The sequence below is a fragment of the Pseudorca crassidens genome, chromosome 5, assembly GCF_039906515.1.
Source record: "Pseudorca crassidens isolate mPseCra1 chromosome 5, mPseCra1.hap1, whole genome shotgun sequence".
Classification (NCBI taxonomy): domain Eukaryota; kingdom Metazoa; phylum Chordata; class Mammalia; order Artiodactyla; family Delphinidae; genus Pseudorca; species Pseudorca crassidens.
The window spans coordinates 19,550,381-19,613,445 of record NC_090300.1 but is presented as its reverse complement, the minus strand read 5'-3'; the positions used below and the strand labels follow the sequence as shown (position 1 = coordinate 19,613,445).

Genomic DNA, 63,065 nt, shown 5'->3' with positions numbered 1-63,065 from the left:
CAGTGGAATCATCCAACGTCTACATGGGCTTAGCATTCGTCATACTCTGGAAACCATCCAGAAATTAGAGAGCTCAAGGAAAAATTAATGTCCATAAATAGTGCTGTTGATTGTCTATAAATGTGCCTTTCTGTGCAGGATCTAAAATCTTGTAAATGGCTTTTTTCAATTATAATAAGAAATGAGTTTATTCTGCCTCATCTATACAAAGTGATATGGAAATAAGGTAAGGGGCTTCATCCCAGAGGCTGTAGTCCCATTATTTTTTTATAAGCATTCAAATCCTTCAACAAATACTTATTATGTTCCTCTTAGTAAATCCATGTACTTTCTGATCTGAGCACAGGAGAGAAAGATAATACCTCAATCCTCATTAGAATTATAAATAAACAGGTGAATTAATTTAAAAAAACATGGTCATGGATTTGGTAAGTGAAATGAAATAAGGTGGTTGCTGAAATAGCCTATGTCAGGGGGTAACAAACTTTTCCTGTGAAGGGCCACATAGACAGTGTATAGGCTATCTGGTCTCTGTGACGAGCACTTCATCCTGTTGTCCTTGTAGCCTGAACATAGTTGTACATCCCATATACATGAATAGCTCACTGTGTTCCAATAAAACTTTATTTATAGACACTAAAATTTGAATTTCTCATAATTTTCATGTCACATTATTTATTTTAACCATTAAAAAGTTAAAACCATTCTCAGCTCATGGGCTGTACCAAAAAATAAAAAAAATAAAAAAATAGAAGGTCAGATTTGGCCGGTAGACAAGCCCCACTATGGTCTGAATGTTTGTGTCCCCACCCAAATTCATGTGTAGAAATCCTAATGCCCAGTGTGAAAGTATTAGGAAGTGGGACCTTTGGGAGATGCTTCGGTGCTGAGGGTGGAGCCCTCATGAATGGCATTAGTTCCTTGTAAAAGAGACCCCACAGAGCTCCCTAGCTCATTCCATCATATGAGGACACAATGAGAAGTTAACAGTCTGCAACCTGGAAGAGGGTCTTCTCCAGAATTTGACCATGGTGGCACCCTGATCCTGGGCTCCTAGCCTCCAGATCTGTGAAAAAGTAAATTTCAGCTGTTTATAAGCCACCCAGTCGGTGGCATTAGTTATAGGAGCCTAAACGAGGTAAAACATGTCCTTTGCATTAACTCCTGGCTGTGTGATTTAGGGAGAAGAGCAGAGCTTGGTAGGGCTTCTCTGAAGAGGTGACAGCTTAGTGGATGAGGGGAAACCAGCTGTGGAAAGAGCTGGAAAAAGAACACTCCAGGCAGAGGAAACAACAAACAAAAAACTCTGAAGCAGTGAGAGCCCCAAAACCCTATGCTGTAAATTGAGGTTTATTAAGGAATGAAATACTTAAGCAAAAATCCTTGAAAAATATATGTCTCATTGCATTAGTGGCATTGATCTCCGGTCATGAGGTGATAAATGTTATAAAAGGGATGGCATAAACATGGCATAAATAATCCTTCAATGAAATTTCACATCCTCTTACTGTCATCGTCTCTGGCAAAGAATGACAGGTTGATTTTTTTTCTCACTTATGTATGATTACTTGACAGAGGAGGAGAAGAATCATTTCATATCTTCGTGGTGATTTACATGAATATTCCTGTAGAAATGGTAGACATTTTTCGTTCAGTGTTTTTACTGTACATCTGTGTCGTTGAGTATGTAACCATATGTTTACCAGCCAAATATTCTAATTCTTCTGGGTAGACATTGTACAATGAAATTATGTGTAATGGTGAATAAAATATACTTATTTGTATATACATTTAGAAGTCTATTCGTCAGTGTTTTACTTCTATATAAAAGGCTTTTATGTTACCACAGACTTGTAAACTGGCCATCTGGTAGCATGATTGGAGAACATCCATAAAAATGAATGATGAAAAGAAATGTCCAAATACTGTTTTATACAGTGTTTTTTTCTGAACCCATACTCCATTTGTGATTTCAAAGCTTGGCATAAAAAAAAATAGAAAAAAATTACTTGCAGAGTCACCTTATGTGGGAGAGACATGATTACTTCTGTCTACATTTTAAATCTGTAGCAGACCTTCAAATCTTACCCAGATGCTGGCAAAGGGGAACATTTTCTTCATTTTAGAAATAATACTCAGAGAACACACCCATCTGTCTGTTGTAAGAAAATGTCCAAGTCACATTCACATGTTTATCAAAAGAACCAGAAGTGTTAGTGAGAACTAAAATATGCCAGGAACAGAAAAAAAAAAAAAATCAAGGAAAAGAGTGGGCAATAATGTTTTAAAATATGTTTCTGGTAAAAATGGTATCTCGGGTTTTGGTTACATAAAAAGTACCTCACAATACATTAAATTCATGATGTTAAAACAGTCTTAAGAAAGATGGCTATGAGATTCATCTCAGATGTGAAGCAGAAAATGTTGAATGATATCATGAAATACTTGGTACCTAATTCAGATCTTTACCAGGTGAATAAACATATCTTAGTTTGCAGAACTTTTACCTTCGCTAGTCTGTATCATTGCATAGTTTAAGGCCTTGCATTGTGTAGGTATTTTGAGTGTTTTAGATTTTATAATACATTAAGATAATCTTTGGAGGTAACTTTAATTAAATTCAGCATCACTTATCTAATGCCCTAAAGGTTCCCAGATATAAAGATGAATGAAACTGGAATATTTCCTGAAGTTTTCATGTTCATCAGGAAAAAAAAAATCTCAAAGATCTCTGATTTGAGGCAGGGAAGTGCTGTAATACAGGGAGAAAGTGTGAAGGGAGCAAAGGGAAGGAATTGGTTAATTTTGATGGAGGAAATCTGGGATGTTTCCTAGATGAGCTGGCACTTGAGCTGGGCCTGCAACAAATGAAGATACAGGAGAAAGCATCCAGCCACTGGCATTTTCATCCATGGGAAACCATCTCATAGAGGTTTTTGAGCAGGAAGTGCTCTGATCAGTTCCAATTTGTTTTTATTTTACACATTTTTAAAAAGCTGTAAGATAGAATAAATTTACAGAAAAGCACATACATCATAAATGTTTGATTTCAGGGTTTTTCTGAAACAAATACCTGTATGACTCTCTTCCTACCATGTATAAATAAATCAAGCAAGCAAGCATTAGCAGAATTGCAGAAATTCTCAAATCAGGGCTGGCTTCCTGACGGTGCACCTGGGCAGTGGCACAAACCCTGGCAATGGGCACGGTCCTCGCTCGGTTTAATGCTCTACTGTTGTATCTTGAAATTCTTAATAAATTTTGAACAAGGGACCCTGCGTTTGTATTTGGCATTGAGCCGCACAATTTATGCAGCCTTCCCTGCCCAAACCATCATTCTGCAACACATCCAAATGTGCAGTTCTCCCCGCTAGGGCAAACCATTATTTTTTATTTTCTTTACAGTTTATTCCCTATTTACACATGCGTGAACAAAGTAGTTAAATTTTGTCTATTATGAACATTATAGAAATAGATTTATACAATCTGTATTCTGTTGTGTCTGGCTTTTTTCCCTCAGTGTTATGTGTTTAAGAGTCATCATGTTGTGATTCGTTCATTTTCTCAGTGGTATTTTTAATGAGCTCTATCTGCTAGATTATGCAGGATTAGTTGGTACATGGGAGAGAGCAAGGCTGGAAGCAGACCAGTTCGGAGGCTGGGCTTATGGACAATTACAGTGTGAGAGCCCGAGACCTGTAAATAATACTACAGGAAAATTTCTGCTCTCTGGAAACCAGTATTTCAGAGCCCTCAGACTTTTGCAACTACGGCAGAACTTCCAAGTTCTCCTTCTTGGTTACCTGTAGTCCTGTTACAGCTGTTGGAGTAAGGACCTCAGTTCCCAAGCACAGTTCCCAGGAACTCCACAGGGTTCCCTGGCTGTCCTGAAGATAGGCAGCTGGCTTCTCCCAGAGTGAGAAATTCAGAGAGAGAGAGCCCCAGACTGAAGATGCAATCTTTTATAACTTAATCTTGGAAGCAACATACCATCACTTCTGGTCTCTTGGTCATATAAACCAACCCTGATACACTATGGGAGGGACTGTTCAAGGCTGTGAATGACAGGATGTTGGAATGGTGGGAGCCATCTTGGAGACTGGCTACCTCAGAAATTAAATAAATTGTCCGGTCGTACAGCTAGAAGGTCACTGAGCCAAGATTTGAAAGTAAGTCTGTCAGACTAAAAATCCAGTGCTCTTTCTACTTCATATGACTTTACGACATCAGGAATCAATAAGTGTAAAAAATAATTTTTTTGCAGATTTTTGTGTAAAAAATCTTGGGTTAACTATAACTTTATATCATATACATAACCAAACTTGAAGACTGTTAAAGCTTTTTAAGTGTGATTTTCAATGAAAAAATAAGAGACTGGATTTATCTCTTACCCAATATTTATTGAACAGGAATGAAAAAATTATGTGTAATTTCAATTGCCTGAAAAATTCTGAGTTTCTAAAGGGTATTTCAGTACTTGGGGTAGACACTATAGGCTGGCTTACCTAACGCCATTCTTCATTTATTTCTCCCTTGTCTCCCTCCACTATAAAAGGTAGATAAGTCGGTTATGCATTTTCCCAGCCTCTTTTGCGGCTAGAAGGACATTCAATGCAGTACTGGCCAAGGAAATTTAACTGGAAGCCTCCTGGAGCTTTTGTCTCTTGATAGAACATAAAATCCTCCTGGTGCATCCGTGGCCCACCCTCCCATTCCCGCCTTCTTCCTGCCTCAAAAACGGACTTGACTTCTGGGACTGCATTTCTCTTCACTGAGCTATTGAACCAAGGCCGGAAGAACTCCAATTTCAGACTTCTTAAGTAAGAAATAAACCTTTATTTGTTTAGTCCCACCACCCTTTAATTGGGTTTCCAGTTAAATGCAGCCTTAAGTATTCCTAATTCTTTTAGGGTAAGGCAACATGAGAAGATACTACAAATAAAGTCAGCAAATCCTGAGGGAAAGAGGGTGTGATAGAAAAATTTTGTGGCTCGTTAGGAAAACTTACTTCTAAACAATTTCCATGTAACCTAAATTTCTACATACCTAGCTGAAAAGTAAGACAACACAAGCATTTATCTTGTTAGTAATATTTTGACTTAGTCTCTAACAACAGTGCAGGAAGTCCAAACCTCCTTAATGCCTCACAAACAGCCCTGGGACCCGTTAGGGGTGTCTCCCCTGCCCTTTCTCCAATCAGTCTCCTTCACTGCTCTATGGGTTGGACCATTCATTTTGCTCCTGTGTCAGCTCATTCTATTGAGGTGTTGGCTGCAGCTTCCAGTGAGTGCCCAAAGTGACTATTATTCTGCTGGTGTCTGCTGAAGAGGTTACGTGCTGCTGTGGAGGTCTACCACAGACTCTCTGAGGCTGCTGCAGCCAACACAGCTGCTGGCCTTGGCATCAAATGTTACAGAAGCTGTGGGCCCAAATGCTGCTGCCACCCTGCAGCTCAGTGAACCAGAGACTGCTCCTCTAGGTACTCTCATTGGGGCAGTCCCAAGGGTAACGGAAGAGGTAGATGCTACGTTGATAGACGCTACATCTCCCTTTCTGTCTGGTGATTTTTGCTGTCCTTGAATCACATGTATGATCCTCAACCATGCCTCCTCTTACTTCTCCAGTGGTAACTTGGTCCCGTACAGAATAGTGCATTTACTGGCCTGATTTACTTGTCCTGGGCCATCCTTCCTGGCTTGCCTGCATCTTAGAATGAAGCAGCCTTAGGCTCAAGCTGTAATTCTTGATACCTAAAAGTCATATAAAGTTGGCCTAATTTAATTTGTAGCTGTATACACTGATAAAAGTTTATTTGAATTGAACAGAACAAGAATAGGCTGATAGTTTAATATTTGGGAAATTACATGGCACGGTTCTAAAGCATCTGAGAATGTTACCTGTTGCTTATGTTGTACAAATGTGCTTGGAAAATCAAAGACAGCCTCTCCTGTCACACCCAACCTCCTCCTATCATTTTTATTTACATTTAATGAAGGGTCTTTTCAGGACACAGGCTTTACCTCAGAATAACAAGATATTCTGTTTTTACACAATTATTCAGCTCACCCAGAGGAAATGCTGTGGTATCTGTGAACATTATTTCTATCTCCCAGCCACCGAATATTGACTCCCTGGGTCAGCCTATAGAAAGCGTGTTATTCAAGACAGGAAATTTTACTACATACGGGATTTAATGAGAAAGATTTGTTAGGCATGTAATATTCAGGAATTTCCATTTCATTGTTACAATGAATATACACTTTTAAATATTGCTTATGCCTGGTATTCTATTCAAATCAAGTACTGAGAACAGGTTAGAGAAAATCTCAGACCGAAACCAAGTCAGCAAAATTATCATTTTTTCTTTTTTTCTGTTAAGGAATTTGCAGCCTTGAGAATAAGTCATTTCCCAAACATGCTAGGACACACTTTGGAAAGAGTGAGGGGCAGATTTCTTTTACGCCTCAGGAAAAAAACTTAGGGCAAAAGAGATGGAAGGCTGGGTTCAAAGTGACAAAGGAAGCACAAATGTGTTAATGATGCAGAAGTCACAGCCTGGCTTTGAATGGTGCTGACACATCAAAGGGCACTGTTGGCCACAAAAAGGAAGATCATTTCTGGAGAGGGACAAAACCATTTGGGAGAATGCAGCTGAAGCCCTTGATTCCCTAGTTAATTATGCAGGCCAGCGCCGCTCTGTCCTGCTGCCCCAGAGGTCATGACTTTGAACATGCTTCATCCCACCTTCAGAACAAACAGGCAAACAACCCCAAACCAGGGTGTCATTGGGGACTCTGTCAGGAAAACCTCTTCCTGGGCAACATTAGCATACTTGGTACAAATAGTCCCATCAAAATCCATTAAATGAGAGGAAAATTCTTTGATAAATAAGTCCTTAAGATAGTTGTCTTATTTGATCAGTACATTATAGAATACCTGAGGCCTACATTAAGCTGTACGTTAAAATAGTCGTGAGAAAACTAGAATCAGGTTTCTAGTTTTCAAATAATTCTATGATAAAAAGACAAGACATTAACCAAAATGTTAAGTTTTTTGTTTGGAGGTAATTTGTTATTTTTATTTTATTCTTTTTGCTTCTTCATACATTTTAAATTTATTACAGTAAACAGAGACTACTTATCTAATGAAAAGAATATAAATATTTTTCTTACGGTGACACGATACCCTGTACAACAGCAACATTTTCTAGACAAATATTCAACTACTCAAAATGACTCAAAATGATTCTCTGAGGTTAGGTACCCAAGGTTTTATTGTAATTTAGCGTGAAATAGAAAGAGAAACTCAAGAGACTACATAGGTAATAGAGTTTCATTGAGTTCATTTAATTTCCCATTAGTAATGGAATTTTTAATCACATAAGTCACAGGTTTGTGTGTGTATTTTCACTAAGGGTATGGGCCTGTAGGAGATGTGGAGTTAATTTTATTGTTGTTTTATTTATTTTTTTTAACATCTTTATTGGAGTATAATTGCTTTACGATGGTGTGTTAGTTTCTGCTGTATCACAAAGTGAATCAGTTATACATATACATATGTTCCCATATCTCTTCCTTCTTGCGTCTCCCACCCTCCCTATCCCACCCCTCTAGGTGGTCACAAACCACCGAGCTGATCTCCCTGTGCTATGCGGCTGCTTCCCACTAGCTAGCTATTTTACGTTCGGTAATTTTATAATTATTTATTTGTATGTATTGAGAAAAAGCCTTCAGAAATTTTAACAGAATCTGGTTGGACAGTCTTGAGAGGAATTATCAATATCCTTCTTAATTAAAAAGAAAAAAAAGCTGAACTGGCATCTTCACAAACTTATGTAACCCACATTTAGCAGCTTAGCAGCTTCATGCTGCACAGTCACTGTTAGAAACAGCTTCATTTCTACTTCTATTCCCAGACCCACACCTGGCCTCCCTTCCTTCAGCAGGTGCCTTGCCATTTTTATTTACAGAGAGAAGGTTATTTGCAGCTTGAACTCTCTCATATTTTTACCTTCTCAGTTCCAGTTTTTCGGTCTCTTGGCTCTTCTCCTTTCCTGTGTGAGAGGAAAGAGGCTTCCCCAGCCTTCCCACCAGAGTTTTCAGATACCTCCTCTGCCCTCTCCTCAGAAACTGCTATTCAATAGACATCCTTTTGCTTGGATTTCAATCTCTCCATCTTTACTGACACTAAATTATTACTGAATAATTTACTGAATTATTTTTCAGTTGAAAAGCAAGCCAAATGTAACCATAAAAAAGAAAACGTTAAAAATGCTAGAAGAAAACACTAGTTATATAAAATATCCTAGAGGGTGAGACACCTTTCTGTTTGTGACATGAAATTCAGAAAGAAAACCCGAAAAGAAGAAGATCAATAAGTTCAAATAGAAATATTAATGAAAAAAAGCATAAACAAAGATGAATAATAAACTAATAATTATTTGCATAGTACATGATTAACAGAGGATAATATCCTTATTGTATAACATAACCATAGTACATAATCAACAATTACAAATCAATAAGAAAAAGTTGAGAAGTCCAACAAAAAATGGGTGATACTTTAACTATTGAGAACAAATTTTACAGTACATGTGTAAAAATATAAATCTGAATTTTTCATAAATTATGTAGAATTGTGTCATATCTATTGATATATATTTACTATTCGAGTAGTATTTTACTATACAGATTAAGGCCAAGACTTATGGCTATATCCAATGACAGATTAGTAGTTCATTTTGATTATAAGAACTTTTGGCCTCCAGCAACAAATGAGGATCTTTTCTTAATACATAGTTTAGAGATTGGCAAACCATGAGCCTGTAGGCCAGATGCAGCCCACCACCTGTTTCTGTAAAGAAAATGTTATTGGAACACAGCCATGCCCATTTATTTACATATTGTCTATGGCTGCTTTCGTGCCACAGGGGCAGAATTGAGTAGTTGCAATGGAGATGTACAGCCTGCAAAATCTGAAATATTTACTATCTGACCCTTAATAAAAGAAGTTTGCCAACTGCTTGTTTAGAATATTTAGCTTATATGAAACACAGAAATGTTTGATCAGTTCCCCAGGATCATTCCTTTTTAATTTCATACAATTATATTCTACAAGGCAATTATGTTTTTTAAAGGACATAACTCCTTAAAAGAAAGAATTTGGTTTTATACTTTAGGGGTAATATGTTCACATTACAATAGTTGAATAATAGGCCAGTAATCTTTCTTTTATATGTAAGTTTTAAAACAAATAAAGAAGAAACTTCAGAAGAGTTACAAATTTCCATGACAGAACTGGATATAATCATCATAAAACTATTTGAATAGACTGAATTCTGTAGTTCTGAGTGTTATCTTCCTAAGACACCACCACAAATCCTTTTTTCTAATTCCCCATCACAAGATACTGTAACTGCAAGCAAAATAGAAACCTCTTTGGCAGATTCCTTAAACAAAACCTGATTGCTGACAATAATTTACAAAGGAAACTTCCTTTCCCTCAATATAGATTCTCATTGTTTCCATCAAAACCACAAAGTCTAAAGCACTTCTTGGAGCCACTGCTGCAGAAGGAGTGGTTGGCTTTCCCCCGCATCAGGGAAAGTGGTGGATTTTTGTCTGTCCAAGAGAAAGGGGGACTCCTTTAATCTGGTGGTTGGTGACAAAAAAGCAAGTGAAAGGAAAGTTCTTTTTTTTTTAAATTTTATTATTTTCTTATTGAAGCTTAGTTGATTTACAATGTTGTGCTAACTACTGCTGTACAGCAAACTGATTCAGTTATATATGTATTCTTTTTTAATATATTCTTTTCCATTATGGTTTATCATATTGAATATAGTTCTCTGTGCTATCAGTAGGACCTTGTTGTTTAGCCATTCTCTATATAAAAGCTTACATCTGCTGACCCCAACCTCCCACTAATCCCTCCCCTTTAGCAACCACCAGTCTGTGCTCTATGTCCCTGATTCTGATTCTATTTCATAGATAGGTTCATTTGTGTCATATTTTATTTTATTTTATTTACTTATTTTCTTGTGTGTGTCATAGTTTAGATTCCACATATAAGTGATATCATATAGTATTTCTCTTCCTCTTTCTGACTTAACTTCACTTAGTATGATAATCTCTTGTTGAATCCATGTTGCTGCAAATGGCATTATTTTCTTTTTTATGGCTGGGTAGTATTTTATTGTATATATGTACCACATCTTCTTTATACATTCATCTCTTGATGGATATTTAGGTTGTTTCCATGTCTTGGGTATTGTGAATAGTGCTTCTTTGAACATAGGGATGCATGTATTTTTTTAAGTCTTTAGTGAATTTGTTAAAAAATTACTTCTCTCTTTTTTTTTAACATTTTTATCAGAGTATAATTGCTTTCAAGTGTGTGTTAGCTCCTGCTGTATAACAAAGTGAATCAGCTATATGCATAAGTATATCCCCATATCCCCTCCCTCTTCTGTCTCCCTTCCACCCTCCTTATCCCACCCCTCTAGGTGGTCGAAAAGCACCGAGCTGATCTCCCTATGCTATGCAGCTCTTTCCCACTAGCTATCTATTTTACATTTGGTAGTGTATATATATCAATGCCACTCTCTCACTTCATCCCAGCTTACACTTCTGCCTCTCCATAACCTCAAGTCCATTCTCTATATCTGTGTCTTTATTCCTGTCCTGCCATTAGGTTCATCAGAACCATTTTTCTTTTTTTTAGATTCCATATATATGTGTTAGCATACGGTATTTGTTTTTCTCTTTCTGACTTACTTCACTCTGTATGACAGACTCTAGGTCCATCCACCTCCCTACAAATAACTCAATTTCATTTCTTTTTATGGCTGAGAAAAATTCCACTGTATATATGTGCCACATCTTATTTATCCATTCATCTGTCGATGGACACTTAGCTTGTTTCCATGTCCGGGCTATTGTAAATAGTGCTGCAATGAATATTGTGGAACATGGCTCTTTTTGAATTATGGTTTTCTCAGGGTATATGCCTAGTAGTGGGATTGCTGGGTCGTGTGGTAGTTCTATTTTTACTTTTTTAAGGAACATCCATACTGTTCTCCATAGTGGCTGTATTAATTTACATTCCTACCAACAGTGCAAGAGGGTTCCCTTTTCTCCACACCCTCTCCAGCATTTATTGTTTGTAGATTTTTTGATGATAGCCATTCTGACTGGTGTGAGGTGACACCTCATTGTAGTTTTGATTTGCATTTCTCTGATGATTAGTGATGTTGAGCATCCTTTCATGTATTTGTTGGCAATCTGTATATCTTCTTTGGAGAAATATCTATTTAGGTCTTCTGCCCATTTTTGGATTGGGTTGTTTGTTTTTTCGATATTGAGCTGCATGAGCGGCTTGTATATTTTGGAGATTAATCCTTCGTCAGTTGCTTCGTTAGCAAATATTTTCTCCTATTCCGAGGGTGTCTTTTTGTCTTGGTTATAGTTTCCTTTGCTGTGCAAAAGCTTTTAAGTTTCATTAGGTCCCATTTGTTTATTTTTGTTTTTATTTCCATTTCTCTAGGAGGTGGGTCAAAAAGGATCTTGCTGTGATTTATGTCATAGAGTGTTCTGCCTATGTTTTCCTCTAAGAGTTTGATAGTGTCTGTACTTACATTTAGATCTTTAATCCATTTTGAGTTTATTTTTGTGTATGGTGTTAGGGAGTGTTCTAATTTCATTCTTTTACATGTAGCTGTCCAGTTTTCCCAGCACCACTTATTGAAGAGGCTGTCTTTTCTCCATTTTATACTCTTGCCTCCTTTATCAAAGATAAGATGACCATATGTGCGTGGGTTTATCTCTGGGCTTTCTATCCTGTTCCATGGATCTATATTTCTGTTTTTGTGCCAGTACCGTACTGTCTTGATTACTGTAGCTTTGTAGTATAGTCTGAAGTCAGGGAGCCTGATTCCTCCAGCTCCGTTTTTCTATCTCAAGATTGCTTTGGCTATTCAGGATCTTTGTGTTTCCATATAAATTGGGTAATTTTTTGTTCTAGTTGTGTGAAAAATGCCATTGGTACTTGGATAGGGATTGCACTGAATCTGTAGATTGTTTTGGGTAGTATGGTCATTTTTGCAGTGTTCCTTCTTCCAATCCAAGAACATGGTATGTCTCTCCATCTGTTTGTATCATCTTTAATTTCTTTCATCAGTGTCTTATAGTTTTCTGCATACAGGTCTTTTGTCTCCTTAGGTAGGCTTATTCCCAGGTATTTTATTCTTTTTGTTGCAATGGTAAATGGGAGTATTTCCTTAATTTCTCTTTCAGATTTTTCATCATTAGTGTATAGGAATGCAAGAGATATCTATGCATTAACTTTGCTACTACTACTACTACTTTGCTACTACTACTACTACTTTCCTACTACTCTACCATATTCATTGATTAGCTCTAGTAGTTTTCTGGTAGCATCTTTAGGATTCTCTATCCTACTACTCTACCAAATTCATTGATTAGCTCTAGTAGTTTTCTGGTAGCATCTTTAGGATTCTCTATGTGTAGTATCATGTCATTTGCACACACTGGCAGCTTTACTCCTTCTTTTCCGATTTGGATTCTTTTTATTTCTTTTTCTTCTCTGATTGCTGTGGCTAAAACTTCCAAAACTGTGTTGAATAATAGCAGTGAGAGTGGGCAACCATGTCTTGTTCCTGATCTTAGAAGAAATGGTTTCAGTTTTTCACCACTGAGAACAATGTTGGCTGTCCGTTTGTCATATATGGCCTCTTTTATGTTGAGGTAGGCTCCCTCTCTACCTACTTTCTGGAGAGTTTTTATCATAAATGGGTGTTGAATTTGGTCGAAAGCTTTTTCTACATCTATTGCGATGGTCATATGGTTTTTCTCCTTGAATTTGTTAATATGATGTATCACATTGATTGATTGGCATATATTGAAGAATCCTTGCATTCCTGGGATAAACCCCACTTGATCATGGTGTATGATCCTTTTAATGTGCTGTTGGATTCTCTTTGCTAGTATTTTGTTGAGCATTTTTGCATCTATGTTCATCAGAGTTATTGTCCTGTAGTTATCTTTTCGTGTGACAACTTTGTCTGGTTTTGGTATCAGGGTGATGGTGGCCTTGTAGAATGAGTTTGGGAGTGTTCCTCCCTCTGCTGTGTTTTCAAAGAGTTTGAGAAGGATAGGTGTTAGATCTTCTCTAAATGTTTGATAGAATTCACCTGTGAAGCCATTTGGTCCTGGGCTTTTGTTTGTTGGAAGATTTTTAATCACAGTTTCAATTTCAGTGTGTGTGATTAGTCTGTTCATATTTTCCATTTCTTCCTGGTTCAGTCTCAGAAGGTTGTGCTTTTCTAAGAATTTGTCCATTTCTTCAAGGTTGTCCATTTTATTGGCATATAGTTGCTTGTAGTAATCTCTCATGATCATTTGTATTTCTGCAGTGTCACTTGTTACTTCTTTTTCATTTCTAATTCTGTTGGTTTGAGTCATCTCCCTTTTTTTCTCAGTGAGTCTGGCTAATGGCTTATCCATTTTGTTTATCTTCTCAAAGAAGCAGCTTTTAGTTTTATTGATCTTTGCTATCATTTCCTTCATTTCTTTTTCATTTATTTCTGCTCTGATCTTTATGATTTCTTTCCTTCTGCTAACTTTGGCGTTTTTTTGTTCTTCTTTCTCTAGTTGCTTTGGGTGTAAGGTTACATTGTTTATTTGAGATGTTTCTTGTTTCTTGAGGTAGGGTTGTATTGCTATAAACTTCCGTCTTAGAACTGCTTTTGCTGCGTCCCATAGGTTTTGGGTCGTCGTGTTTTCATTGTCATTTTTTTCTAGGTATTTTTTGATTTCCTCTTGGATTTCTTCAGTGATCTCTTGGTTATTTAGCCAGTGTATTGTTTACCATCCATGTCTCTGTTTTTTCTACAGTATTTTCCTGTAATTCATACCTAGTCTCATAGCGTTGTAGTCAGAAAAGATACTTGATATGATTTCAGTTTTTTAAAGTTTACCAGGGCTTGATTGGTGACCCAAGATATGGTCTATCTTGGAGAATGATCCATGGGCACTTGAGAAGAAAGTGTATTCTTTTGTTTTTGGATGGAACGTCCTATAAATATCAATTAAGTCCATCTTGTTTAATGTGTCATTTAAAGCTTGTGTTTCCTTATTTATTTTCATTTTGGATGATGTGTCTATTGGTGAAAGTGGGGTGATAAAGTCCCATACTATTATCATGTTACTGTTGATTTCTCCTTTTATGGCTATTAGCATTTGCCTTATGTATTGAGGTGCTTCTGTGTTGGGTCCATAAATATTTACAACTGGTATATCTTCTTCTTGGATTGATCCATTGATCATTATGTAGTGTCCTTCTTTGTCTCTTGTAATAGTCTTTATTTTAAAGTCTATTTTGTCTGATACGAGAATTGCTACTCCAGCTTCCATTTGATTTACGTTTGCATGGGATATCTTTTTCTATCCCCTCACATTCAGTCTCTATGTGTTCCTAGGTCTGAAGTGGGTCTCTTGTAGACAGCATATGTATGGGTCTTGTTTTTGTATCCATTCATCCAGTCTCTGTCTTTTGGTTGGAGCATTTAATCCATTTACATTTAAGGTAATTATCGATATGTATGTTCCTATTACCAATTTTGTAATTGTTTTGGGCTTGTTTTTGTTGGTCTTTTCCTTCTCTTTTGTTTCCTGCCTAGAGAAGTTCCTTTAGCATTTGTTGTAAAGCTGGGTTGGTGGTGCTGACTTCTCTTAATTTTTACTAATCTGTAAAGCTTTTAATTTCTCCATGCAATCTGAATGAGATCCTCTTTGGTTAGAATAATTTTGGTTGTAGGTTTTTCCCTTTCATCACTTTAAATATGTCCTGCCACTCCCTTCTGGCTTGCAGAGTTTCTGCTGAAATATCAGCTGTTAACCTTACGGGGATTCCCTTGTATGTTATTTATTGCTTTTCCCTTGCTACTTTTAATATTTTTTGTTTGTATTTAATTTTTGACAGTTTGATTAATATGCATGTTTCTCTTTGCATTTATCCTGTATGATACTCTCTGTGCTTCCTGGACTTGATTGACTATTTCCTTTCCCATGTTGGGGAAGTTTTTGACTATAATCTCTTCACATATTTTCTCAGGCCCTTTCTTGTTCTCTTTTTCTTCTGGGACCCCTATAATTTGAATGTTGGTGCATTTAATGTTGTCCCAAAGGTCTCTGAGACTGTCCTCAATTCTTTTCATTCTTTTTTCTTCATTCTGCTCCCTGGCAGTTATTTCCACCATTTTATCTTCCAGGTCACTTATCTGATCTTCTGCCTCAGTTATTCTGTTATTGATTCCTTCTAGAGTATTTTTAATTGCAGTAATTCTGTTGTTTATCACTGTTTGCTCTTTATTTCTTCTAGATCCTTGTTAAATGTTTCTTGTATTTTCTCCATTCTGTTTCCAAGATTTTGGATCATCTTTACTATCGTTACTCTGAATTCTTTTTCAGGTAGGTTACCTATTTCATTTTCATTTATTTGGTCTTGTAGGTTTTTACCTTGCTCCTTCATCTGTAACATATTTTTTTGTCATTTCATTTTTGTTTTGATGTATGGTGCTGTATTCCTGTCTTGCTGGTTGTGTGGCCTGAGACGTCCAGCACTGGAGTTTGCAGGCAGTTGGATAGAGCTGGGTCTTGGTGCTGAGATGACCTCCGGGAGACCCCACTCTGATTGATATTCCCTGGGGTCTCATATTCTCTGTTAGTCCAGCAGTTTGGACTCGGAGCTTCCACCACAGGAGCTCGTGTCCATCCTCCGTCCTGGGAACCAAGATCCCACAAGCATCATGGCATGGTAAAAAAGAAAAAAAAAAAAAAAAAAGGAAGAAAGAAAGGAGAAAAGGAGTAATAATAAAAAGCAAAATAAAATTGGAAAGATAAAAATTATATTAGGTAAAATGAAACTATAATAGAAACAACTGCAACAAGGTAAAATAAAACTGCAACAGAAAAAAGAAAATAAAAAAAGTGTGGGGGGGGAACAAGCCAAAAGGTGAGAACAATAACAAAGTATAAAGAATAAAATAAAATTAGAAAAATAGAAGATTTATTAGGAAAAATAAAAATATGAAAGAATCAATGACAATGAATCAACAAGGTAAGACAGAACCCCAATCTAAGAGGAAAAATAAAAAAAAAACAAGCTTTGGCTGTGCGTGCAGAGTTTAGGCAGGGTTGGAACTTCGGCAGGGGTGGGGTTTAGGGTGGCATGGGACCTAGGCAGGTGCGGGGGGGGATGTTTGAGTGTTGGGCGGGGCCTAGGCAGGGCAATGTTCAAGCGTGGGGCAGAGCCTCTGCTTAGGACCTTCGCAGAAGGGGAGTGGCAACACGCCACAAGGAGGGCCTCTGAAGTGTGGAGTTCCGGAGTTTGGAGGTAGTGCCCTGAGTGAGGGTGTGTGGGTGGGGTTCAGGCCCAGCTTGTTGGAGGGGGTCTCCGAGTGTAGAGGTAGGGTGCTGGATGGGGATGTGTAGGGGTTTGGCTTGGCCTCTGCACATCAGGAGGGAGGCTCCAAGGGCAGTGGATTAGGCCCAGAAGCCCAACAGGCTTCCCGGTGCCCATGTGGACAGGGAAAGCACTGGCCCCGTTCCCTTCCATTTCTCCACGTCCCTCCACCACCATCTCCCCCAGGGTCTCCCCCCATCACAGCTGGACCCCTAACCGTGGGTGGGTCCCCCTGGGTGTAGGAACTCCTCCCCTCCCCCAGCCACCCCTCATGGGTGCTTATCTCAGAGGTCCAGCCTTTACTTTTGCTGTCCCTTCCCTCCCTCCCACGCCCTCAGGACCCATGAGGCTGGAGGGGGCCTAGGTGGGCAGAGGATCAGGCCAGGGATCTCAGCAGGTTCCCGGGGGCCCATGTGGGCAGGGGAAACCTGGCCACACTCCCTTTTGATCCTCTGCCCTCCCAATGGTTCCCCAATTTCCCCCTTCAGGCGTCCTTCCCCTCCCCCTCCCCCAGCCACCCCTCAGGGTACCAGTCCCATCCTGCCTCCACTTCTCCTCCCCCTTCACTCCTCCCACACCCCTCATCCTACCTAGTTTCTTGCGGCTCTTCCTGTCCCCTTAGGTGTCTGTGGTCCCCCACTGGTGCCTAGTAGGTGCCCTAGTTGTGAGGAGACACAAATTCTACGTCCTCCTAGTATGCCATCTTGCCTCCACCTCTGCTTCTCTTTTATGTTTTGGTTTTTTGGCCGCAAGGCGTGTGGGATCTTAGCTCCAGGACCAGGGATCGAACCTGCACCCCACATGTGAAGCAAGATCCTGGAGCGACAGCCCACTCTGTGTGGCACAGGGCAGGCAGGACATGGTGGCAGTCTTTGCTCCCAGGGGAAGGGCCATGTATCTTTTTGAATTGTAGTTTTGACTGGATATATGCCGGGGAATGGGATTGCTGGATCATATGATAATTCTGTTTTTGGTTTTCTGAGGAACCTTCATACTGTTTTTGACAGTGGCTGCACCAACTTACATTCCCACAAACTGTAGTAGGGTTCCCTTTTCTCCACACCCTCTCCAGCATTTGTTATTTGTAGACTTTTTAATGATGGCCATTCTGACCCAAGTGAGGTGGTGCCTCATTGTAGTTTTGTTTGCATTTCTCTGATAATTAGTGATGTTGAGCATCTTTCTTGTGCCTATTGGCCATCTGTCTTCTTTGGAAAAATGTCTGTTTAGGTCTTCTGCCCATTTTTTTGATTGCGTTGTTTGTTTTTTTGTTGTTGAGTTGTATGAGCTGATTGTATATTTTGGAAATTAAGCCCTTGTCAGTCACATCATTTGCAAATATTTTCTCTCATTCTCTAGGCTGTCTTTTCATTTTGTTTATGGTTTCCTTTGCTGTGCAAAAGCTTGTAAGTTTGATTATGTTCCATTTGTTTGTTTTTGTTTTTATTTCTATTGCCTTGGGAGACTGACCTAAGAAAACATTGGTATGATTTATACCCGAGAATGTTTTGCCTGTGATCTCTTCTAGGAGTTTTATGGTGTCATATCTTAAGTCTTTAAGCTATTTTGAGTTTATTTTTGTGTATGGTGAGAGGGTGTGTTCTAACTACATGCAGCTGTCCAACTTTCCCAACACCACTTGCTGAAGAGACTTTTTTTCCATTGTATATTCTTGCCTCCTTTAGCGAAGATTAATTGACCGTATGGGTTTATTTCTGGGCTCTCTATTCTGTTCCATTGATACATATGTCTGTTTTTGTGCCAATACCACTCTGTTTTGACTACTGTAGCTTTGTAATATTGTCTGAAGTCTGGGAGGGTTATGCCTCCTGCTTTGTCCTTTTTCTTCAGGATAGCTTTGGCAATTCTGGGTCTTCTGTGGTTCCATATGAATTAGGATTATTCTAGTTCTGTGAAAAATGTCATGGGTAATTTGATAGGGATCACATTAAAACTGTAGAGTGCTTTGAGTCGTATGGCTATTTTAATAATATTAATTCTTCCAATCCAAGAGCATGGGATATTTTTCCATTTGTTTGAATCATTTTCTGTTTCCTTTATTAATGTTTTTTTGGGTGCAATTTTAAAAGGTATTTTTTTTTTCATTTCATTTCTGATATGTCATTGTTGGTGCAGAGAAACGCAACTGCTTTCTATATGTTAATCTTGTATCCTGCTACCTTGCTGAATTCATTTATCAGTTCTAGTAATTTTTGTGTGGAGTCTTCAGGGTTTTCTATATATAGTATCTTATCATCTGCACATAGTGACAATTTTATGAGAGGAAAGTTCTTTTTAATGGAGCTAAGACATTTCTCCCATTCTTGCTATATATATATTTGTTTCTCTGGAATAGAGGGTCTGAGGAGACAAATCTTAAACAGACTAAGATGTGTAATTGTGCCTTCAACTACGAAAAACAGGATCAGTGAAATCTCTTTAAAATTTCCCTTGAGTGAGAATACATTCATTACATAAAAGTGGTGCTCTAAGCCAGTTGTGTTCTTTCTCTACAGAACAGGGTCTCAGGCAAATATGAGATCTTATACAGAAGGTCAGGCTGTTTATCTTAGAAGAGACTTATTTTTCTTCTTTTTAAAAAATCAGGTAAAAGAATGAAAATAGGCCAAGCCATTAGTAAGAATTTATGATAGAACTCAAATCCACTGAGTAGTTGTGAGGTAGTTGCCTAGGTGTGTGTGACACTTCAGCCCAGGGTAACATCTTTATGGAGATATGAGTGGTTTTTATTATCAAAAATAACACAGTACATTAATGTATATGTTGAGATCACTATTCAATACTAATCTGATAGCCTTGAGAATAGCTATTTTGATTCTTCTGGTTCTTTATTTGGGCCTGTCAAAAAGTTAGTAAAAAGCTTGACTGATTTTAAGGGGTTATTTAATTTGAAATATAAGACTCTCCTACATTTTCCTTTGAAAAGTAATTTCAAAAGGAGAAAGGAACCAATCAGAGTACACGTGATAAGGAGCAGACAATAAAATTATGAAAACTAGGCACACCTTTGTCTCTCTTTAGTTACCATGCTAGGACTTTAGGAATTTTTAAGACATAAAGATACAAAATCTCATTATAGGTAGTACAAGCCATTGTTCTTACAAATTGGCTGCCCAAAGTGCAATATGAAGAGTATGAAATGATGATGGTTTGGCTGACTGACGAAATATTTTTAGGGGCATTACTGGAGATTATTTTTTAAAGACCACTGATAAAACATCCTAAGCCTACTAGTGGATATCTGGTTATGTTATAACATGTTCAGGCACTTAAATATTTACTGAGAACTCTGCAAGGCACACTTAGTCTTACACCAGCTTCCCTTTAAAATAATGATACATGGTCACTCTCAACTTACCCTTGATATTTTCAAAATTAGAATAATTATTTTAGAATTATTTATCTGTAGATCAAACCAGCCAGAACTATGAACATGATGAAATAAACCTCTACTTTGTATAAATGAAGAGGACAGATGGGCACTTATTTACTGGAAGACTTAAAAGATCCATGTTCTAGCAAACCCTCTAATTCTTTGAAGGCCCAAAACCAGTGTCACAGAAGCTCACTGTGTAAGCAAAGCTCACTGTGTAAGCAAAGGGGCACTGTCAGGGACCATTGTTTATGTAACGGTCAATATGAAAGATTAAGCAGTCCTTAACTTGTTAGCTTTTACTTCAGATTATTTTCTAGAAATGCCTTTTGTATGTCATCTGCAAAAATGTTTGTCTGAAGTCTTCTTCAGAGAAAGGGTTTATCCACTGGGTGCTTTGGTATTTTTTCCCCCCAGACAGCACTGACTTAGTGTTTCCATCCATACAAGTATAGACTTTATCACCCCAGCATCTTTTAGACTCAAGGAGACTGAAACATTATATACATTTTTCTAAGGATCCAGGAAATGTTATGTCTCTCCAAAGATAAATATATCTTTTACCACAAAGAGAGTTTGGAAACGGGATAAAATGTCATTCATATACCCATAAATAATTAATTGAGGTACTCCTATGTAGGCACTCTTACTAGGTGTTATGAGGGACAGAGGTGGCTCCAAAGATAAGCCAGGTATGGACCCTGACCACAAGGAATTCACACAGTGCTTAGGATGACAAGGTACAGCTATGTAAATAATTATGGTACAAGATAATTGGATATGGTTCAGGATTATGATTCATACCATAAGTGAGGTACATAAAGACACGTAACAAATTTCACCAGAAGAAGTGATCAACTTTAAAAATTTGTGCATCAGCAATTTCATTCATTACTTCATTTTGAATCCCAGAGCCCCAGTGGAAGTCTTTCTGAGGGAGACCATCGGAGTGTAATAAAAATTGCTATCAAAGAATCCCTAATAGAAAGTATTCAAAGTGTGGCAGCTCTTTGGTACCAGAGAGGCCACCAAGATTCAAAAATACCCATCTGCATGGCTACCCGTAGTCCTGAGAGTGGTCTCTTCTAGATAGGGCTGTCAAGACACCTGGGTTGTGATTGTCATGAATTTATGGGGTGCTGCAGCTTTAAAAGCATGTTTCCATCCATTATCTGTTAATTATTTCCTCTGAGCGTAGGCTGGCACCATGCAAAGGGCATCCAGGACACCAGGGTTCTAATTCTGCTCACTGGCTCTGATGTAAAATAAAGGATTTGGTCATCAGATTCTTTCCAAGGTTCCTCATGTAGCTAGGTGGGTGGGGCAAATTTTATTATCATCACATTATAGATAGGGAAACTAAGGTCAGGAGCACCTGAGGGGCTTGCCCAAGGTCTCAGATAATAATTGATATCCAATACTTGAGATTAGACACCTGGCCTATAAGGACAAAGCATTTTCTTCTATATCATACTCATAACCACACCTAACATTTGTGGGCAGGAGGACAGATAGAGGCACACATAGCATTACTCTTAAGTATTTCAGTTACAAATCAAGATAACACACTGTTAAAATATGATCTATCCTCCCACCTTGACAGATACTTCTTTGCAAGACCTGGATGGTCAGGTGTGAATCACGAATTCTTGGACTCCTCCAAGGGCCAGGCTGGAAGTGGCAGGGAAGGGAAAGCTGACTTAGGCGGGGCCCAAAGTGCCTGGGAGGGCACGCCTCAGCCCATAGGTCCTAGCACCATCCACACTCCAACAGAGACCCATTCCTGCACACAGGGGTGCGTTCAGAGGTCCAAGCAGATCCTAGAAGAGGGTTTGGTACTATTTGGGTAGCGGATTCCAGAATTCTGACTACTGGGGGCATGGTCTGGAAGAGGTTTCAAGCTCCTTGACCCTGTAGGAAGGGGCACTGTCAGAAGAGAGTCAGGGTGGGCAGAGGTCCCTCTTGCTTGGGTTTAAGAGCCTGTCTGATCATACAACCTCAAGATGCAACCTAAGAAAGAGTAAAATCTGGGAACTTTCTTGTGAGAAGGTAGTATTGCCTAATGGTTACAAGACCAGGTTCTGCAGCCAAACACCTGAGTCGGGATCCTAGCGTGGCCACTCATTAGCTGAGAAATCTTACGCCAGTTACTGAACATCTTAGGGCCTCAGTTTCCTCATCCTTAAAATAGGTATAATAATTATTTTTACAAGGAGTAAATAAGATAGCACATGTAAAACGCCTAACAGACATTAAACGCTGGGTAAATGTGAGGTTCTCTCAATCCATATTAGGGGAATTTGCCTTGAAAGGTTTCTGGAGAATTATATAAGCATAACTATAGCCAAGCACTCTGATAACCCCTCTCTCCTCTAATAGTGGGGCCAGGGGCAGGAATGGGCTCCGCCTACCCCACCCAAGGCGTTGGCTGCTGCCCGAGCCCCGCCGGGTCCCTTGGCCAAGACTTCACGCTGCAGCCGCGCATACTACAAGCTACGGCAAGGGGTTCGGAGAAGGTTAACTGGCAAACGTAGCCCTGAGTCACGGCAGGACTAAGGCATTGAAACCAAGCGTTAGCACGCTGCTTGATTTATCCCTGCAGTGCGGACGGTTAAACCAGTGGGAAGTGGCGTCGACAGGATATGGAGCCAGGATTGAAGCAGCTCGGTCCCCTCCCAACCCCTTCGCCCTGGGGCTCACGCTAGTATCGCTAAGTCTTTTGACAGGTCTTGACATCTCTCCTTCGTGAGGAAGGAGAGAGACCCGGAACAAGTCAAGGCATCCCCCTGGTACCTCCCGCGAGTGCGAGCCGAGCCCAGTCTTGCGAATGCCCGCCCCAAAGCAAAGACGTTTTCTAAAGGCAAGCCTGGGCATTCCCCCACCCCACCGGGTGAGCTGAATTCAGTGGCTCATTTCCACATCCTAGCTCCTCCCCCTCCCTAAGAAAAAAAACAAAAAAAAAAACACCTTGCAAACTTTGTTGTTTCTTGAGGACCAAGAACTGTAACCAGCTCCATTTAATGGATAGTCGTGACTGGGCACCAAAAAGTCAGACTCTCTTGAAAACACCAACAAAGGACTATATTTAGCTCTGAGCTCTCCGCCTAAATTCCTTATTTTTTCACTCTTAGCTTCGAAACGACTAGCTTGGGGAAGTGGGAGGAAGGGGGCGGGGGAGCAGCAGAGAAAGAACAGCTGTGCCTCCGCCTCTCAACTCAATCTCTATAAATAACCAATCACGAGCGGAGGCTACTTTTTAGCCAATGAAGCAGCCCAAACTGATAAAACCTTGGCAGTAGCCAATGGGAGAACACTCGAGGGTGTGAGATTTGCGCCCCGGGGCCAATGGGTCCTGAGTCTGGGAGAGGTAATCTGAGCTGGAGTGTGGGTGTGTGGTGCACAAGCTTCCTACTTCCAAGCCCCAAAACCTGCTCTGCCCACTGAGCATGCCCTGACTAGCTGCGGGCGCCGCCGCCGCTGCTTCTGGATCGGGCTGTGATCCGCTCTCCGGGTTTTGGCCACAGCTGAGTGGGGAGGTGGGTGGGGCCCGCCGAGTCCCAGCCCGGAGACCAATGTGGTCACTAGACGCTGCACCTTCCCTCGTGGGGACAGGGTTTCAGACCCAGTGTTCCTCTTTTCTTTGTCCGAGGGATGAAGTACGAGAAGAGTCGGCCAGAGAAGGCCGGGTAGAAAGGGCCGCGCCTTGAGTGGGGGAAGATGCTCCGCCTGCCAGTCATACCCCCAAATGTCCTTTGGGTCTCGGTCCCGGGATGCACACCAGCCGGCCGGCCGGGGAGTGGAGTCCACGAGCTTTGGATAAAGGGAGGTGGCAAGAGGCCAGCCCACCCCAACCCCGGGGTGGCCCGCCGCGCCCACCCGCTTCTCGCAGAGCCGGGACCCCTATGCACTAACCCCAAAGCCGCGAAAAGAAGACGGTCTTCGTCCTCCCACTGGCGCTCTCCCAGCCGGTCTCTTAACACCCACACACATCTTCCCCCCCTCCCACACACATTTCTTCTCCGGCTCCTAGACTAACGCCTATCGCGAATCCGCTAGTCCTGAATCAAATCTCGAGCCCCACCCACAGCCCCACCCCCGCCCGGCCCTCCGGAAAACCAGGAGCGTGGGATCCGGCGGGCGCGGCCGGCGGCGGCGCACTGGGCATGCTCGCCGGGGCGGGGAGAGCTGGGCTGCGCGCGGCGAGTAGGAAGCCCTCGCCCCGCGGAGGCTGCGGGAGAGAGCTCGATGGGCCGCGGCGGTGGGCGCACGATCTGCGGGGACTCATGCCACGCGCGTCCCGGCCTGGCGCGCAATTAGCAGCCGCCTCCGCAGCCCGCCGCCGCCGCCTTCTCGCCTTCCTGGGCTGCCGCGGCGAGAAGCTGCAGTCCTTGCCTCGCACCGGCTGCCGGCATTGTCCTCCCGCTCCGCCGCCCAGGCTGCCGCTGCCGCCGTGGGCTGCTGCGGGGCCCCGGACCCGCGCCGCAGGGACGCGCTGCCGCTGCAGGTCGGCCCCCGGTCCCCGCTTGGTGGTTTCCGCGCCTTGCGCTCCTCTGCCATCCTCTCCTTAGTTTTTCCTGCGAAGCTGAGGACGGGGAGAAGTCCAGCCGCCAAGCCCAGCCTTCCTCCGGCGTGCAGCCCCGACGGGGCCGCGGCTGGCGCGGTAAGAGCGCCGACGGAGCCATGAGAGAGTACAAAGTGGTGGTGCTGGGCTCGGGCGGCGTGGGCAAGTCCGCGCTCACCGTGCAGTTCGTGACCGGCTCCTTCATCGAGAAGTACGACCCCACCATCGAGGACTTCTACCGCAAAGAGATTGAGGTGGACTCGTCGCCGTCGGTGCTGGAGATTCTGGACACGGCGGGCACGGAGCAGTTCGCGTCCATGCGGGACCTGTACATCAAGAATGGCCAGGGCTTCATCCTCGTCTACAGCCTTGTTAACCAGCAGAGCTTCCAGGACATCAAGCCCATGCGGGACCAGATCATCCGCGTGAAGCGGTACGAGCGCGTGCCCATGATCCTGGTGGGCAACAAGGTGGACCTGGAGGGCGAGCGCGAGGTTTCGTTCGGCGAGGGCAAGGCCCTGGCCGAGGACTGGAGCTGCCCCTTCATGGAGACGTCGGCCAAAAACAAAGCCTCGGTGGACGAGCTGTTCGCCGAGATCGTGAGGCAGATGAACTACGCGGCTCAGCCCAACGGCGACGAGGGCTGTTGCTCGGCCTGCGTGATCCTCTGAGGCGCCCGCGGCTGCCGCGCGCCGGCCGCGCTCTGCGCACAAAAGCCAAACGCACCCGATTCTTCTAAATGTGATTTCTCTTCTTGCTTTGAGATTGGAGACGACTTTGCATCAGCCGGGGTGTCCCGGGAGCCCGGCTGGCCGCCGTGGCCGCGTCCCCTTCCTCTGACCCGTGTCCGAGGGGGTGTCCCGTCAGGACCATCCGAGACCCGGTGGAAATGTGGCTCTTTGCAGCATGTACGTTTCTCATTGATTTTGGTTGACGCATATTTCCCCATTGAAGCAGCCGTTGCGGCGCAGTATGGCAGCTTGACAGCGGCAAGCGAAAGTTTCAGCCTGGAAAAAAAATGGGGTGGGGGAGGAAGAGGATGGGGAGAAGGTGGAAAAGGGGGAATTCTTTTTTTTTTTTTTTTTTCTTTCAACAACCGTTTTTCTAGTTCCAAGTTTTAAATACACGGAAGGAAGTCCGGGAGAACCAAATGAAGGAGCAGGATGAGAGGAAGAAACTTTTGTTTTTTCCTTGTTTTCCAGGAGTAGCTGGAAATTAAGATCGGGTTCCTTTTCTGCCAGCTTGGAAGGGCAACCCCGTGACTGCGATTCTGAGGATGTCTATGCAAAGTTGGATTCTTGTTACAGTATATCCAATCTGAAGTATTGCACATCTGAACTGGGACTGTTAACACTGATGCCAATACAGTGTGGGGTGCCAGAAAGTGTCTGCTGATATTTGTGGAAAAAAAAAATCTATTTTGTTTACCTACTGTATCAAAGGGGAGTCTGGGGGAGAACGGTAGTATTTTTTTTTTTTTTAATCAGCTGTGAAAAAAAATGTTACAGATCTGCACATTTTTGTGTGTACTGTTGTGTGTGTGTTTGTTTGTTTGGTTTTTTAGATTTAGCTTTTTTGTTCTTATTGGTTGGCAGTAACATGGTGTTGATGACTAGCTCTTTAAAATACAGTACAAGGACTTCATAAATGTGATTCAGGGCCCCCAGCACCCCTGTGTCTGCAGAGTGCCTTCAAAACTCAGCTGTTCCAGCCGGTGCCAACCTGTGAACTTCCCACCAGATCCCAGAATCTGCTATTCCCCCCAAACCACTTCCCAGTTTCCTTTCAGTAATCTTCCTGAAGGAGCCAGGACAATAGGGCCTGTTGTTTGGTGAATTTCTTTTATTATTTCCTTTTAAATGTAATTTACTTGTCTTGCAATGGTTTTTTTTTTTTTCTTTTTTAAATTTTTTGCTTCATTTTGTTTCAATGTTCAGGTATTTAGCTCCCCTTTTATATAATTTTTTTTTTTAATGTTTGGTTTTCTGTTATAGGGTGTTCCTCCAGAAGCAAAGAGCAAAATTTTACTGTTGTGATGTACTGAGAGAATTCTAACAATTTGTAATTTCTAATTCCAGACACACGTTTAATCATTGTCTCTTCATTTTAAGATTTTTAATACAAACATCATTTTTAAAGAAACAAATCCAAATTATTGTTTGTGTTTCTGTGTTTCATATTCAGTGATTTAATACAGTATCATGATTGAGGTGGACAGGGGCAGGTACATGGTGCCCTCAAGAGTGGTTTGTTGAATTTTGAAGAGAGAAGTGTCTCAGTGACAAGTTGGGTGACATTACTCCCAACTCCTTAAATAATGGAAAAAAATCATCAAAGTCTAGGAAGCCCTGGGGTATGGTGATAACCCTCTGACTATAAGATGAGCTGGATATTGAATCTGTTCTGCTGACTTGGAATAGTTTATTTCTCTAGGAAGGGGAGAAACCAACTGCTAAGACTGCCTTAGATCTGGGAGAGTAACCATCCACCTGGTCAGACAGGGTAGTGCTTTTAATTTTCTTTTTTCTTTCTTCCTTTATTCTTCTTTAGTTGTGTTTTGTTTTGTTTAAAACACCTATCCAGTTGAAAGCATGTTTGGGGAAGATGATTTTCAATTCTGAAGTCATACCTTGTAGTGTGTTCTGCAGTACATTTGTATGGGTTGTGGACAGTATCTCAACCCTTTTGAGGCTTTGATTAGGAAATAGATCATTAGATTACAAAAGAAGAGAAAAAGAAAAAACTAAGACAAGCCTCTTGCTCTCATTACACTGTGCAGTTTGTAGACCATTTTGACCTCATGAAATTTTCCTTCTAACAGCAGGAGGCAGTGTGAGCTTTTGATTTTGTATTTTATTTTTCCTAAGGGCCACTTTACTAATATAATCTCCATAGAATAAAAGAAGATGTATAACTGTATATATCAAGAGCACTTGATATATCTTAGGTCCATGAAGTGTAGGTGAAGTCTTTTGAAGGGTCTTTTGACAAAGGGATTTATTCTGTTGAGGAAGCCAAAAGAAATTACAGGCCACAGGTTTTTTTAAAGCTGTATTAACATATCTTGCCTTAAAATATTGTGTCCGTTGCCCAGGTGACATCTCAGAATTCCAGCACAGAGAAGGAATAGGGAATTCTGTCTGGGTTTGGTCCTAAGGCCGTTTCTTTCACTCTTGATCTCACTTAAGTTTAGTATCAAACTCAGAAGGCAATGTATATATGCTAAATATAGAAATTAGGAGAAACTATTCAAACTTAGGCTTTGCAAAGATTCATTCTCGCATTTGTGTAAATTTAGTTGATTCAGTAGCTCTAAAGTGTTGAAAATTCTTAAGACATATATCAAGTACTATATAAAGGATTCTTTAAAAGGCATTTAGTGACTGTTTCTTATAGTTTTGTTTTGGTTTTTTGGAAGCCTTTTTTTTTTTTTTTTCCTTGCGGTACGCGGGCCTCTCACTGTTGTGGCCTCTCCCGTTGCCGAGCATAGGCTCCGGACGCGCAGGCTCAGCGGCCATGGCTCACGGGCCCAGCCACTCCGCGTCACACGGGATCTTCCCGGACCGGGGCATGAACCCGTGTCCCCTGCATCGGCAGGCGGACTCTCAACCACTGCGCCACCAGGGAAGACCTTTGGAAGCCTTTTGACATAAAATGCTGGCAAGTATCTAACTAACTTAAGAAATGTATATACTCCTGACAGGGAATTTTTGAAAATGGGAAATTGGAAATGAAATAGGTTGCTGGGTGCATTAATCATCTTCACACAGGATTTAGTCACTTACATGACTAAATTCTTTATCAGTCTGGGATGGCAAGGCAGAAGATTTTAATATACTTTTACTGAATACTGTAAAATAAATGCTTTCTGGATTCTCAACGAAAGCAACTTTGTGTGTACCCCTGGAGCAGGAAAATAGTATTGAATCTTGTAGCCTTCTCCAATATTTTCTTGATGAAATTGAGAGAAATTAGAAACATTGTTTTTAAGAATATGTCAGTTTATTTGGCTAGTAAGAACCCCTTCTAGAATTATGGTGTGAAGAGATAAGAGCGTTTGTTTCCCTGGAAAAGTTGGGCTGACTTAAGAGTGTCAAAGGAAGTGAGAGAGGGAGGGAGGGAGGAGTTTGTTGTAAGGCAATCACCTGTCAAAACAAACTGGGTGGAAAAGAAACCTTTATCTTGGGGAGCAAAAGTTAACTTTTTAATTTGACCCCTGCTAGTTTTTAACAGCTTTTCCTTTTGGTCCCTGACAGTCATCCAAGCTTTATGTCATCTTAAAGGATTATTTTTGTCCTCCCTTTGTAATAGCCTCAGAAAAGTTGAAGGTATCATCTGAAAGTCTAACATTTTTGTATTTGGGAGTTATGGTTCTTAGGTACAACAATGTCCACCTTCTTAACTGCTGAAATAGACTCCACTGAATCACATTTTAGGACCAGATCTATTTAGGATTAGACTTCTTTCAGTGTATGAGGCTTTATGCTTCCTGATTTGTTAACCTTTCCTATAGGTGGGAATCCTAAAATGCCCCATTGATTCAAATTATTCAGGTAGTTTTGTTTTCGCCAGCATGTTATTGCACCCCCTTTTGATTTATATTCATGTTTCTCAGAGATGGGATGGGAAAGTGAGAGAACACTATGTAGCAGCTGGTCTTGAGAAATAGATACAAAATGCCTGTACCTTAACTGTCATCAAAGGATCTATTTACTTTTCACAACAGCTAGAATAAGCCCCTACTTATAAATATGAGGGTTTAACTTGGAGATCACCACCATGAGTTAAAGTGGTATCAAACATTTGTTGCAGTGTCTACTTAATTGGGAAAACTTTCTAATGTCAATTTTGTCCTGATGAAAATGTAGCAAAGTTTTAAGTACTGTATAATAGAATATGGTAAGTTTGATTATGATATTTTACTCAGACTACTGAGAATAATTAAATGCATTTAATTGAACATGGTGCTAGTTCTAGAAGATACGTTTGATCTAATTAATGACAGTAGGATTTTGATAGTTGGAGAAGGCTTTAGGGATCATCTAGTCCAGAGGATCTCAAACTTGACCATATATCAAAATCACCTGGAGGTAAAAACAAGTCATGCTAAGCTCTTCCTATAGTTTCTTATTCAGTGTATCTGGATACGACCTCATAATTTTCATTTCTAACAAATTTCCAGGTGATGCTGATAGAGCTGTTTCAGGGACCACATTTTGAGAACTGATGATGATCTAGTCCAAACTCCAAATGAGTACTGAGAGCTACCTAGATATTTAGGGACACAGACTTAAGACCCGTGTCACACGTTTAGAGTGCTGCCTACCACAAAGTCATGGAATAATCTTGACTGAATTCTGTAGCTATTGAGGACATATGCCAGTTACACTAAGAATGTTAAACTGGAGTGTGAATGGGGAAGCCACATTGCTGGCTGAGTGACCATGTTCACATTAGTATGTGAATAATTGGGTTCTGGTTTTCAGTATTAATTCAGAAGGTAACAAAAGTGAATAAATGATTAGAATAGGGGTGTGGCCTAAATAATCAGAATCAACATTTTCTCTCAAAAAATTATTTTGAAAAATCTTTGATAAAGGGAACACTTTTAGGTATTTGTTTTCTCTTACTTCAAGATTAAAAGGCAAGAATTTTAGTTTTTTATGATTCCTAGTAAGTATTTATAAAAGTTATATTTGAGAATTTAAATCTTCAGGTCATAGTAGGCACATGTGTGTGTCAACATGTATATGTGTGTGTGTGTTAATACATACATTCAGTTTCTTAGCCAGACTTTCCAGGAATCAGTCGATTCAATGGCATTTAGTTCTATAGTTATCCATCCTGACAATGAACAGCATAGAACGGTGCGGTGCATTTGTTTCATTACACGTCTTATCTTTTGGAATGGTGAGTGTTGATCTATTTTGTAAATTGGAGGGGGCAACTATTTATATTTTTCCTTTGGTATTAAACAGAAATCTCTGAGGAAATGTTTTTCTTAAAATAGAGTAGGAAGTACATGCTTTTTTGTCCAATTGACTAAACTTGCTATTTTTTAAACATTATCTGACAAAATTATGTGTGCCTAAGTTTATCAGAGGTTTGAAGATGTGTGGTTGGTTTATTTGTGGTAATTGTGCAAATACAGCAAAAACATTTTTTTTAAAGTAGAAAATATTGATGCGTTGAGAATACAAGTACCCAAAAAGGCCCAAGATTATTCCTTGATTGTTAAGAAGATGGTTACAGGGACTTCCCTGGCGGTCCAGTGGTTAAAACTTTGCCTTCCAATGCAGGGAACATGGGTTCAATCCCTGGTTGGGGAGCTAAGAAACCACATGCCTCACAGCCAAAAAACCAAGACATAAAACAGAAGCAGTATCGTAACAAATTCAATAAAGACTTTAAAAATGGTCCACATCAAAAAAAAATCTTTTTTTTAAAAAAAAGACTACGGTTACAGTGGAAATTGGTAGACATAGGAGAAACTGATTTATTCATTATTCAGCAAGCATTTATCGAGCATATACTGTTAGCTGTGGTGTAAGGACTAATCCTTAAATAGGCAGAAGCCAGGCAAGAGAGCAATAGTTTTGTGCTTTTATCACCATAAGCTGTGAGAATAGCATATATTAAACAGTAGGAGCACGTGTAAAAGCACAGTTACCTGTGCCATCAGTTATAATAGAATCCTGTGTGTCTGTCTGGTAGGCAATAGAATAGGTAAAATTTGTTAAAAATTGGAACTTTACTTTGAAAGGTATGTGGATATTGCAAATAAAAATGGATCCCGTGAGGTTTAAGTAACTAATAGTTGTTTTGTTGCATGTGGAGCTGTGTAGTTTTGTGAATCATTTCCAACTAACTTTTTGAGATTAGCTAAAATTGAATATTTAGAAATAAGTCAGTTTACTTTTATATTTTCATGTCAAAGGGAGGAGGGGAAATAGACTTATGAAATTTGTTCAGTGTTTTTATATTTTTCTTCTATGAGGAAACAAAAAAGGGAAGGACAATTTAGGTTATATTCTTAAAGAAAGAAGCAACTGTTGGCATAAGGTTATTTTGGGCTCCTCATGTAAAGAAGATTCAGGGTAGAGTACTTCTTTTGAAAAAGATAATCTCCTAAAAATGAGTGTGCCAAAGAATTAAGCTATTTTAAGTTTGCTAAGCTTATAGTTATTTTATACAGAAGCTCTTGCTCTCAAGCCTTTAGTGCTTATTGGAGAAGGCAGCCAGCTCAGAGAAAGAAATGTTGGGCAACAAACTATTTATAAGAAGTAGCTATAATAGCAATTATTGTAAAACCATATGAACTAAAGGGAGTTGTGATTATTAACCTCCTGCAGTTTGCAAAATGATCTCTAGTGACTTTTGTGTAGAATATCTCATGAATTTAACAACATGCTTTTTAAATGTAAATAGTCACAGAATTACAGAGAGAATAGTTCATCTGAAAGTACTTCATTGTTTATTTTTTTTTTAAATCTGATTATTATTGAACCATTTATGAGATGAAAATTTATTATAGTTTTATAGCTAAAGTAGGGGGTCTTCATGTTTTACATCTGACCACTTATAAAAAGTTTTCAAAATTTGGGTTAAGTCATGAACCCAGAATATTTTAACATTATTTAATATTTGTATATTAATATATTTCAAAAATATTCTTTTTAAAGGCTAACATTATATTGAATTATATCTCTTTCAAGAAAAGAGCCTGTAGAGATCTGTTCTAGTACCAGCATAATTTTATAAGAACATATATATCAATAACATATGTTAAAATACATTTTAGATAGTTTTACATTTACATTTGTAAGTAGGTAAGGAGAATTGCAAGTATATCTCTAAGTTTGATTTCAACATCATTCAGCATCTAGTAGAAAGTTTGATTTCAACATCATTCAGCATCTAGCCATGAGGTGGGAGTTCTTTACTCTGAGTTTGGTTATCTTAGCTTTACTTTATCATATTACCTGTTATTTTTCTTTTTTGTATATCATTTCATTTCTCTACCTCAGCTTTATGCAAATGGTTTTCTCTGTCACATATGTAATCCGTATTAATCGATAAAAAAAATCTAAGAACTGCTTAACTGATGGCTATATAAATGTGTTTTCTGTGTAATAGTGTAAAGGGAAAAGTATTTTTCACACTGTTTGAGGGCCAGACTGAAACAAAGCCAACTAGTTAGAGAAGATTGCCTACTAAACAGATATTACCTTTCGGTGTCGGCATAACCTTTGCATTTCATTTTTAAAACTGATAAGGGAAATTTTTAAAAACTGAATTCAATCGTAGGAATATTCATTTTCATATACTTACAAAAGCCTAAAAATATTTCCAGGCCATCTTTTCTTCTTTACTAATCTTTTGCTGAGGTCAAAAAATGAGAAATAACCCATGCACTCTCTTTGAGAGAATCTTATACCTTGAAAGGCAGGAGCAACAATAGACAAAAACTTAATCTGAAGGGCAAAACTGTTCTTATACATTTTATACATTTTTATACAAACCTCCTTTTATTTTGTCACTGAGGAAGCACAAATAGTAATGAGGGCAAGGGAATATTTTCCTTAATCATTCTGGCAGCATTCAGCAGGCGGGCTGGGTACTGTTTGCCAAGGCAGGAGAGTGTGATACAGAGCTGAGAAGGCAATCACTGCAGGCTGAGGTGGAATCCTTCCTCAGCCCACACCCTCATTCCTGCGTTCCTACAATCCTAGAGGATTTCCTGCGTCCAGGTTTGTGATTCATTGTAATGCAGGATTTACTGAGGCTTAGGGCTGCTGCTGGCCAAAGGTGAAGAAGCCTGTGGGATGGCGCGATAATGCTCCTGTAATAAATTCCACTCTAACTCAGGGTTGCTCAACCTCAGTACTATTAATATTTGGGGCTGGATAATTGTTTTTTGTGGAGCACTGTCTTGTGTGTTTCAGGATGTTTAGCAGCATCCCTGGCCTCTACCCACTAGATGCCAGTAGCACCCCTTCCCATCCCAGTTGTGACAACCAAAAATGTCTGCAGACGTTGCCTACCATTTGGGGGCGGGGGGAGTGGGGGGCGTTGCGGCTTAACAGCCCCTGGTTGAGAACTACTACTCAACTTGGCTGGTGTATTTGGAGGAGACATAAGCCAGAGGGGAGAGGGGTTGAACCTAGGAGCAGTTAAGATATTCCTTACTCCAGGAAAGCACTGTAATCAATGCTTCTCTTTTAAAATATCAGTGTTCTCTATTATACTTGGGACAATATCACTTTGATCAGCTCATTAAAATCCACACATAAGAGAAAATCTCAGGGATTGAGTTTTTTGGCGATTTAATCCAAAAGGATGGTGTGCTCTGGTTGGGGTGATGAACTCTAATGGTCAGAGCGTACCTCAGGGCATGCTGATAACTAAGTAGAGGAACCTAGAAGGGAGGTCAAGGGCATCAGTGTTGCAGTTTTGGGGAGGCCCCTTAAACCTCCAGTAGGAGACATCTGGAAGGTTTTCAGCCTCACCCAGCTTCCTCCACTCACAGTCTCTTTCCAGTTAATCCAGGCCCCTATTCCCCATCTGGACTCCTCACTTTGGGGTAGAAAGGATGCATTTTATGCATTCCATCCCTCCTTATTTTCACTTTTGCAATTCCTCCCTCCTTCCCCCTTTCTTCCTTCCTTGTGTCCAGGGCAGACCCATACTGCTTAACTGCACACACCTACCTGTGCCCAGATCACTCCGCCAGGCTGTCAGGAAGGGGGCAGCAGAGGCAGTAGTGATTGCCTCAGTAATGAAGTGCCTCTGGAATCTCGCAGTCTCTAGCCAGCAGCAGACAAGCTGTGGCTGCCAACTCCTGAAACACTGCGTTAAGGACTATCCTGTCAGCAAGTTCCTGAACATGGAATTAACTCAATGACCATGGACTTTTACTCCGTCATGATTGTTTTTGTTCTTAAGTTTTAAATGAAACAGATATCTTAAAATCTGTGTAATATACTTCTAAAAGCTTTAAGCAACCAGAGACCCTACCTGGTGGGACAATTGTGGTTCTACATTTCACAGGGGGAACATTTGGAAATCTTTCATTCCTAGTAAGTAGGAGACGTAACAGCTTTGTAACTGAGGGATAACCATCTCCAAGCCCATCAAAAGATTCGAAAATTCACCCTTTTGTTTGATTAATTACCATTTGACTACTATTTGGGGGAAAAAAGATAGTAAGTTTTTTTACAGTACTATCCTGAAAACTCTCCAGTTTATATTTTATAGCGAAATTACTAACAATTACTAACAATTTTCCTTTTTAACTCTTTCCTCAGAAAAGTAGCACTTCATGAATAGAAAAAAGCATGTATGTGAATTATCGAAAAGTCGTATCATAATTGTTTGGATTTATCATGATGGTGGTGATTTGGCAAAATATTTACCCGCTTAATTACAAGTAATATTGATTTGTATTAGCCTAGGGAAATATCAAAAATACATGCACAATAGGACTAGAGTGCTTTTTCGGTGTTAACAATTTTGGAGAATTTTACACATTTCTATGTATAAACACATAGATAACACATCAGAAGTAAATATACAAAAAGTTGGCCTCCTCGAAAGTATTTTTGTTTAGTCATTTTAACATGTTTTTAAAAATTCTGTGATGAAAATTATCAGAATGATAACAGTGTCATTCAGTGAGAATCGCCAGTTTTCATGTTAAAAATTTTTAAGACCACCTAGGTTATCTTTTTCTTACTGCCCAAGCCTGGCCCACTCTGACTTTTGAGAACACAGCCTTTGATTTGCCAGAGAATATGAAGAGTTTCTGTAGAAACTCATTGTAGACTCTGAGAATATGAAGAGTCTACAATGAATTCCAAATGGACTTTAAAGTATTACATATCAGAACTTCAATAGATGACAGGAATCTGATTTTTACATTCTTAGTATCAGAGTACAAACTTTGTATAGCGTGGGTTTCATTAAGCAGTAAAACATTTAATCATAAATAATCAGATAATGACTGTTGTAGAGGAAGTGAGTGAATTTTATAATTGCTATCAATATCATGCCATTGAAATTTCATTAAGTTTGTGAAACGGGTATTTTCTTGGCTATTTACGTGAGTTTTAGAGTAAAAATGAAATCTCTGTAAATTTGTTATTTAAAAAATTGATCTTTTGGAGTATTTTTCTCTTGGTATTATTCTTAAAAATACTATAGTTGACCTGAATAGAGTTAAAGCTTTTGCCCCAAATACTAAATTAAGGTTCCCATAGCAACCATAATTTACCCTCTTATACAACTCCCTGTTTCATGCCATGGTTAATATATGCAGTATAACTCTAACTTTCACCTTTCCTTAGATTAAGTGTTTGGTTTCCAGGACTAGAAGGTGGAGGAAGGTGGGGAGTGATACTGTGTTTGTAGAATCTGCAGATTGAGAACAGGAGGATTGCCAAGTAATAGAAGAAGGATTTGCTTAGGATTTCAGTCATGATATTTTACTGCGTTTTGAATCAGAAAAAAAAACCATATTAAACTGAGCATTTAAATTCATGATGTATAGTATGCACGACTGAAGTTTCTTAACTGACATTATAGATCTTGAATTAGAATCTCAAAAAATAATTATCAGAACATTTTTTAACTTACTTGATTAGCATACTGTATTATAAGATGATATACCCTTATTTTATTTTAAGGACATAGTCATCTGCAAACTGTGAAGAATGCATTCATGTAGTCAGTTAAATATGGAGCACCAAATAACTACTGTACCAAGAATTAGATACCATCTGTGCCTTCACTATATTTAATATGTTCTTACATTGAATTTTACTGTTGATTTTCTCCACTAGAAGGTAAGTCTATAAGGTTAAGGGCTCATCCTTTTATCCTCAGTGCCTAGAACAGTGCGTGTCATGAATCAATAGTATTTGTTGAAGCAGTGAATGAACAATTAGTCACAAGGGGAAAGGAAGTAAGTTTGACTACAATGCTAAAAATAGGTCACAATAACTAGAAAAGTTGGAATATTTCAAAGTTCTGCATCAATTGCAGGCAAATATTATAGAATGAAATTTGTGGCCTGTTCTTTTATTCATCAGTTCTTAAATTTATAGCTTGGAATGGCGGTGCTATTATAGGGTTAATGGGACTTAACTTTTCTGTAAAGTTATCAGAAGCAAAGTTAAAAGAGTTCTAGAACTTTTAGGAAATTAGTATATTGTGTTATAAACCTTTGCCCTGCTCTGCATTGGTTTTCCAAATGCAGGTATGCCTTGGTTTATGCAGTGGATATGATTTGGGAAAAAACTGTGTATAAAAATTGAATCATATATAAGATACATAAAAAAACCTTACTTATTTAGTGGACCCACCGTTGAATCATTCAAAAGCAGATAAATTATTATAGTACAAATAACCACTAGCTAAGAATTTGAATTTGTGTTATCACACACTAGATTTTATGTTAGAAATTTGTTTCTTAAATTATTTTTTAAATTTGAACACTTAGAATTCTATTTTTTCCAAATGGCAGACTCTTCTTAGTAGTGCTTACCTTAGTCATGCTTGTCTAGATTGTTTCTACTCTGTGACTTGATTGCTCACCCCTGTGTCTTCCCAACTTATTTGCTGAAACTCAGGTCTACCAGGACTTAGAGTATTTTTGAAAAACCACTCCTAAATTAGAGTTGCTTTCTAAGCAATAGTTTTAACTTTTCAAGAAACTCATAATAAGTTTGAGAGAGAACCTAGAAAGATGGAAACTGGTTTTTCATATTATAATATTTCATAAAGAATTTAATTTCTTTATTATCCTTAAGATTTTTAAGAAGTTTGTGATGAGAGATGCCATTTAGAAAAAGAATAATAAAAAAGATAAATTATATTGTGCCTAGTAAAGACTGGTAGTAATAAATATTCCCATTTAGAAAAATAGGTTACATATAAATATAATATAGGTTATAAACATGTAAGTGTATCTACTCTATCCTTGTTTCAGACTTCCTGTTACATTTTTAAGAAAATCTTATAATTTATCTAATTCTTTATGCTCGTTAGCTCCACAAGCAGGCATCCCTGTGCCCAGTGGGGTTTGCTCTGTGGCAGCGGTTCTCAAAGTAGGGGCCCCAGACCAGCAACATCAGCCTCACCTTGTTAAAAATGCAGATTCTCAGGTCCCAACTCAGACCTACTCTATCAGAAACTCTAAGGGCGGGGCTGAACAATGTGTTTTAATGCACATTCCACATGCTTTTATCCATAATAAAGTTTGAGAACCACTGTTCTATGGGATATAGGAAGGAAAACCTGTTATGAATGGTGCCCGTTTTTGTTGGAAAGATAAGACATATACACAAATAACAGTAACAGCAGGGTGACAATGAGAAAAGGGTGGCATTCACCTTAAAATAGTCCTAGATAGGACTTTCCTGGTGGCACAGTGATTAGGAATCCGCCTGCCGATGCTGGGGACACAGGTTTGAGCCCTGGTCCAGGAAGATCCCACACACTGCAGAGCAGCTAAACCTGAGCCACAACTACTGAGCCTGCGCTCTAGAGCCCACGAGCGACAACTACTGAGCCCGTGAGCCACAACTGCTGAGCCCACGTGCCACAACTGCTGAAGCCCGCCTGCCTAGAGCCTGTGCTTGGCAACAAGAGAAGCCACCGCAATGAGAAGCCAGCGTGCCGCAACTAGAGAAAGCCCGCGCGCAGCAACGAAGACCCAACGCAGACAAAAATAAATAAATTAATTAATTAAAAAAACTAGTCGTAGATAAATTGGAATTGGAATTCGCGAAGAAGAGATTACTGTGGAGCAGATATCCCCAATCATTCATTCATTATTGAAATATTATAGGTGCTGGGGCTCAGTAAGACATAATACTTGACTTATTAAATATTTAAGTTCATAAATAGGTGATTCTACTTGCTAATTACCTCACAACTAGAAGAAACTTAAGAGATCACGTAATCCGACTTGAGAGCGCATCAGAATCATCTGGATGGCTTGTTAAAACACATACTGCTGAAACCCAGTATTCCTAATTCAGTAAATACAGGGTGGGGTGTGGGAAGCAATATTTCTAACAAATTCCCAGGTGGCACTGATGCTGCTTGTCTTCAACTTGATAATCACTGACATGGTCAGTAACTTCAAGTTAAAGCTGGTAATACTAGGGCCCAGAAATGTGACTTGCCCAACAAAAGTTAGCTAATGCCTAAGATGGACGTAAAACGAGGTTGCCAATTCCTAGTTCAATAGAACCTCCACTGCAGACTGCCTTTGAGACAACCCTTGAAGAGAGGATGCTTGCTTGACCTCACAGTGAGTCTAAGAACAACTACAGGAGTAAAGAATTGATAACTTGATGATACTTCATCTGATTCTTGTTTAAATTATAACTTCTTATTCCAGAATCAGCCCGTGTTCATGACATCTACAGTCTCAATTCTGAACCACCAAGCATTCTGTTTTGTGTATGGGGATCTGATCTGTATATAAAAGTAATATTTGAATCACAGTATCATTTCAAAAAGGCAGTTCTAAAACTTACTAATATTATCTTCCTGATAATAGGGGCTTCTCAGGACAAAAGATCTTCTATTACAAAAGCACTTTCCTCTGTAGTAGCTCTCTGTTAGATGACTGGTTGTGGAGCTAACAAAAAACTTACCATCTTCATTGAGAGTAAGGAATGAAAATATGTACTGGGAGACAATTAATGGAGATAATTCGCCGTGCATTCTTTGCTGATAATTCACTTCTCTTTCAGAAGCATGTGTGCTTTATCCATAGATCCACTATTAATTTCTCTAATTTGTAAATTAGAGAAAATATATTCATCTCCTTTTAAGTGGTGATAAAGATAGATTTTCCCCAAATGTAATTAATCTGCTTTGCATTCTTGAACAATTGTATGAAAAACTCAGACCTCTCAGTACAAATCATGTAATTGTGTTTTAAGAGATAATGTGGGAAAATCAGGCATGGATGAAAATGATATAATCTGAATTGTACTATGACTTCCTCTGAAAATTTCAAAATCTGTTTTTAACTGCCTTCATTTTAAATTGAGTCTTGTAAGAAAACTATTTTGCTGACCTGAAGGCTAGCACTGAGGAAGAACTAGAAATGAAGAAGAGGCATAGCAGCCAGATGGTGTCTTAGCCTCAGCAGATGAATCTATGGATACTGGAGGGATGATTTGCTTCATCCCATTGTGATGAATGGCCTATAAAGGGATGAGAGCATGTTTCAGACACTTATTTCATATATATATATATATATTAGTATATAATAATACTAATTTACTACCACTGAATCAATGTTAGCACATAAAGGATAGAGGGAATATCTGTCTCTACTTCTCTGTAGTTAATCTCGTCTTTCTCAACCATTTTGTCAAACAGGGTATAAAAAATGTTCAGACTCCAACGCAGTTAAATCTTAGGCACTTTCACTTGTCACAGTCATCATCCAGTCTCCCAAATTAAAGAACAGCTGTTCAGATTCTCTTGGGTAGGACATGATGAGCCTTATTTCCTACTTCCTGTGGAGCTCAGTTTGAACTATTTCTGATTCTCTAGAACTTCAAGTAATCATCCACTCTTTAAAAGGAGACAAAAACTCAATATTAGTTTCTTGAGTAATTTGGATGACCATTTATTGCTTTCATCCTGAGAACAACTGGTTTATTTTGTTCCTAAATATAGCATTCTTACAATTACATGAAAAAGTTTACTTAGTATACCTGTATTGTATTGTGTTGTTAGAAATAGCATAAAGTTGTTTCTTCCCCCATGAAATAAAGCCAGATAATTGTGTCACCTCTTTCTTTTTTAAATTAATTTTATTTATTTTTTTGGCCATGCCATGTGGCTTATGGGATTTTAGTTCCCTGACCAGGGATTGAACCCAGGCCCTCAGCCGTGAGAGCATGGAGTCCTAACCATTGGACTGCCAGGGAATTCCCTGTGTCACCTCTTTAATAATTAAGAGTTTAATGCCTTCAATAATCCCCCTTAGGTAGAAATCTGTTTTCTAATATAATTGACTCAGTTTCCTGAAATAGGCTTCTTGGGCTCAGAAAAGAAAAAGTGAAGGTTGAGTGAAAGAGAAGAGATATTTTAAACTAAGGGTGAAATATCTGGAATAGATTGTTTTTCTCCTACCTACTTCTAGAAGTGGAGGCTTATGGGAAATTACAGTTCTAAAGGGACTTTCAGCTCTGAATTCTTAGTTTTAAGTATGTATATAGAGTAACTTCATCACTGAATCAACTTAATTTCATTAGTGATAAGCTCTAAGAATCAGATGCTTCTAATATCAGTGTACTAGATTGTTTTACCGTCACAGCTCAAAATTTAATATGCACGTAAATCACCCTCAGATATTACTAAAATGCAAGTTCTTACTGAGTAGGTCTGAGATTCTGAGATTCTGACAAGCTCGGTGATGATGCAGATGCTGCTGGCCATGGACCTCACTTTGAGCATCTGGGGTATGAACAATGCAACACATATTTGAGTTTTATAACTATACATCTTGTTCTCTTTCCTATCATTTTTGATTCACATGCAGACAACTTCTCAAGATAAAATAATGTCTCTAGAGTTCAAGGGTTTCATTGTAGAAAAAAGCATAAAAAATTTTTTTCTTCAAGGTAAAGAATTTGGACTTAGGATGGGATATATATTTTTTTCAATAATGGAAACAAGATAGTAAAATTGAAAACTTGGCATCTCTTTTAAATTAAGAAGTTTGAAAATGTGTCTAATTCCTAATGATTCATTTTGACTATACTGAATTCTTCAGTTCTCTTTTAGAAATGAATGTCAGCACTTAGAAATTTAGTGTCACTCAAAATCAGGTTCCATTTTATGAATATTAGAGAGTGAGTTTCAAACTAAATTTAATTTTAGAATATGTCTTAAGAGTCTGGATATCAACTAAATATGCCGTGTGGCAGTTAAACTGTTGAATGCACTTTTTTTTTCCTCTTAATAAAATATACATTTGAGGAAATAATAGGAACTCAGAAATCTGTAGTGCTAGAGGAAGAACGACATATTCTATGTCCAATTTACAATTCAATTGTAGGCCAAAAAGCCTCACAGATAAGATTAAGTCTTTAGGTATATTTACTGTATATATTTACTGTATATATCCATGTGGAGATATACATGAAGATAATAAGCATCAATGAAAAATTACAGTTCTTTTAAAGCTGCAGATAGGATTTTGTTCATTACTAACAACACAATTTAAGTCAGTAGAGCTATAGTTGTTTTCATTAATTTACATAAACTCTAAAATTTAGAATCTACATTTTAAATGTTTTTGTAATTAAGAAAGTTATATTTAAAAATAACTTTTCTGGGCTTCCCTGGTGGTGCAGTGGTTAAGAATCTGCCTGCCAATGCAGGTGACACGGGTTCGAGCCCTGGTCTGGGAAGATCCCACATACTGCGGAGCAACTAAGCCCATGCACCACGACTACTGAGCATGTGCTCTAGAGCCCATGAGCCACGACTACTGAGCCCACATGCTGCAACTACTGAAGCCCACACACCTAGAGCCTGTGCTCTGCAACAAAGAAGCCATTGCAATAAGAAGCCCGTGCACCGTAACCAAGAGTAGCCCCCCCCGCCACAACTAGAGAAAGCCCACATGCAGCAATGAAGACCCAACGCAGCCAAAAATAAATAAATTTAAAAAAATAATAACTTTTCCATAAAAGCTTAATTTTTATGGCCTGATCAGTACAGCTCATTATATTCCCATGAAAAGGTATTTGCTTTTTGATAGAATACTAAAAAATTAATTTTGCATTCAATTTGAGGGTGCATTTAAAAAGACTTTAGTTTCCAATATTTAGAATCTAGTTAAAGAGAATGTTTGTGATTGAATTAAATCTCTGTTAGCAGTGTAGGTATATACATATTTTTAATGAGTTATGTAAATCTGTGTTCATTCCTACTAACATATATTGTCTCAGTTTTGTATTGGGGGAAATGTTATTTTATATGTCATTGAAATTCTGGGTGGCCCCCTGTGCTTCTGTTGGATTTCTGGCTGATTCATAGACACCTCAAACTATCAACTGCAATGATGAATTGCAGTGGTTTATTTAGCAACTACTATGTGCCAGGTTCTTTACATACATAATCTCATATAAGACTCAGAATAATCCTACAGGTAGTAACATTCCTTCTTTCACAAACCCAGAGAAGTTAAATAATTTACAGGGCTGTCCAGATAAAAAAGACACTGAGCTGGTTTTCTTTTTTTTTTTTAATTTTATTTGATTATTTTTTTTATACAGCATGTTCTTATTAGTTATCCATTTTATACATATTAGTGTATATATGTCAATCCAAGGTGTCTGTTCTTTGTCTTCAAAGATCATGTTCTTACTCTCATGTGCCTCCTAAGTACAGGAGGCTGCTCCTGAAATGCCAACTAATTTTAAATGTTTATCTGCAAAGAATACAACTGTGACTCAGGTTGTTACCGTTGAAGAAAAAAAATAGGTTCTATTACAGTCTAATTCTAAATAGTTGGTATGTTATGTTTATTGTACTTTTGATTTTCCCATTCTATTGTTTCATTCTGTTAATTAAGGGTATTTAATCTTTTTTTTTTTCATCCTGTGACCATCATAATAATTGTTTAAAAAATTCCAATCCAATGTGTGTAGTTCATTAGAGGCAACTGTGAGTGCTGTTTCTGAGTCTCTGTCTTGGATATAGTTGCTAGCATTTTTTCATGATTTTATTGTCTAGTTTTTTTAATAATAAGAGTAATGAATGTTCAGCATAAAAAACAACTTAAATATTAATTTATAAGTAAATAGATTCAAGTCTGATTTCTCAAATGAAAGTATTATGTTACAACTAACCTTTTCATAGTAGTCTGTTTCTACAGTTTCCTCTTCAATGCTTTCTTAGCATAAAGTGCTTTGTTCTGCTCATTTATAAAACCAAGTGTGAGCACAGCGTGGCAAGGAGAAAGAATACAGTCAGCTAGCCCTCTGTATCCATGGGTTCCATATCTGATCCAACCATGGATCAAAAAACAATTTTTTTTTAATTTCCAGAAAGTTCCAAAAAAAGCAAAACTTGAATTTGCTGTGCTGGAAACGATTTACATAGCATTTACCTTGTATTAGGTATTATAAGTAATCTAGAGATAATTTAAAGTACAGTTGGCCCTTGAACAATATAAGAGTTAGGGGCTCTGACCGTCCCCATAGTTGAAAATTTGCATATATAGTTGGCCCTCCATGTATGGGGTTCCACCATAAAGTTGGTTTCTCCATATCCTTGGTTCCACATCCTCTGATTCAACCAAGGATCATTTAGTGCTGCAGTATTTGCTGTTGAAAAAAAATCTGTGTACAAGTGGCCCTGTTGTAGTTCAAACCCGTGTTGTTCAAGAGTCAACTGTATCCAGAAGGATATGCACAGATCATATGCAAATACTACACCATTTTATATATTAGACTTGAGTATCCAAGGATTTTGTATTCAAGGGGATCATGGAACCAATCTCCCCCGGATACCCAGGGACGACTGTACAGATTATGTTTGGTGAAGCGACTTACATTTTCCTGTTGACTCCTCCATTCTGTTCATCTCCATTTAAAATCTAACTTGTCACACACTACCCCAAACAAAGCCTTTTGTAAAATGCTGCCACCATTTTGGGGTAATAGCTAAAAAATGGTGAATTGATTAATTTACTTGTAAATTAATTTATAAATGAATTATTTAATTTGAACTTTAACATAGCTTTTGAAGCATACACAACACTTGTCCAGGAAGGCAACTCTCTAAATTTTTTTCTGAGAAACTTCTCCACACACTTATAGAACTCTTATTCAAATAATCATGGTTAAAAGTGTGGCCAGAATGTTTCCCCAGAAGTTATGTCTGCTTTGCAAATACAAAGCAATCACCTATTGTCTGTGGCTGTGAAGGAGAGAAAGGAGAATGTAGTCTAATAAACATTGGTCAGCAAATTACATTTGTTTATTCACTATCAGACACATTAATCTGGTATGCTTTTATTCTTTATTCCCTCACTAGTTTGTTAGACTGTCCATTGGTGTCACATCCTCACTGAAGGAGAATAATACCTGTCTCACGTTCACTTCGGCAAGATGCCCCTGTTCTGGTTCTTTGTTTAAAGTTGCTTCAGTGCTTAGAGACTTCTTTTGCATTTATTAGCAGGGCTTTATATTTTTTAGAATTTATTTTGCCATATGATTAGTGGGGTCACTGTTAGTTTGCAACAATTATTTCAGTGCAGTAGAAGTTTCCACTTGTAATGCTGCAAGCACAAACTTGTAAAAATGAAAATTTGGGTGCCTAACCATTATTAACAAAAGTGCTTCCTTAGCTAGAGTCAAAAGATAAAAATCATATTTTTAAATTAAATATGTTGGTAAATGTGACAGACATTTTATTGAAGGAAGCTTTTCATTTTTTCCTCTGTTGAATCAAACTGTACTGTGCAATGTTGTAATTAGAGCGGAGTATCAGTCAGCTGTGCTTTAGATTTGAAAGAGTAATAGGAGTAGCTTATAAAATATTAATCTTAAGAACTCCACTCAAGCATTTCAGATTTTTAAATAATTGGTGTCAAAGTCAGATAATTTTGAAAGATTGTTGTGTAAATGGTAAACAACCTGAAATAAGACAATGAGATGAATGTTGCAGTCTCCAATACTGGGAAATGCAGCTGACTGTATTTTCTTAGTCTTTTTTTTTTTTTTTTTTTGCGTGGGGAAAATTGTTTTTAGTAGCTTTAAAATACAACTCTGAAAAATGTAGGTATATTTAACAGGAATAGTGGGGCCTGTTTTTTTTAATTGACTATACATAGGAAAATCTTATTTAAAAAGTATCTGGGGCTTCCCTGGTGGCGCAGTGGTTGAGAGTCCGCCTGGCGATGCAGGGGACAAGGGTTCGTGCCCCGGTCCGGGAGGATCGCACATGCCGCGGAGCGGCTGGGCCCGTGAGCCATGGCCACTGAGCCTGCGCGTCCGGAGCCTGTGCTCCACAACGGGATAGGCCACGACAGTGAGAGGCCCGCGTACCGCAAAAAACCAAACCAAAACAAAACACAGAAAATAAAATATCTGAAGGACTCCCCACTGAAGGGTTGCAATACATTAATATATCATATGTAATTAATCAGTACTAATTACATTATGAAAGTTTGAGGAATGGCTACTTTGTTTTCTTTACAAAGCAGAGTATATTCAAGATTAGTCCTTCTTATTCTCATTCACTTGAATTCTGAAGGATTCTCTTGAGTAGAGAAACAAGGAATGGAGATAGAGCATTCGAGGGATTGCGCTTGGGAGTGTTTCTGTAGCATGAGCATCATCACTCATAAGGGTTCCTGCAGAAAAAGTGCAGAGAACTGCTCTTCTAGGACACACGACCATAGTGAAAGTTGCTTTTTAACTTGAAATGTCCTATTGTGCAGAAAACAATGAGAAGTGGCATAAGTTTTATATGGAAAAAAAAATGCGTACCTTTCCCTTTTGATTTACTTTAGTTACCAAAAATAGGCTTGAATCATCCCCATTTGGCTTCAGATGAATAAAGAATGAACCTTGAATACAAGAAAAGCCTTAGGTTTATATGTACTTCTTAGGTGAAAATCAGCAAAATTCCAGAGAGATGAAGATGATTTTTTTTTTTTTTTTTTTTTTTTTGCTGTACGCGGGCCTCTCACTGTTGTGGCCTCTCGCGCTGCCGGAGCACAGGCTCCGGACGTGCAGGCTCAGCGGCCATGGCTCACGGGCCCAGCCGCTCTGCGGCATGTGGGATCTTCCCGGACCGGGGCACGAACCCTTGTCCCCTGCATCGGCAGGCGGACTCTCAACCACTGCACCACCAGGGAAGCCCGAAGGTGATTTTTAAGTGTGCCAAAGCATAATGCTAAAAAATAATAGGAAATACTACTCTGAATTCCCTCCTTTCAAATATATTTTAGAATCTGAAAATTTGGGGAGAATTATATTTCAGAAATTGAAAAAAAAAATTACCTGGGGCAAAGGACAAATAAATAGCGTTTTTTACTGAGTGCTTATGAGGGTATGTGTCCAGGCACCCACAAGTACAGCATCTGAATTAGATTTCTGGAAAATGTAACGTGTGGGGAGGGCGTTATAAGCGTACAGTGACATTACCTGTTGATTTCTTTTGTGAGAAATGAAATGTCATTCATTTCAGGCCGATTTAGGGAATTGAGAGCATGATTTTGAGCTGTTTTACACATGGAGTCTTTATTAGCTTCTCCTTTTCCCATTGTTTCTCAACTACTCAGATTCAGTGAGTGCTGGACTCCATAGGGAATTGCCCCAGCAGATATATATCAAATCTGGAAAACACAAACCAACCCCAACAACAGATAGGGTTTTTAGAAAAGCAGCACACATTATTTAATTACAGAAGATGATTTATTCATAAGCATTAGGAATATGAAATAAATTCAATTTGTGAAGATTGGTTTCTTACTCTATGCAATAAGATATAAGGTTAAGTGGCTTATCCTCAGTGACTTGACCTTTCTCTTTATTTTCATTACCTTAATGATTTGATTTCATTAAAGAAACATTAAACAAGGCAATTTTACGGTGAATAACTCAGGCCTGGCACTTCAGAATTCATCTCTTGGGCTCTTAGTCGCAAACAGATTAAAGTATATACATCAGTAATTTTTACAGAATTTAAAATTTTCATTCAGAAATTTTTGTTCTTAAAGCTTTGCTTCACGTCAAAGCCACTGTGCTTTAAAAATTTTGGAATTTTATCAATAATATTTTTGTAGTGGCAAAAGGTAAAAGTGTTCAGGAAAATCTGATTTATTATTTATATATTGCATCAATCACTAAAAGCAAGAAGATACATAACAGGTGATCTTTGTCCTTTAATGCTATAGGACAAATGATGTATTAGGAGAGCAGGTGGTACTACAGTCTGTTTTTATTTTAAAGTGATTTCCTACCCAATAACTTATTTGAGTACAGCTCCTAAACAAATTTATTTAACCCTGGGTAAACCCTGTTCTAAAGTTTATAATACCTACTTTGATTCATTTTTTTTCTCCAAACATTTCCATTAAAAAATTTAAATAGTAAAAGAATCAATCTGGTTGGAATATAGGAATAAAATATATAGCCCTTAACATTTTGAGTTACTTATGTTCTATTATTTCCCAGGTCTGCACTGATATAGAAATAGGTTCAGGGACCAGGACATCTGCAATTTGGCAGATGGTAACAGTAAGATGAAAATGCTGATGTAGGGTTTATAAAATAATGATGTTAATTTTTTTAAAAAACTGAAATTTTATTAAACTAACCTATATCTTTAATTTGAATTAGTGTCCTTAGTACCATCAAGTTTATGTATTGCATTTTCAAGTTGTGTTAATTTTAAGTCACTGCTATTTAAATTAACTTTTAAAATTAAAAAATGATTTCACTCTACAATTTTTTGTTTGTTTGTATTTTGGCACTTGGCCATACCTTCACTAAGAGTTTGCAAATGAGCTCTTTTTTAAAAAAAAATACCATTTTCTCTATGTGGAATAGAAAAATCATTATAAAGGATTCATTTATCTATTCTATTTTTCATCATTATAGCTAAGTTGTGAGTTGGGATTCTGTTATATTTAAGTTGAGGTAGACCTCTTTTAACACAGATTTAGGTATAAATAATTGTCTTTTTCTAAAATTTCTAATTCGTTAGACTATGACTTATAATTATGATAGGGTTCATATATTTAGGTATTAATAATTTATGTCAGCTCTACAGAAAAGTAGTTAGAAATAAGTGATGTGACATTGTCATGGGCTGAATTGTTTCCCCAAAATTAATATGTTGAAATATTAATTCCCAGTACCTCAGAATGTTACTTTATTTGAAGATAAGGTCTTTATAAAGGTAATTAAGTTAAAATGAGGTCATTAGGGTGGGCCCTAATGTTATTTGACTGATATCCTTACAAGAGAGAGGCAATTAGGACACACACATGCACAGAGGGAAGACCATGTGAAGACACAGAGAAAAGACAGCCATCTACAAGCCAAGCAGAGATCTCAGAAGAAACCAACTCTTGATCTCAGAATTCTAGCCTCCAGAATTGTGAGAAAATAAATTTCTGTTGTTTAAGCCATAGGTACTTTGTTATGGCAGACCTAACAAACTAATAGAGACTTGTTTAAGACCAGAAAACAAATAAGAGTCACAATTAGAATTGGAACTTCCAAGGTTAAATAACATAATTTCCTTGTTTGTTGCTTTTACCTACATAACCATCCAATGAGAGTAAAAGAAGAATTTGAAACTCAGATTTATGTAAGAAGCATTGAGAAGGAATACAAACTTACTGAAAATTTATTGGGTAACCCAGTCAAAATACAGAAATAAATTGAAAGCTGAGGCTGATGTAATAATATAAAATAATCACTAATATATATAGTCTTTATGTGTCAGGCACTGTTCTGAATATTTCACATTTATCAAGTCTTTTAATCATCACAAGTCTATGAGATCTAGGTATTATAATAATCTTCATTTTACAGATAAGGAAACTGAAGCCAAAAAGGTTAAATTACTTGCCAAGGTCATACAAATAGTAAGGGGCAGACAGGATTTTGACCCAAATAATCTAGGGACTATGCTCTTAACTGGTATGAAATATTGCAATAATCTGGAATAAGCTTTCAGTGCCTTAAGTTTCTGTTGGCCTCTCTTGTAGTATTCTCTGGGAGCTACAGTAAGTGCCGTGACAGACATAAGGGAATGGCAAAGGAGGGCACCTAAACTGTGTGTATGTGCCCTTCAATCACAGAAGACTTAGCAGACCTGTGTCTCCAAGGGGGGTGTTGGGGGAAGGTGCAAGTAACAGTATCCTGTGGCACTGGGAGCTTGGGGAAGATTTTATTTAGGGGTAACAGTCACATGTACTTCTCAGTGTGGACGGTGGGTTCCAGGAGGTCACGTTAGAGGCAGGAAGATGAATTAGAAAGTTATTAAAGTGGCCTGAACTAGTGATTGAGTCACCAAAATTAGAAGCAACGGTAGTAGTGAGAGTTGCTGAAGATTGCTTTCAAGCTGGCCAGAGAATACCACCGAATTAATCGTTCCTAGTCCCACCATAGGATGTACAAAACCAAGAGTGAACCCTAATGCATACTGTGGACTTTGGGTGATGATGATAGGACAATGTTTGTTCACTGATTGTAACAAGTGTACCACTTCGGTGCCAGATGTTGATAGTGGGGAAGACTGTGCATATGTTGGGGCAGGAGGTGTGTGGGAACTCTCTGTATCATTTGCTCAATTGCGCTGTGAACCTATAACTGCTCTAAAGATGCAAAGAATGTATATTCACTGACTTACTGTTTCTTCATTGATAGATTCATTCAGTAGTTCCACAGACGTTTACAGACTGCCTACTATTTGCCAGGGACTGTTTTAATGCTTGGGGATACAGCAGTGAGTAAAACTTGTCCAATCCCTGACTGCATGGAGATATGTGGAGCACAGACGATAGCAGATACATATATAACATAAGGTAGTGAGAAGTGTTAGGAAGAAAAATTAAGTATCTCAAATATGATATGGGTGGTGAGGGGTCTTTTTGGATAGGTTTTCGAGGAAGGCCTCTCTGAGGAGGTGAACTTTGACAGACCCTGGAGAGAAGTACAAGGGGTTGAGCCCTGCAGAGATCTAGGGTTAGAGAAATTCACCCAGAAGGAGCAGCCAGAGAAAAGGCCCTGAAGCTAAGACAGGTTTCGGACCTGTGAGGAACAGTAAGACGCTTGTGAGGCTGGGGCTCAGTGAGTCATGGGAGAGCATGAGAGAGGAAATCAGAGTTAGTCCGATCCCAGATCACAGAGAGCCTAGTCAGCAGGGATGAAGACATCAGTTTTATTTTGATTGTGATAGAAAGCTATTAGAGGCTTATAAGCTAGGGAAAGAAATGAGTGACCTAATTTAGACAATGGGGTAAGAGTAAAAGCAGGATGGCTTTTAGATCCTGATGGCTTGGAATAAACTGAAATTGATGGGAAGTGAGTTGAGCCCAAGATATACTTATAAGGCATAGCCAAAGGGATTGGCTGAATTGGACACGGGTTGAGATTTAGAATCAAGGATGATACTGAGGGTTGGTTCAGATAGTTAGGTGAGTGGTGAGAAGGGGAGCATTGATAAAGTATGGGTGCAAAAATTAGGAGTTTGGTTTTAGTTTAGATTAAGATGCTTGTTAGACATTCAAATGGAGATTTTGAGGAGGCAGTTGAATGTGTGTAATTCAGTGAGGTCAGGCCTAGAGACAGAGAGTTGATAGTCATATTTGCATACATCAGCTAAGCAGTGTGTGTGTGTGTGTGTGTGTGTGTGTGTGTGGAGAGCTGAGGTCTGAACCCTGGGTTTCTCCAACATTTAGAGGGGGAGGGTCCAACAAAAGAGTGAGGTAGGAGGTAATCCACGGTTATATATCCATATATATATATCCACGTATATGTAAGTGACACACACTACAAGTTGCCTCCGGAAAACAAGTTAAGTTGCAAATGTAATAGCAAAACCATTAAAATTACTAAAACAGGAGAACAGGATGTTCTAGATTTTTGTGTATTTATGAATTAATTCATACCTGAAAAGATGCCCTCAAAATCTCCTTTTCTCCCCTGTTCTATTACTATGAGGGGCTTATTGTTCTTTTCTTTTTTCTACCCTAAAGCTTTTGTTAATGGTTGCCCATCAGAATGACCTAGGGAGCTTTAGGAAAATACCAATAACTGGGCTCTACCCCAGACCAGTTAAATCAGAAATTCTGAGGCATCAACATTTTTTACATTTTTAACACTTCTCAGAGGTTCTAATATGCAACCAGGGTTGAGAATTGCTTGTCTCCATGTATATATCATTTTACATAGCTGTAATTATTATAATAAGTGCAATGATTTTTTATTCCTTTCACTTAGTATTATCTCATAAGTATTTCTTTTTTGCATAATAGTTATACTTTAAAATTTGCATAATATATTGACATACTATTATGTATTTATCCATTGTCCTATAGTTAAGATTTAGGTTTCACTTAATAGTTTGAGATCATATAAAACTCTACAATAACAGTTATTCACCTGTCATATTGTATTCTTAAACAAAATGTTAAAATACTCATTATATTCATATTGCTTTACAAACCTTTAAAATGATTTACAATCCCCTGGTGTATTGGGGGAATAAGATTTATCACAATCTCACCCATGTTGAGTATAAGTATTTTTTTCTTTAAATTGCTAGAGTAATGGACTGTATTAATGAAGATGTTTTTCCTTGCACGCTAGAAGTTAGTTAGAAACTAACTCAAGGTTCCTTAAAACAAAGAACAAATTATTTTCTTATAAGACTAAAAAGTTCAGAGGTTATTTGAATTTGGGCAGTGATGGATCCAGGGTCTCAAATAATGATACAGGATTCAATTTCTGTTTCTCTAGTAGTCAGCACTGCATGCTTCTTGATGGGCTTTATTCTTGGGCAGGGTAGTGTATCCTACTACTTTAGATTCTTTCATAACTCCAGCCTGTGATTGGGATTCATTCTGACTGGCTCAGTCTGAATTACTCATTGTGGCTATTGCTACTTGGATCTAGAATTTTCACATGCTTCCTCTGGATTCAGGTGTAAGGTTACCAAACCAGAAGGACACATATTCAGAATTGGAAGGGAGTGGTGCTCTATAGAGATGCCAGGCAAGGAAAAAACATATCTGCAGCATAGATTTAATGTGATGTTTAACTTTTCTTTTAACGTGTTCATGTTAGTGTTCTAACATTGTTTTAGTAAAATGTCTAGGATGTTGACGTAGCAATACATACCACATTATTTCAAAAAATGCATTTATGTAAAGAGAGTCTATAGAATATTTATGAAAAGAAAAGTGGTTTTAAGAATAAGAATTGTGGTTTTTAAGAATTTCTCTCTCTATATTCCTTTTCTTGACATCTGTAGGTCAGGGTTTGGCTCAAATGTTTATTTATGAAATTAGAAATGAAGAATGTCCTATTGCACATACAGTATTCTGTGTGAACATATTGTGCTCCCACAAATCAGGCCTCTGTTGAATTTTAGGAGGGGGTCTATGCAGCAGCTCCCAGAAATGTTTATTTTTAATCTGTTTGTGGTTTATTACAAAGCTAAACCATAACTTTAACTAGTTCACCACCATAATGTTAAAGTTTGCAGGCCAAACCACAGTCATACATCATTGAAATTGTTTTAATAATGTTGAAAAAATTATTAAACATCTATTCAAGGTGATGGAACATAACACTCAGGCCTAAAATATTCCTATCTGAAGAGAGGATGAGAAAGCAATCTAACAATTTCTCCCCAGAACCAGCTTATCATTTATATGGTACAAGGTATGGGAGCAGTTGCTCATATAGGACCTTATGCTCATTTCTGAAAGCAGCACTGATATATGAGAATCTAAAATGTGATAAAGTCAAGATTATATCAAATTTTATCTACAATAATGCTGAAACATTTGATTACATGGCAAAAATATTGTATACCAAGTTATATATTTGCTTCTTTCTTTTTGTTTTCATCTATTAAAATTAATGTGATCTCTAATAGCTGCATGTCACATTCCTATGATATATATTGTGCATTTTAATGTGCTATATTAACAAGAATACTGCCTAGGAAAAGGATTTTTTTTAATTAATTAATTTATTTGTTGGCTGAGTTGGGTCTTTGTTGCTGCACATGGGCTTTCTCTAGTTGCAGCAGGGGCTACTCTTTGTTGCTGTGCGGGGGCTTCTCATTGCAGTGGCTTCTCTTGTTGCGGAGAACGGGCTCTAGGTGTGCGGGCTTCAGCAGTTGTGGCTTGCGGGTTCTAGAGCACAGGCTCAGTAGTTGTGGTGCACGGGCTTAATTGCTCCGCAACATGTGGGATCTTCCCAGACCAGGGGTTGAACCCGTGTCCCCTGCATTGGCAGGCAGATTCTTAACCACTGTGCCAACAGGGAAGCCCAGAATTTTTTTTTTTTTATGTTTTTCTTTAGTGTTGACAAATTGAGGTCATGTGGCAAAAGAAGCAGTGGAAATATAGCAAGGTAGAAAACAGTTACAATTGTAACAATGTATAATATTTTGAGATGAATGTGTATTATTTTTATATAGGCTGAAAATAACTGATAAGATGTAACTGCTACAGATAAATATACAAAAAATAAAATATACAGATTGATATTTATTAAAAAATTGAGGTTCATAGTAATTTGGCTTTTAACTTTAACTCATTCAGTTTACTTGTAATTCATTATATATAAAAGTAATCCAAAGACTAAAAGGTATAAAAATAATATTGGTATTAATCTACCTAAGAATGAAGATATTCTTCACACTTAGAATTTTTTTTATGTTTTTGCAACTGTTGATTAGATACAAACTTCTCATTATATGTTAATGTCTAGATCTTCAGGTCTGTCAAATCACTCAGCCCTATCACACACTCAGTCCTTGTAAATGTCCCGATAATGGACCTCGTATTTATAGATAATCTCTACATTTCTATGATTCTAATCTGGGTTCATTCTTGCAAGTTGACTTTTCCTTAATTTATTCTTAAAATAAAAGCTAACACTTATTGAGTATTTCTACATGCAACTGTTATTCTAAAAACGTTTCCTGGATGTTGGTACTAGTTTTTTTTAATGATATATAATTCCCAATTTTATTAATTAATTAATTTATTTTTGCTGTGTTGGGTCTTCGTTTCTGTGCGAGGGCTTTCTCTAGTTGTGGCAAGCGGGGGCCACTCTTCATCACAGTGTGCGGGCCTCTCACTATCGTGGCCTCTCTTGTTGCAGAGCACAGGCTCCAGACGCGCAGGCTCAGTAGTTGTGGCTCACAGGCCTAGTTGCCCCGCGGCATGTGGGATCCTCCCAGACCAGGGCTCGAACCCATGTTCCCTGCATTAGCAGGCAGAGTCTCAACCACTGCGCCACCAGGGAAGCCCCTTGGTACTATTTTTACAAATGAGGAAACTAAGTCAAGGAAGTTGTGTTATGCCTATGAATACATAGCTTGTAGATGAAAGCATCCTGGCTTGGGTGTGCAACACTGTATGACCTCTCATGAAGCCTTACTGCCTGGAGGGTAGAATGTCTCTCCTCTGAAAGAGCAAAAGTGTCCACAGGGTAGTTAAAGAGCTCTAAAAGGTAGCTGAGGCTTTTCTGTAGGACACCCATCAATGAACTTTGGAGAAGATGCCAGGAACCAGTTAAGGTTTAGCTAAATTTTCCCATAAAACATGACTTGCCTTAGGAATTCATCAAGGACTGTATCTTTCAAGAAGCTAATATTTAAACTAATTGGCTCAATGGAACTTAGTAGAATCTTACAAAAGACTTCAAAAATTTCTCCTAGCATGGTTCTCACTGTGTTGAAGAATCACACAGATGTTATCATATTAAAGACTGAGTCTCTCTCTCTCTCTCTTCCTTTTTTTTGGGGGGGGGGATTTAAATGACTATGACAGTCAAAGGTCCGTTGGAATTCTTTTTTATTATAACAAAGTTGATTTTCAAAATTAAAACTAAAAAGTCCATGGACTAGAATGTTAGTGCTCCAAAACAGTAATATTTTGGAAAGAATGGAATTGGATAACAATCACAGCATTAACCACCTACCATGACAGCTCTAAAATATTCAGTCCTAAAACACATTTTTGCTCTTACTAATTATTGAGATTCACAAAAAAGCTTTTGTTTTTGTTGGTTATCTATTAATACTCATCATACTAGAAACCTAGAAAATTTTAAGAAATATTCAATTTATTAAAAAATAGCAAGTCATTTCATACTAACATCTATGTTTTAATGAAAAAAATAACGATTTTCTAAAACAAAATAATTAGTGAGAAGAATGACACCATTTCATATTTTCGCACATCTCCTTAATATCTGGATTAATGAAAGATATTTGGATTCTCGTATTTGTTGCTAGATTCAATATGTTTTGATTATGTTGTTTTGATTGAAATTTAAGAAGAAAATTTGGCCTTACCTAGATATGTAGATATGTATTTGGAAATAGCTTTTTCTTTTTCTTTTCTTTTTATATACTTGTAGATATTCTTATTTGATATTACACTCAAACTTTTCAAGTGGTAGTTTCTTAAAATTTGGTTGCAATGTGGATCCAAAACTGTATCAATGAACTTCTTGTTTCTATTATATTACAATCGATTGGCAATCTTGCATTTTGAATGAATTCTATAACATGCATTGGTTATTTGGAAAATACTGATTCATTAATATTGCAAAATGTTAATTTTGCAAACGTTAATACATTTCATTATACAATATCAAAAAATTACATTAGTATTTTTAAAAATATTTATTTATTTGGTTGCATTGGGTCTTTTTTTTTTTAACTTTTTTTTTTTTTTTTTTTGCGGTTCGCGGGCCTCTCACTGTTGTGGCCTCTCCCGTTGCGGAGCACAGGCTCCAGACGTGCAGGCTCAGCGGCCATGGCTCATGGGGCCAGCCGCTCCGCAGCATGTGAGATCTTCCCAGACCGGGGCACGAACCCGTGTCCCCCGCATCGGCAGGTGGAGTCTCAACCACTGCACCACCAGGGAAGCCCTGCACTGGGTCTTAGTTGTGGCAGGCGGGCTCCTTAGTTGCGGCTCGCCAGCTCCTTAGTTGCAGCACATGGGCTCCTTAGTTGTGGCATGTGAACTCTTAGTTGCGGCATGCATGTGCGATCTAGTTTCCTGACCAGGGGTCGAACCCGGGCCCCGTGCATTGGGAGTGCGTAGCATTTCCAATCTCATCCAAAATGTCTTTAACTATCAGGAAACTGATAAGCTCAGAGTGGAGGATACAAGTTTTCCTAAATTCTAGCTTTTGCTTGAAACTTTGAATTTATCATCATTGGTGACACATACTGCTAGTTGTTTTCGTGAAGTGACAATAAAGTGACCAACTTGCTCCGCTTTGCCAGGACTTTTGCCATTTTAGCAATGAAAATACCTGTGTCCCCAGAACCCTTTAATCCCAGGCAAACAAGGATGGTTGGTCACCCTAAGTTACAGGCTTATGTTTTTTAGAAAATATTTCTAAATGCCTAAGTCTGAATAACCATAGTATGTCAATCATTCTTTCAAGTAAAATGGTGCTATATTAACAAGGCTAGCTTAATTCATCACCCAAACAATCACACAAGAGCTTTTCCTGGAGAAAACCATTTGTATTTCTGTATGCAGAAGTGCTTTATGCTTATTTCAATTTTTGTCACACAGAATACTTTTTAAGTTATTCCTAAGTGTGATATTCTATTTTTAATTTTTTTTAAGTGTAAGTGCCTAGTGGTGTGTAATACAATGACTACTAGTAAGTACAGTTTGGTATCATTGCTTTGATTTATGCTAAGGCACTAGCACAAATTTTTTCCTGACATTTCTTTTGCATTGTAGGTTTAAATGTTGGCATAGTGAAAAGGCAAATAATTTTTTAGTATTATTGTAAAAATAGTTTTGGCTTCATGGAGGCCCTGAAAAGGTCTCAGAGATCTCCGGGGGTTTGCAGCTCTCACTTTGAGAACCACTCATCTCACAGAATATTGTTTATAGTGTACACATCACATATTTTATATTAATTGTTTAAGTAAACATTACAGCAGTGGCTACTACTCTGCCTTTCACTCATTGTCATAGAGGTTAATATCTACAGTCAAAACCATATGTACCTCTGGAAAAGGTACTTCAAATAACAGTGTCTGCTTATGTATCAGAGGTGTTTTCTCGATATGTAGAAGGGAAAATTTTAAAAATTACTCATTAACTGTATGATCTTGAGTATCACTCTCTGGCTAGTTTCCTAGATAGTAAATGATACAGGTGGCTTAAATTATTATTATTTATTTATTTATTTATTTATTTATTTGCAGTACGCAGGCCTCTCACTGTTGTGGCCTCTCCTATTGCGGAGCACAGGCTCTGGACACGCAGGCTCAGCGGCCATGGCTCACGGGCCCAACCTCTCTGTGGGATGTGGGATCTTCCCGGACTGGGGCACGAACCTGTGTCCCCTGCATCAGCAGGCAGACTCCCAACCACTGCGCCACCAGGGAAGCCCGGCTTAAATTATTGATTGACGATCAGGGAAATACTCCCTCCCTAGAGGTTGTAGATATATGTAACATGGGGTTTTGTTTTATTGAATTTGTTGTTGCAGTTAGGAAGGGGGTTCACTGGCATTCAGTACCCCAGGGTCAGGGTTGCTAAATTACTTCGCAGCCAATAAGTCCTACCCCAAATGCCAATAACAATAGCACCACTTTCAAGAAATACTGTAGCTTTCTATAGTCAGAGAGCAAATGCTTTGTTCCTCCAATAGGAGTATATTTCAAGGAACAGGAAGTTCTGTGTCAAAGGAGAAGGAAGAATGTTGCTGGAGGGATGTGTGCTAAAGTGAGAGAACGGAGTTAATCTGTTCATGTTGGTAAAATAGTTAAGGATGGAGGGAGAAGAGACTGATGGGTATGTGAGAGCTCCAGGTCTTCCTTATCACCTACCTTCTCTATTTCTTACCTCCAACTCTGGTTAGTTCTGGTTAGTATCATTACAACAAAGTAAATTAAAAGTGTGTTATTGGGCTTCCCTGGTGGCGCAGTGGTTGGGAGTCCGCCTGCCAATGCAGGGAACACGGGTTCGTGCCCTGGTCCGGGAGGATCCCACGTGCTGCGGAGCGGCTGGGCCCGTGAGCCATGGCCGCTGGGCCTGCGTGTCCGGAGCCTGTGCTCCGCAGCGGGAGAGGACACAACAGTGAGAGGCCCGCGTACCGCAATAACAAACAAACAAAAAAAAGTGTTTTACTTATAACATATACTGCATATTCCAAAAGATATTTTACTGTATTTCTTTGTCATGCAATAGGATGCATTGTGAACAGAAGTTCTGAAACAAAAATAAAATTCTTGCTTTTTCATACTACCTACATAAAAAAGTGGAATAAAACTGATAGCTTCAGTGTTTTCAGATTCATCGAATTTTTAGCTACCTAATCCCTGTTGTTTTAAAATAGGAAACTTACACTCCAAAGAAGGAATGGATTTAGTCAGAATCACATACTTAGTGGCCAAGTGAAACTGCTTTCCAGTATTAGAGATAAGTTAACAGATTATGGCTGGACCAGGTATTTGGAATTTTTTTTATTTTAAAATTTGACTCAATACTTTTTAAATATAAAGAGCAAGTTTTTAAGTTTCAGTGTCTTACAAAAGCTTAGCTTCTTAAGCTACAGTGAATATCAGAAGGAATTGTTAATAAAACAAGAGGTGTTGATAATATTTTATGCACTTTTACAGAGAACATTCTCAATTTTTCATGTGCTTTTTTTTTTATGAATTAGCTGGGAATTTTGACTTCTGTGTCTTTTCTGCTCCAATATTTTGTCTAAGTCTCCTAAGACATTTTCTACCCGTAGGCAGAGAAAGGCCAATATTAATTATCCATTTGTTTTCTATTTCTTTTGTTGCCTTGGTAAAATAAGTGATTGAGGAAGAAGGAGTTTTAAACAAAAATCTTTTACTTAATAAATTATCTGTTGTAGTTATATAGTATTTGGTACTTCACCTCAAGCCCCTCCTACTTCCCTTTTTAGTAGCTGTAAGAAATTGAAAGATTCAGTTTGTCTTTGAAATCAGAACAAGTAGATTATAATTCTAGCTCTGCTTCCATCAGCTGGGTGACGTGGGCAAGTTTCTTTAGGTCTCTGGGACTCAGTTTCTCCATTTGAAAAATAAGGAATGACATGTACAGTTATTGTGAAGATTAAATTATATGCAGCTTGTAAATTATAATGCTTAATGCCTGACAGAAAGTTGGTACTTAATAAAAAGGGTTCTCCTTTCTTTAGTTCTTTCTTAAAAAATAAAACTAGTAAACAAATGTTTTATACCTATAGTTTAGATTAATTATGGATATATACTTAGTTTAGATTAATTTCACTTTGCTTTACCCTAGTTTTGATTCAGGATTCAGTTCCTTTTGAAGTCTTGTTTTAAACTTTTTTTTTTTTTTTTTTTTTGCGGTTCACGGGCCTCTCACTGTTGTGGCCTCTCCCGTTGCGGAGCACAGGCTACGGACACGCAGGCTCAGCGGCCATGGCTCACGGGCCCAGCCATTCCGCGGCATGTGGGATCTTCCCGGACCGGGGCACGAACCCGCGTCCCCTGCATCGGCAGGCGGACGCTCAACCACTGCACCACCAGGGAAGCCCTTGTTTTAAATTTTGATATTGCTTTCGTGGATTTGAAATTTGGGTCCAGGTTACAATTATTCATGTTGTTTCTCTTCTGCTGTGGAAAAGCTGTGGATAAAGATTATTTTATAAAGAAGAGATGGGCCCGAGGGATTAAGGAGGCTCCATAACTATCCAGGACTTAACACAGCATCTGATGTATAGCAGGCTCTTAATAAATACTAGTTGAATAATGAAGGTATTCCATCTCTTCTGTTCAGTGCATGGGCATATCTGGGTGTGCTGGTGGGCAAGTGAAAGCCTCTTTTTAGGGTTTGGTTCAGCATTGGATATTTTTTAATTGATGTATTTTTATCTGATTGTAAAAATTAAAAACACTGTATAACCATTGGAAAACACAACTGAAAGCAAACAAGAAATGTTTTAAAAACAGAGTCATAGTTCTCAGTGTTATAACTATAACTACTTTAACACAGATGTATTCTTTAAACAAAAATAGGACCTGAAATTTAATGTCACATTTCTACCTGACTACTTTTAGGACAAATATTTGTGAGCTGGCTACATTAAATCCATACTTTGCAAATCAGTCTCTGGCATTATTGAGGCAAAATGAAGTTTAATAGAAAATTCAGAATGAAATTTTGGGCAATTTTAAGGCATGTATAATTCCTAAGAATTCAAAGTTTTTAAAGGCTTTATGTTAAATAGTAACATTTAACAGCATTTTATTTATAATTTCTTCAAATCTATACTAATACTATTTACTGAACTATTTTATTAATGAATTATTAAGTTCCCTAATACTTCAATCCTATTCATATTGAGAACTGGATTCAATTTTCAATCATTTCTACGCTTCTGTTGAAGTCTCGATTTTCTCCTCCACAGGAAGGAAACAGAATGTAATAGAAAGGAGCTGCATGCCTTCATTTGTTTGACTCCTAGCTTTTAACACAAAATTGCTGTCTACACAAGTGGTGTCAACCCCTCCTTTCACTGGCGTGTAAAAGTGAAGAGAGGCAGGGCCACAATCAGCCAATGTGGTTATTAACTCCAGGCATCTCACGTCAAAGGTGACTGAGATTCACCAGCTGTCCCAGGGACGTGTGAAAACTTTGCTCTGAGGAACTCTGTGGCCAATAATAGGTTGGACTTGAGAACTTTGCTTTGAAAGTTTATGAAGATTTCCCAGGGCCGTAAGAATATGAGCTGTGAATCTAGTCCCCTCAGCTAGCATTTGTAAGCATAATTTTAAATGCTACTGGCAAATTTTAAATATCACGTATAGTTTCTCTAATAATAGTAGATTATAGGAAAGGAAATCTTGCCTTTGACTTTTAAAAAATTAAATAGTTACCTCCAAAACTCTAGGTTTGTTTCTACCTTGGTAACAGGTTTGCTGGGCTGGATCAGCTAAAAGCTTGTACATCTTCACATACTGAACTCCAGAATAGCTTAAATGCTTTTTGGTATTAAGTGCCTATAGATACACAAGATTCAGAGAAGACATAAAAGTCAAATTATCCCTTATTGCACCAGTTTTGTAATTTAAAGTTTGCTTGGAAGGTCTCTAAAATTTTTCATGCAATTGGTAGTTCAGCCTATTTTAAGAAACGCCAGGTACGTAACTCTGTGTACTAGGCTTAACATTAAAATTTCATTGTTTTCCAATGCCAATACTTATCATTATCTTTATAATTAAATCCAGTTTTCATTTATCATCCAGATCAGGCAATCAAACCAGGCAACTTTATCCTTCTCTTCACTTCCCTTTAAAAGAGTATTTGGTAGCCAAGACATGGAAACAACCTAAATGTCCATTGACAGATGAATGGATAAAGAAGAGGTGGTACATATATACAATGGAATACTACTCAGCCATAGAAAAGAATGAAATAATGTCATCTGCAGCAACATGGATGGACTTAGAGATTATCATACTAAGTAAAGCAAGTCAGACAAACACAAATACCGTATGATATCACTTATATGTAGAATCTAAAATATGACACATATAGAGAATATTGACCCTTGTAATAGTATTTTTTTTGAATTTAATTTTATTTATTTGCTTATTTATACAGCAGGTTGTAATAGTATTTTTAAATGATCATTCTTTAGTTTTCTTTTACAATTAAAGATTCAAACCCAGAATGAGAATTCTGCCCTTGTTTTTCAGCTCATCTACTCTGCACTTATCCTGCTGGTAATAACAACCTTCCCAAAGGAACCCCAGGCCATTATTGCTCTCCCCTGTTCCTGTCAGTATCTGATTCAGGAAGCTTCCTTGAAAAATGTGGAAGAATGGGGTTTTCTACTTTATTATCACCACTGCCGAATATGTTACACGTGGATTGACGAAAATCTGAATGCAGTTAAAATAGCAGTCCATCTATAAAGAATACAGTTTAGGCCTTCAGGATGTAGAATTTGCAGTTGTGCAGACCTCCGTTACAAACATCAATGATAATTATGCTGTCGCTATAAAAAATATAGGAAGTGGGCTGAAACAGCCTTCCTCCTGTAATATTCTACAAGTTGTTTGATAAAAGGAGCCCTTTCTATAACTTGCTTACTTGTCTCTTTCTTATAGAGGGGAAGGGAAGAAGGGGGTGGAGAGAGTGAGATAATGAGAGGATGGTCCATGGGTGTGTGGGGGACATAGTTCTTTATTGTATAAATGTATTACAGTATATAAGAAATAGTAATGTTAGCCAGCCTCCACAAGGATCTACCATAAATGTAATCAGAGGCAGGGACAGAGAGAGGGAACTGAGACAAGTTACACGGTCTCAGTGATGGGACAATGCCAGCCCATTCTTTTCTTTCTTAGGGAGCTCAAGTCAAACATTAAGTGGAAGGCCCCCAAGCTTAGTCACCAAGTGATGACTTGACTGTCAGTGTGATCTCTCTCTTCACTTCCTTCCACCCCATGGGGAGTCCTCACATCCCTTGGAACTCTATGCCTGCTGGGTTATGGAAAGATAGACACATTTCAGGGCTCCAGCGCAGGGTCTCCTGTCCTCCTGAGTCATTCCTGCTTCCCCTCAGGCCGGCTGATTTGCCTCCCTAGGAATGTGGCAGGCGGTGAGCCAGTGGCAAAGCTTCCCTTCTCCGCATCACCAGGCAGAGAGGAGAGAGCCAACTCCACAGCTTCTGGTCCCACTTTCCTCTGGGATAATTCCTCCTCACTCTGTTTCAAATGTAATTAGAGTTTATCCGCTCTGTTCCCAATGTTAACACTTTTCTGAGCAGGTAAATCAGGTAATTCTCCTCACCAGCTGCTGCTTCCTGCTGAGTCAAGTCCTCCTGGAAG

At 38.5% G+C, this 63,065-nt stretch overlaps 1 protein-coding gene across 1 annotated transcript; it reads left to right on the top strand.

Annotated features, from left to right (window-relative positions):
• Positions 1-24,122: 24,122 nt before the first annotated feature.
• On the top strand, positions 24,123-30,873 carry RAP2B (RAP2B, member of RAS oncogene family). Its single transcript, XM_067737464.1, has one exon. The coding sequence runs from the start codon at positions 24,554-24,556 to the stop codon at positions 25,103-25,105; it is 552 nt and encodes a 183-aa protein (XP_067593565.1). The 5' UTR covers positions 24,123-24,553; the 3' UTR covers positions 25,106-30,873.
• Positions 30,874-63,065: the final 32,192 nt, after the last annotated feature.

Bases quoted from the DNA above. Each gene is read 5' to 3' on its own strand.
- RAP2B (XM_067737464.1), top strand. From the start codon at position 24,554: ATGAGAGAGTACAAAGTGGTGGTGCTGGGCTCGGGCGGCGTGGGCAAG.